At 34.3% G+C, this 70,583-nt stretch overlaps 8 protein-coding genes and 1 pseudogene across 10 annotated transcripts in view; 3 read left to right on the top strand and 6 right to left on the bottom strand.

Annotated features, from left to right (window-relative positions):
• Positions 1-1,569, bottom strand: part of LOC125811864 (vacuolar protein sorting-associated protein 2 homolog 1) — a 13,261-nt gene extending 11,692 nt beyond the window's left edge. The window contains exon 1 of one of the 2 annotated variants that reach the window (XM_049491411.1): positions 1,362-1,569. In XM_049491411.1, the coding sequence (XP_049347368.1) occupies positions 1,362-1,398 (37 nt within the window). In that variant the 5' untranslated portion in view covers positions 1,399-1,569. The remainder of the gene's footprint in view (positions 1-1,361) is intronic. The other variant, XM_049491412.1, reaches the window with a different exon arrangement.
• On the top strand, positions 88-205 carry LOC125812006 (U2 spliceosomal RNA; annotated as a pseudogene).
• Positions 1,570-5,801: 4,232 nt separating the features above from the next.
• On the top strand, positions 5,802-11,614 carry LOC125811863 (nuclear transcription factor Y subunit A-4-like). The gene is made up of 6 exons (XM_049491410.1): positions 5,802-5,900; positions 8,943-9,106; positions 9,481-9,566; positions 9,643-9,714; positions 10,333-10,494; positions 11,176-11,614. Exons 2-6 carry the CDS (start codon positions 8,977-8,979, stop codon positions 11,482-11,484), a joined length of 759 nt encoding a protein of 252 aa, XP_049347367.1. The 5' UTR covers positions 5,802-5,900; positions 8,943-8,976; the 3' UTR covers positions 11,485-11,614.
• A 509-nt stretch (positions 11,615-12,123) lies between these two features.
• Positions 12,124-17,290, bottom strand: LOC125811859 (long chain acyl-CoA synthetase 8-like). The gene is made up of 11 exons (XM_049491405.1): positions 16,727-17,290; positions 16,360-16,440; positions 16,001-16,273; positions 14,864-14,995; positions 14,506-14,679; positions 14,191-14,420; positions 13,930-14,047; positions 13,617-13,748; positions 13,400-13,534; positions 12,943-13,149; positions 12,124-12,362 (listed from the first exon to the last, which is right to left on the bottom strand). The coding sequence occupies exons 1-11, from the start codon at positions 17,273-17,275 to the stop codon at positions 12,198-12,200; spliced, it is 2,196 nt and encodes a 731-aa protein (XP_049347362.1). The 5' UTR covers positions 17,276-17,290; the 3' UTR covers positions 12,124-12,197.
• A 3,283-nt stretch (positions 17,291-20,573) lies between these two features.
• On the bottom strand, positions 20,574-24,108 carry LOC125811862 (WD repeat-containing protein VIP3-like). Its single transcript, XM_049491409.1, has 2 exons — positions 23,709-24,108; positions 20,574-21,562 (listed from the first exon to the last, which is right to left on the bottom strand). The coding sequence occupies exons 1-2, from the start codon at positions 24,045-24,047 to the stop codon at positions 20,930-20,932; spliced, it is 972 nt and encodes a 323-aa protein (XP_049347366.1). The 5' UTR covers positions 24,048-24,108; the 3' UTR covers positions 20,574-20,929.
• Positions 24,109-37,047: 12,939 nt separating this feature from the next.
• Positions 37,048-43,464, top strand: LOC125811861 (mitogen-activated protein kinase kinase 2-like). The gene is made up of 9 exons (XM_049491408.1): positions 37,048-37,489; positions 37,686-37,770; positions 38,982-39,116; positions 40,151-40,375; positions 40,458-40,640; positions 41,145-41,368; positions 41,479-41,524; positions 41,613-41,714; positions 43,083-43,464. The coding sequence occupies exons 1-8, from the start codon at positions 37,413-37,415 to the stop codon at positions 41,709-41,711; spliced, it is 1,074 nt and encodes a 357-aa protein (XP_049347365.1). The 5' UTR covers positions 37,048-37,412; the 3' UTR covers positions 41,712-41,714; positions 43,083-43,464.
• A 1,020-nt stretch (positions 43,465-44,484) lies between these two features.
• On the bottom strand, positions 44,485-54,170 carry LOC125811860 (uncharacterized). Its single transcript, XM_049491407.1, has 12 exons — positions 53,823-54,170; positions 51,392-51,566; positions 50,592-50,675; positions 49,940-50,181; positions 49,625-49,829; positions 48,421-48,500; positions 48,145-48,229; positions 47,657-47,788; positions 47,470-47,583; positions 45,986-46,030; positions 45,805-45,889; positions 44,485-44,982 (listed from the first exon to the last, which is right to left on the bottom strand). The coding sequence occupies exons 1-12, from the start codon at positions 54,008-54,010 to the stop codon at positions 44,891-44,893; spliced, it is 1,527 nt and encodes a 508-aa protein (XP_049347364.1). The 5' UTR covers positions 54,011-54,170; the 3' UTR covers positions 44,485-44,890.
• A 5,158-nt stretch (positions 54,171-59,328) lies between these two features.
• Positions 59,329-61,103, bottom strand: LOC125811956 (protein ALP1-like). Its single transcript, XM_049491504.1, has one exon. It carries the CDS (start codon positions 60,993-60,995, stop codon positions 59,547-59,549), a length of 1,449 nt encoding a protein of 482 aa, XP_049347461.1. The 5' UTR covers positions 60,996-61,103; the 3' UTR covers positions 59,329-59,546.
• Positions 61,104-64,686: 3,583 nt separating this feature from the next.
• On the bottom strand, positions 64,687-69,789 carry LOC125811602 (U-box domain-containing protein 34). 2 transcript variants are annotated; one of them, XM_049491122.1, is made up of 9 exons: positions 69,576-69,789; positions 68,553-68,674; positions 68,334-68,449; positions 67,667-67,788; positions 67,308-67,546; positions 67,036-67,137; positions 66,348-66,776; positions 65,092-65,838; positions 64,687-64,985 (listed from the first exon to the last, which is right to left on the bottom strand). In XM_049491122.1, exons 1-9 carry the CDS (start codon positions 69,769-69,771, stop codon positions 64,782-64,784), a joined length of 2,277 nt encoding a protein of 758 aa, XP_049347079.1. In that variant the 5' UTR covers positions 69,772-69,789; the 3' UTR covers positions 64,687-64,781. The 2 variants fall into 2 exon arrangements, with proteins under 2 accessions (XP_049347079.1, XP_049347080.1); XM_049491123.1 differs by having other exon boundaries at positions 68,553-68,671; positions 69,576-69,683.
• Positions 69,790-70,583: the final 794 nt, after the last annotated feature.

Raw genomic sequence — 70,583 nt, 5'->3', positions numbered from 1 at the left:
TGTGCAGTTGAACAAGACCAAGACCAACACAAAATTGCCATTTAAGTGTTTAAGGTTTAGCAGTAAAAAGTATAAACCAGAAGTTTTAAGCCTTCTTGGCCTTTTGGCTAAGATCAAGTGTAGTATATGTCATTGTCAGTTTAGTATGAGATATATGGGACAACACGCACGATGTCCACTCAATTTTTTACAGAAAGAAACTTCCAACATTAAATTTGAGTAAGAAAATGCTCACAATCAGCAAAATAAAAAACTCCAACCATTATACAATCTAGACAATGGAATACGCATAACCAGGAATCATTTGGAGCACAATAATGTCTTCCTCAAATACCATCTGAAGAATGCCAAACCTTAAAAAGACAGGACATTAAGGTGGCCAGATGGCCAGACCCAACCTCTTGCCATCACTCTAGCAAAATTTAAACTTAAAACATTCTAAATAAGAAACTTCATCATCCAAAGTCCACCTATGCATCATTTGTTTTTCATCTAAACTCACTAAACAAAAGCATCAAAACCGGATAACTAAAACTCACATCAAATGGAGATTTTACAAAATTATGAAACAACGGTGCAAGTCAAAATTATCGATTTTACCATACTTCCCAACAATTCGAGGTTATCATGTGCCAATTCACATAGATCACAGAAACACATCACGAAACAGGAAATTTTCAAAAAGCAATAACTTTATTGAATAAATAAAAACAGGACACTAAGGCAACCACAGCCAAACTTTTGCCATCACTAGCAAAATTTAAACTTCAAACATTCTAAGTAAAAAGAAAAAATCATTATCCTAAGTCCACTTATGCATCATTTTCTTTCCCTAAGCTCACTAAACAAAAAGCATCAAAACCAGCTATACCTAATTTCTCATCAAATATAAGATTCAGCAATTAAGATCCAGCAGTTTAAAGTCACACTTATCAATTTTACCATACTTCCCAACAATTCCAGGTGATCACATCTCAATTCACAAAGGTTGCCACAGCCAAACTTTTGCCATCACTCCAGCAAAATTAAACATTTAAACACTCTAAATTTTTAAAAAATCATTATCCTAAATCCACTTATGCATCATTTCCTTTCCCTAAACTCACTAAACAAAAGCATCAAAACCTCATATACCTAATTTCTCATCAAATAAGAGAATCTACAATTACAAGCCAACGGTTTAAAGTCAAAACTTATCAATTTCACCATATGTTCCAACAATTCGATGTGATCACATCTCAAATTCACATAGATCGCGAAAACAGGAATTTTTCATACCGCAATAAATTCATCGAAATAACAGTAAACAAAACATCAATTCGATCGATATCAAACATAAATTTTCTGATAAGAAACCGAACCTGCCGGAGTTTTTCTCTTGCCGAATAGGAAACTCATCGTGATTGATCGATCGGCGATTGAATATTTCCTCTTCTTCTGAAAAACCGGTATAGTATTTCGGATTTATTGACGGAAGAAAAAGGGGAAAGTGTGGGGTTTTTGGGTTAAAGAATAGTCTTTTATGTACTACGCGGCAATAGTGGTTACTGAATCCATTCTACAACACGGCGAAGTTAGTGCGCGAATCCCAAAACGAAGTTTCCGGTCAGAGATGGGCTTTGTCTAATGGGCCGTGTATTGGACTCCAACTTTGCAATGGACGGGCTCAGGCCCATTGTGAACTTCACAATATTCGATTTTGAATATAATTTCATGGATTATGGACCCCCCTATCGCGTAGTTTAAATACATATATATATTTTACGACCGTTCGTTTAATTTCATGTTATATGAGTGTTGGTAAGTGAAGAACTTTCATGTCTAGAAAAATGTGAGTGGTGGAGATGAGGATGTTGTTGTGGATGTGTGAGCGTATAAACGAGATAAGATTAGGAATGAAAATATTCGTGATTAGGCGGGAGTGGCTCTCGTGGGTGTTATGATGTGGGATCCAAATGAGACTGAGATAGTTTGGACATGTGTGAATAAGAGATTTGCAAATGCCTTGTTTTAGGTGTGAGAGGTTGACCGTACTGGTTGTGATGAGGGGTATAGGTAGTAGGTCTAAGGAGTATTGGAATGGGGTGATTAAACAAGATATGACGCAATTTCAGCTTATTAAGGTCATTCCATGACAAAAGGTTGTAGAGGTCAGAGATTATAGTAGAAAGTTAGTAGAAAGTTAGACGTAATTTGTTCTCTTACTTAGTAGATAGTTACACTCTATTTGAATGATTATTAGGTATTGTTTCATAATATATCGCATTATTTCATATTATATTATATTATATTATATTATACTATTCTATATTATTTAAACGAATATAATACTTTAATAGATTGTATTATTCTCTATCGTTACATATAATGTTTAAAAAGGAAGGAAGTACATAAACAAAAGGATGGAGAAAAAAAAATACCCACTACTTTGCAAATTTGGTAAACCGACAAAACATAGGGCATTTTGGATAATTATTTTGTCGTTTTCTTTGCCGTCGTTTTGTGTCCAAAAGCCGCCAAAACCCACCGGGTTAAAGTCGCCCCAAACGCGCCACGTGTCTTCCTAGAATATGATTCTTCCGCGTGGTGACAACCCAACTTTACTACACTTTTTTATTATTATTATTCGAAATTAAATTTGTGTCGCATAAAATTCATTTAAGAGAAAAATATTTTCTAGTTTTTTAAAGTTCATACATAGTCAAATCTATAATCTCATGATGTTTCATATTTATATTAAAATTTAATTGATTTAAATTTGCTATCGTGTAAGATTAATTATTTAAGAAAAAAATGTTTTTTAATATATGTCTTGTTTGGATGGTTGTTATCAGGGGCAGCTCAAACTCATTGGTGGCCTAAGGCCAAAATTAAACTAGAAGCCTTAAAAAAAAAAATTAAAATGTTTGTATTTTAATTTTATTTTTTTTAACTTTTTGAGATGCAAAGTTGTTAATAATTTTTGTGTAGTCAATCTCTTCTAATAATTATTTTTCAATCGATAATATAGCCAAACCACTTCTAAAATTTATCAAGAGCACTTTTTTGAGATTTTATCAAGTTATCGACTTTTCTTTTTCATTTAAGTTTTGAATGACCGGATTCATATATTTTCTAGTTGACATATTAAAATCTAACAAATATTTTAAACACTATTTACAATATCAAATAAAAAATATAATAAACATAAGACACAAAACAAAAATAATATTAGAAATTAGAATGCTATTACCAGATTCAAGAACTATGAAGACTTGATTTCCGAAAATAAATTAGGCTGTTGCAGTATATTTTTCTCCAAATTTAAAATATAAACTATACAATAGAACAAGTAAATTCTTAAGTTTTGAACAAAAGAGAGATGTAAGATTAGAAAAGAGAAAGAAGAAATAGAAGAGCGAAAGAGAGGAGGATAGAATATATAAAAAATAAAATTAGAAAAAGAATAAGGTAAAAAAAAAGAAGATAACTTGTACATTAAAAAAAAAGTACAGAACTTTTTATTGGAAAGGAAAAAAGTAATTGTCATATCTATCACTTCATTAATGTCATTTGCATTTGTTGTCTTAGTTCTAAATTTTATTTTATGTTTTAGTTTAATCCTACCTAATTAACTAAAAAATGGGCCCCCCAATTTATTGGGAACATAAGGCCAAGGACTTTTTTTTATACCTACCAACCGCTCCTTGTTGTTATCTATTGTGTTGTATAGTTAGTTTAAATATAATATTTATTTGATTGTTACTTAATTTCTATTGCTTCAAATCATTTAAATTCATCGTTAGGTGATAACGAAAAGACTCATTTTATGTAATGACCAATTTGGTGTGATCTCGTCGTTATCTTAATATTTTTTTCTCATTTTGTTTTTATTTTATTATTTAATAATCATAATTCATCTTTTATACTACATTTTCATAGTATAATTCTATCGTGTACCCTATTTTTTTATAGATTTATCATTCAAAATATAAATGTGTGATATTATTTAATAACGAAAAACAATTTCAATCTATCTACACACTATATTATAATGTAATACATATGAAACAATACGCAAAAATAAATTTAAATTGTATAAGATTTACTTAAGAAAGGGTTCTGTTTTAAAAAAAAGGAGTCATTTGTCCAATTAATGGATAAGTCCATTAATTGCCTCAGCCATTTGGAACATACTTACTACTTTAATATTTGGTAAAATAAGTTACTTTAAAACAATTTTTTTTAAAGCGGAGGGTCTTTAGAGAATATATTTTTATTATTTAATTGTATTCTTAGCGATGTCCCTTCACGTGTGAAGTTAATTTTTTCATATTGATTTAACACGTAATAATTATTTTTGACATAAGCGGCAATGAGATTTAACTTCAGAAATTCCACCTAATCTAATATTATATTGAAGTGTGTGATCATCTTATTTAAAAACTTAAACCATCAAAGAGAAAAGACATACTCCTTCTGTCCCTAATTACTTGTCCATTTTGATAAATCAAGAAAGGATAAAATTTTTTACCGATTATACCTTCAATTAAATGATTAATTACTTTGAAAAATGTAAAATTTCATCCATTTCATAATTAATAGGAATAAAATGGTAAATTCACTATGTCATTAATTGTTTTCTTAATATGTGTGACAGTTCAAAAATGGACAAGTAATTTGACAATTACTCGTTATCGTTATTGTTGTTAGTGAGGTAAAAATTTAGTAGCGAAACTATAATTTTTAATATAAAAGTTCAAAATTTGAAAAAATAAATATACAAACTAATTAAATAAGGTTCGACATTAATATATACTAAAAAAAGTCATTAACAATATAGTATATATAAGTTTAGATGTATGAGGTATTTAACAGTAAAGGGCGGCTATTATAGGGAGCTATTTTACTAGAGTTACAGCGGAGTGTACAGAGTTGATGATGACGGCCAAGTAAATTAACTTTTGTTTTATTCAAGTGGGACCCAACGAAGAAGAAAAACATTAAAAGATGATAAAGTACTAAAGACAAAAATTATTAAAATAATTTGAATATTGGTGTTGGTGATGCCTTTAATGTGCTCACTATTTTTAATTTAATTTTTATTGTATTTTGGACTTGTATGTAATATATACTCCCTGAAATTACAATTTCTTTCTCCATCTTATAATTATGTAAAAAAAATTACAATGGAATGACAACTATTTTTTCATTTACAACTAAAAATTTTGGTTTCAAATTTTAAGAATGAAATAATCTTTGACTTACTTTCAATTTAACTTTTCAATAATAACAATACCAATAATATATTTAGTGTAATATAACAAGTGAGATTTGAGAAGAGTGCGTTATTATTCTATCTTTTTAAGGGTAAATAAATTGTTTCTAATAGACTCTAACTCTATTTTTTAATTATTTTTTTTATATTAAGTAATTTGACTTAGTAAAGATCTAAAATTTGAACTCTATTTATGTTATCCAAACACCATTGATTTAAAGAAAAAAAGGAACAAATTTTAAAAAAAAAACTTGGATTCTTGAATGTAAAAGTTGACTGAAAATAAAAAGAAATTTGAATATTTTGAAATGCCCCAAAGAAGTTTGGTTTAAATTAAATGCAGACAGAACAAATGTAAATTGTTGTCAAATGTTTGTAGTCCCAAAGTAGAAAAAGTACAATTAAATTAAAGTAGAAAAAAATTAATTGTTAATTACTCATCTTACTGTACAGTGTACACATCATAGCCAGCAAGAAGATGCACAGAGATTCTTATGCCATTTCTAACAAGGCAAACAAAAAAAAGATTTCTTTTTAGAGAGAGAGAGAGAGAGAGAGTTTCAAGGAAGGAGACATGCTTGATTTCATCCCAACAAGCAACACTTGTGTTTATTTCTTTTCTTAACTTTAGTGGATTCCACAGGTCCTTCTCTCAATCCATTCACTTTTTCATTTTTTATGTTCTTTCATGTTTAAGTATTGGATTTATTTATGTGTTTTTGCCCAATAGTTTTTTTCTTCTTTTTTGTTTTGTTGTTGATTTCTAAATTTCCCTTGATGGGTATTGTGTATTGGTTAGATAAAGAATCTACATAGTGAAAATCTTGAAATGCATGTGGACTCTAAAGTCAAAGGTGTGTTTTTTAAGATGGTTTTGTATATGAATAAGAGGAATAATGAGTAAAGTTGTAATCTTTATTGGTTTTCTTGTTGTAATAGTTTCATTTTGCTATTGATCTCCAAATTTCCCTTTTTGGATATTGTGTATGTACTGGTTTGGTTAGATAAAGAATGTTCTACATGGTGAAAATCTTGAATGCATGTGGACTTTAAAGTCAAAGATGTGTTTTTTTAAGATGGTTTTGCATATGAATAGGGGGGATAATGAGTAAAGTTGCAATCTTTATTGGTTTTCTTCTCCTAATTGTTTCATTTTGGTATTGATCTCTAAATTTCCCTTTTTGGGTATTGTGTATATACTGTTTTGGTTAGATAAAGAATGTTCTCCATATAGTGAAAATCTTGAATGCATGTGGATTTTAAAGTCAAAAGATATGTCTATTTAAGATGTTTTTGCATATTGATAAGGGAAAAAATGAGTAAAGTTGCAATCTTTATTGTTTTTATGTATACTTTCTGTTTATGGGTTGTGACAGGAAACTGGGCTTTTTCTTGTTATATCCATGGATGTGCTGTTGATGATAGTAACATTTGCAGAGTGGGGTTCTTGATGTAATAAAGATCTGCATAATTGATTGATTCTTTCTTGATCTTTTGTTCTATATATTTAGCATTATTGGTAAATTTGCTGCGATGTGACTTGAAGGTCACAGGTTTGAGCTGTGAAAACAACCTCTGTAGAAATGCATGTAAGGCTGTGTCCAATATGCTCTTATGATCTGGCCCTTCCCGGACCCTACACATAGCAGGAGCTTAGTGTAGTGCACTGGGTGGATTTTTTATGTGCATGCCTAATAGTTTTCTTCTTCTTTAAGTTTCATTTTGCTATTGATCTCTAAATTTCCCTTTTTGGGTATACGAATGTTCTACAGAGTGAATCTTGAATGCATGTGGAGTTTAAAGTAAAAAATATGTCTTTTTAAGATGGCTATGCATATTGATAAGGAGAATAATGAGTAAAGTTCATATCCTTATGGGTTTTCTGCATATTTTATTTTTTTGAGTTGTCATAGGAGAATGTGTTTTTTCTTCGAATATCCATGGAAGTTCTTTTGATTATAGTAATATTTGGAGAGTGGTGTTTTTGATGTAATAAACATTTGAATATTTGGTTGAATTTTTCCTGATCTTGTGTTCTAGGTTCTGATCTAGTGTTTTTCGCCTTATCTTTTTGAAGAGTTTGCTGGCTATGTTGCTCTGACTCTTCAAAAATATAGACGGGTGCGTGTGGGATACTCCCAAAAATAGTGTATTTTTGGAGAATCTAAGCAACATGGTTTTCTTGTAATATATGACTTGGTATTTTGATCAAGTCATCTTCTGGATATAAGATTCTCATGGTATTAGAACAAGATGCACGTGGTTTTTTGTTTTACTTTTTCCCATTGTTAATGGTATTTTTGTTCATTTCATTTTAGGTGGTCATTTTGCTATCTGATCAAATCCTTTTTGCTATGGTTTTATAGTCATATATATGAGTAGAGTATATTGGGTAGGTCAATGGCTCTTGTGTTAGATATTGATGAAATGCTAGTTACTGCATTTAAACATCAGTCACAGAATGCTTACCCACAAACTTCTCTTTTGAGGCGAGGTCCATTGAAAACAGCCTCTCTATCCCACAAAGGCAGGGGTAAGGTTTGCATACATCGTACCTTCCCAAATTCCGCTTGTGGGACTACATTGGGTATGTTGTTGTTGTTGTTGCCGCATAAGCCTGTTTGTCCTTGTGTATTTTATCACCTTATGGAGTTCGTATTGCAGTTCTACACATCATTCTCAATTAACACCTCACATTCCTTTCTCGGTGTTTGCTTGCACATGCCATTGAATTGTTTTGATGACTGCATGTGACTATGTTCCACTAGTTTCCTTGTTGACACTTCCTGCAAATCCATCCTGTTATATTGACAAGCTTAATATATAGCAGAATGGGGAGGTAGTAGTTCATGTAATAGGTCAATAACATTTTAAATGACTGCAGTTCTAGATAGAGTAGCTGTATATTCGTCTATGCAGTATAAGTCTGCAGTTCTGTATACCCTGCTTAGGATCCTTGAGGATTCATGCTCTACTCTTCACAGCCTGAAAATAGTCTCACTTATCGTCACTATAGATAGGAATGCTTCTTTTATTTGTATCTTCCTTCCGTCAACTTCGTAGAAATGATGAGGTAGGTTTTGATGCAAAAAGTAATGATAATCACATTATTTTTTTGAAGGTTCTTGGTTCCTGAGCTTTTTGAAAAGCAATCTCTGAAGATAAGAGCTGATAACTTGCAATATTCATACAAAATTTTGTGACAATTGCATTATAGCTTTAGTCATACGCTACAGTTTGTAGTTCAATATTACTTTGGTAGTTATATGCGACCCAAAAGGCCCTTCTAATAAATAGTGAAGGAAATTAGTGTGTAGTGTGTCCTCGTGTGTGTGTGTCTATGTGTGAGTGAAAAATAGCACAGGTTTATTGGAAGGTTTTGTTGATGTTATTGTTTCATTTTTCATGTACGCTATGTGATGCTTCCTCTAGTAGTTGTTATATTTCTTTATTTCTGTATGTTCTTTGATACGCGTTACCTGAGCCGGGGATCTTTTGGAGACAACCTTTCTACCTCCGTGAGGTAGGGGTAAGGTCTACGTACACTCTACCCTCCCTAGACCCCACCTTGTGGGACTACACTGGGTATGTGGTTTTTGTTGTTGTTGTTTGCTTTCAATAGCTAATCATGGTGTAGTTCCAGTGAACAAGAAATTTCACATAAAAAATTGGAAAATTGTCTCAGAAGTGGGATTTCCATCTCCTTGCTGTCAGGAGATATGAAGTCTTTGGATCCGGACTTACAAGGCGAGACATTGCGGTTGACACATTCAACTCTCAACTCCCAAGACGAAATGACTGCATCAGGGAAAACAAATTCTCAAGATCAATGTGCTTCCTCAGATTATGGTACAGATACTTTAAAGATCATTTAACTTTCTTTGCAAGTCTCTTCTGCTTATATTTTAATCTTCACTAGTCCAGTTTAATCAACTGACCAAGAACGTACTGCTTAAATTACGATAATGAATGAATTATGGGTGGCTCCTTTTCCTTCGAAGCACATCTCTGGTCCTTGCTTATACCAAATGATTTTCTTAGTCTCATCAAGCTGATAGCTTCCTCCAAGATTAATATAAAAAACTCTTCTGTCCATTTGGCTAGTTTTTTTTTTCCGATACATAAATAGCCTCTCTTTCACAACAAGCTTTAGCCTTTTTACTTGACGAAGTTCTTTTGCTTATAATGATTGGTCATCTTACATCTTACTTTTGATTTTCCAGTTCATGATGAAAGATATGGAAGAGATATGCAAGTTCAAATAAAGCCAGCTCTTTTTTCTTTGCAAAATGAATTGGCCTATTCAACTGTATGTTGTTTCTTTTTTTAGAGATTTTTGCCTTAGCTTTTGGCATAATCTAATTTATCGTTGTCTCACGTTGCAGGGTTTCTCTGCATTTGGCTACTCTGATCCCTATATCAGTGGCTTATATACTGCTTATGGACCTCAGCCTTATGTGAGTACTCTGCTTTGGTTTTTGTCTCTTGTATGTACTCCCTCCATGCCAAAATAAGTGTCACTTTAGCTCGTTTCACATCCGTTAAGAAAAATAATGGATAGTTTAGTAAGTTACTCCTATTTATTAGATGTTTCTTGGGAATTGAGCACTATTCAGAAGATTGTCTTGAATTCCTAAGGTGACACTTATTTTGGGACAATTTTGTTTTGCTAAAGTGGCACTGACTTTGGGACGGAGGGAGTACTTGATTGCAAAAGCTTATATCATTTCTCTTCTTTGACTTGTCTTCATTCCGGAGGCTACCACTTTCTGTTAAGTTTATTTTTCAGATATTCTCCTAATATTTTAGGCAGATAATTATCAATAATGTTATCAAGGATCATAAGTTTTTGTTGATCTCAAAAATGTTGTGGATTTGGTATGTGGGAATATGCAATTTTATGATACGCGAAAGCACAATATTTTGTTTCCCTGAATCATGCTTTAAACACTGAACAGAATTCTGTCATTCTAGTTGTAGCTGCTGTAAGTTTGCAAAGGAGATGGATAATGGCATCACATACCGACTCCTAATTATCTCGTAAATGTTCTAATTTTGATACTTGGTCAATGCAGCCTCATATGATGGGCATAGCACCTGCCCGTGTCCCACTCCCCGTTGATATGGCAGAGGATGGACCAATCTATGTTAATGCAAAACAGTACCATGGGATCCTAAGGCGGAGGCAGATACGTGCAAAGCTTGAGGCTCAGAACAAACTTGTCAAAAATAGAAAGGTATTTTGGGTACTTTCTGCTCTTCTGCACCTTTAGTAGGTTGTTAAGCTCATTTCTCTGTCTTGATTCATTCAATGACAATCAATTCGCTGCAATTTTCTCTCATTCATTTGTATTTAGGAATAATCAATACATGATCAGGCATTATTCTGTCAAGTGCTCAGTGTTACTGTTTAAGTCAGGATTCCCCAAGTCTCTAGTTACTGTGGTTCTTCGTTAATGTTGTACTACATTTGTCATCGTTGTCTTGACTAATGAAACTTGTCATACTCCTGCTTCATTCTTTAGAGAATAGCATCTAATGTTGTATTCTAGTATGAAAAGCTTTGTCATTTTGATCATTATGGCAGAAGAAACATGCAACTAGGTAGGTTATAGATATCTAACGAAAGGAAAAAAAGTAGCCAACAGACAATCTTCTTCCGGTGAGTGGAGGGAGGACACTAGTGGCTTTGCATTTCCAAGTTTTGGGGCAAACATTATGTGCTACTCGAGCTAGTCTGTAACACCAGTAAACAAATAGGACCATGTGCACAGAAGCAAATCAATTAGGAGGACTAGTAGAAAGTCCAGGGTTGTGTGGTCCCCAATTATACGTTTCCTTTAACTTCTTGACTTATACTTATATCAGTCTTCAATATGAATTTTGGGCTTATTCGTCTGCTCATCTGTTGCATGCAGCCTTACCTTCACGAGTCACGACATCTTCATGCAGTGAACAGAGTTAGAGGGTCCGGAGGACGTTTCCTCAGCTCAAAGAAAGTTCATCAATCTGATCCAAATAGTTACCCTACTAACTCAACTTATTCTCTAGACTCAGTTGAGCATGAAGGTTCAACTTCTGCTTTCTCAAGTGTCCGGCAAGATGTCGTCCACAATGGCATCAACTTCCAGCAGCAACCTGATCACATGGCCTTCAGTGTATCCTCTCACATGGTTATTACCATGCAAGGCAATGGGACTCAGCAACGTGCTCCAGTTGTCCGGTGATTATAAGTTCTTAACTGGCTAAGACAGTCACCGGCAGGCAATTCATCCTTGGCTTTTACTCTTTTTCCATTATGTCTCGGGTTTTTGCAAGTGTCAACTTGTTTCTACTGTTATAATGGTGAATTTGGTCGTTATTAATCCTAGATCTAGATTGAAGAAAAGAACGTCTTTCGTTCTGTATTAGTTATCCGTTTTGCTGCATGTCTGCACCTAGCATGGAATGGTTATGCAGTGAAGTTGTTAAATGATAAACTGAAAAGAAAATGAAACAAAATGGTTGCTGGTTGTGTATTGAGTGATTCAAGAGGTTCATGTAATGCTACTATGTTTAGTGAACTTGAATTGAATCTATCTTTTGTTTTGTGTTTTGGAACTACTTTAAGAGCACATGAACATTTTCCTTGAACGCTCTTTGACTTCTTCGTGTATTTATTTCATCATGTTTTCAAACACCTGTAATGAAAATTTTGACTCCGACACTGATTATGACCATCTATCTAACATCACTCAAAAGGACAAGCATATAAGAGAACATCAATGTAACAAAGGAGAAAACTGACCTTAGCATAATTGATTAAAATGTAGTACAACAAGAAAACAAGATGTGAGATTTCATTTCACAAGGAAAACTGCTTCTGTCAATCAACTAGATATTTCTCCTGCTACACGAGGAGTTGATGAATAAATCAGTCAATACTGAGATGATAATTCAATTATTGATACAATTTCAGAAGTTCATCCTTAAATTTCGCCTTTAGGGGTTCGCGCTTCAGTTTGAGAGCTGCAGTGACTAATCCGGACTCAGGCGTCCATGGCTCGGGTATCAACTTGATCTTTGCAGGAATCTCAAACTTGTCCAATCTTGCAGCTTTGCCTACCTGCATTTCAGTTAACATTTATCTACACTTTCAGCACACTCATAGTTGAAAAACTTCCCAACACACAAATTATTGCTATAAGAATTAGAGATGAGGCTCATTCACTTTTTGCAATGACAGGTAGCATTCTTCAATTATGTCTCCTAGGATGTTCTCTCTTATGATAGTATTGAGTTATCTATGTCGAGCTAGTTAGCACCGAGCTGTCATAGGCCAATATAAACCCACAAGTGGGGTCGGAGAGAGAGGGGAGGATGTACGCAGACCTTACCTCTACCTTTGTCGGGTAGAGAAATTGTTTCTGATAGACCCTTGTAACTGATGCAGGAAGCAAGAAAGAAAAAGAGACAACAAAATAGCAAATGTACAAAATAAGTGTAACAACAAATATTAATACACATTGGGAAAAAAGGGACTACGTGATACCTAAATCATACTACTAGAAGTACGACAACACTCGACTACCTATAGCTACTAACCTTCTACCCTAATCCTCGACCTCCATAACGTCCTCTCTAAGGTGATTTCCTCCTCAATAGGGATCGTCATTGATGATAATTCGGATGAAAAGGAGACAAACCTTTGAAAGTGATTGCTGGACCTCATTGACTGCTTCAACTTTGTTGCACAGATCGGAAAAAGCTCTATGCTCGATGCCATTTTCTTGCGCCAATTTCTCAAGCACCTTTTGTGAAGGAACAACTAGTGCTACGCAGTAATTGTGAAAGGGGTCTGCATAGGCCATGATATTATCCACATAATTGCTTGAGGAAAGTGCAGCCTCAACCTGCAACGAGCATCAATTCGTCATTACAATTGCCATAAATCAAGACTTTAATAGCTGCAAGACATTCAGGATGAAAGAGAGCAAAGCAAAAAAGACAAATAAAACCCAGATTAAGGCCAAAATAACAATCCCAATAAATATTATTACATCCCTCAGTTTCAATTTGTTTTGTCTGGTTTTGACTTGGCACGAAGTTTAAGAAAGTAAAGAAGATTTTTGAAACTTGTGATCTTAAACTAAAGAAACATACCTTTCCAAGTGAGATATACTCCCCGTGCTGAAGTTTAACAATATCTTTCTTTCTATCAATGATTTCGAGGCATCCATCAGGATGAAACCTTCCAATATCACCAGTGTAGAACCAGCGCATCCCTCTCTCGTCCACCTGCATTTAAGATATTAAAAACATGAACAGGCTTGCGGTATAACCAATTTCAGTCCATTTACAAGCAGTAGCTCAGAAGTACCTTGTACGCCTCATTAGTTTTATCGCTATTGTTGAAGTAACCAGCAGTCACACTGTTCCCACCAACAATTACTTCACCCCGAGGCATCGGCTTATCAGCAATTGTGTAACCTCCTTCTTCCCAAGAAATAAGCTGTATTGTTAAATACATTACATATTAATAACAAAACACCAACACTGTCATAAAAAGCGGAAAATTCCTAAACTTATTGAGTTAATAAAGTTTGCAAGAAAATGAACAAAGGGGAACAACGGTCTCCAGTACTTATTCTTTAGTTTCTGGATTTACTAGCTTTTTTCTATTTTGTCCATACCTTTATATAGCAACAAGGAAGAGGTGGACCAACACGACCAACAGAAGGATCATCCGACTCAGAAAAGGCTGCTCCTGCAAATGTCTCTGTCAAGCCATATCCCTGACCAATAGGCGCTCTGCAACAACAACTACGCCTCAGTCCCAAACAAGTTGATTACAAAAATTGTAACATTAAACAGTCCATCCAGACAGCAGTGTCGAAAAAACTGTAGAGTGTATTCGGAACAATTTTCTGATGTAAAGAAAGCAGAAAAGTTACCCCATACAAATGTTGATAAATCTTTGTGTATCTCCTGACAGAGGAGCACCACCGCAAAGCATGAAACGGATATCTCCTCCAAGTACTGACCGTATCTTCTTAAAAATCATCACCTCCCATAATTTTTTCTCTAGACCCCATGCTCCAAACCAGCTACCTTCTATAGCAGTCAATCGGCGTTTAAAGGCTATATCGAAAAGTTTCTTGGCAGATCCTCCCTTTTCCTCCACCTAGATTAAGGAAAACATAATCAAGAGATTATTACTTCATTTGAGGCCCCATAATCCCAACTAAAATATGCACTCCAGTTTAAACCTTCTTTATAACACCGTCCTTAACACGATCCAGAATGGCTGGAACTGCTGCCATTAAAGTAGGCTTTAAAGCTGAGGCATCTCCTTTGGTCCCATTCATGATTTTATTAGATGTATCTGTCAAAGTCAGAGCCGAGCCATAACCGATTGAAGCACCAGCAGTCAACATAACAATCTGCAAAACCAGAATCACTCAGAACTACTTGAAAAACAGCTTCTGCTACTTCCTAAGAGAAATTCTTTTCTCCCAAAAGCTTAGCCGAATACTTCACTATTTTAAAAATAAGCACTTTTGACCTCCCAAAAGCTTGCCAAACAGGCTATAAAAGAACAAACGATGTATAACGTCTGAAGATTACCTCAGCCGCTAACTCAAAAACATGAGCTAAAGGTAGGTACCCCAAATAGACATCATTTCTGCCAAGTTTTGGAATGACAGTCATAACTGCAGCTGCCGTGGCTACAATGTTGCCATGAGTTATCATGACACCCTAAAAAAACAAAACAAAAGAGCTTAATTGAGAATCATTCAAGTAAATATTTTAACACACAAAGAGGTTATAAAGAAAATTAAGTTTGTTCAAACTGTAAACTAAAAGAGAACAAGTAATGCATTTTTCTTTTCACTAAGGAAAAAGTATTGCATAGGAAGAGATAGGTATCGAAAGTATAAGACTTTTGAGGTTACATCATGACAAAATTTAATACTCATTTTTGTATTTGTTGGAAGTCTTCCTAAGGTAAAACGCCAAGCGCGTGTCATGACTACTTTGTCTTTGAAAAGGCATAGTGCTGTTATAGAATTCACTGTTACAAAATTGAATAAGCTTTATGTCCTAACAAAAGCTAGAAAAGGAAGGAGCTCTCTTTTTTTTCAAGCCCTTCTCTCAAAAGGAATATAGTGCATTATCGCCTTTTGGGAGGTTTCAAATCAAATCTAGTATAGAAATTTTGTGAATACATCTTAAAAATCTTTGGTTGAAGATGTATATAATAGGTGATTTTGCTAGAATAGGAAAAAATGAGACATTATTATTCCACCATTACCCTATTCTTCAATTTTAGCACTACCGTTGTTTCTTTTACTTTGGTTATCTTTACTATTTTTGTTGTCAATACTTTTCTTTTCTTCGATATTTTCATCATAGCTTGTTTTACTATTGTATGTTCAAACCTGTTTTGAAAAATCGGAAACAACCTCTACCCCATAAATGTAGGGATAAGATCTGCGTACACCCCAACCTCCCCAGACCCCACTTGTAACATAACATTGGGTATGTTGTTGTTGTCATAGGCAATAATGAAATTTTAACTGTTTGACTCCTGCAAAGGATACTTCTAGTCTGTAACCACTCTGACCACGAGCAAACCTCTGATACTCTATCCCATTGAGAAATTGAGAACATATTTGGTTGTGTTTGACGTTTTCTCTTGCATTCCAGCTCAAAGTTAAATATCATATCAGAAGGAAAAACTAAAAGCAAGTTGCATTATACCTTAGGCATGCCCGTGCTTCCACTTGTATACATGATCACCGCGATATCTTTCTTTATAGGCAGTATTGGTTGAATAGGATTACTTTTACCAAGGTTTTCAACTTCCGAGAAAGATGTCACCCTCCAGCTGTCAATATTTGTACAAGTGCTTGAATCTATTGCAGTCTCATCATCTTCAAAATATATGACATTCGAGATGGCTTTCAGGTTAGAACCGATTGCAGCCAATTTTTTAAGTTGCTTGGCGTCACAAATCAATGTGGATGCTTGAGTCTGTCAATGACCACAAGTGAATTCAATTCATTGCATATCACTAGAACCTCGCGTAATCTAGAAGAAAACATATTTAAATCTCCCACCTCATTTAACGAGTGTATAAGGGCATCATCTCCCAAAGAAGCATAAATAGTAACGACAGTTATATTCTGGCGGAAGCATCCCTGAGAACAATAATTTCAACTATAAAACTTGTTGTATTCCTGTAGTAATCAGATAACAAACAAATATAGAAGGCACTTATTGTCTGATTTTGACTTGACACGGAGTTTAAGAAAGTAAAGAAGACTTGTGGTTTTCAACATGCCACGTGGAAAGTTGAAATTATAGAGTTGCCAAAAAAGGAAAGGGACGTTCTTTTTGGAATGGACAAAGAAGGAAAGTAAGACAAAGAAATGAAACGAAGGGAGTATGAACTATTTTAGTATAAAATGAGGTTAACTTGAATACCTGAAAGGCAATGATCCACTCTGCCCGAGTTTCAGAGAATATAGCAGCACGAGTCTCCACATCGTGACCTAAATTAACAAGTCCAGAGGCAAAATTGCAAGCCCGATCAAACGTTTTCCCATAACTCTCCCAGTGATACTCGCCCAAGTGAAGTTTCTCAAACTTCCTTCCATCCTTTGCTGTTACAAAGTCCCTACTAACTAGTTTTCTTGTTCCAAGACAACGCTTACTCGAATGTTTCCTACAAGACTTTTCAAATAAAGCTGTCATAGTTGTAGCCCCTTCCCACGGAACTTCAATTAATTTGGCTGACTTAGCATTGCGCATTGCAAGACCTGCCTCACCACCAGCTTTAACCGGAACTCCTCTCTGTTTTGCTTTTTTCTTCCCCATAAGCACAATGGAGAGGAATAAAGGTACTATCATCGCAATTACAACCACAGCAACAACCCCAAATGACCCCTGGTCATTGAACAAGGAAACGTAACTACTGCTGGTCATTCTCTCCACTACATTCGTATTTGGATTACTTCCGTCAGAACCTTCCATTTTATACGATGTATGGATGGTTCTACGCTCACACAAAACTCTTCAAAATAGAACAAAGAGATACCTAAGACATACATAAAACATAAATCAGTACCATACGTTAAATGAACGGCTAATGAGCTAAACCACAAAACTTAACAAAGACTTGTTCCTTAATAAGTAAAATTCATTAGATAAGTATCATGAATGCATTCAAATGCGAAAATGAGTAAACTAATGATTCAAACTTCACTGTAATTACACAGTATCTTCAGCCTGATTTAATTAAAACCCGCTCCATCTAGAAGCTATGCTAAACAGGCAAAATGGGATTCATTGCAACTCCCTTAGTCAGAAAATCACGCTATATATGCAAGGTCAAAATTTCTTATGTAAATATAGTAAATGTTGAACTCCGTTAATGAAAATCTAGCCTCTGCCACCGGATGGAACGTGAGAAGAACAAAGAGAATCAACCTTTAATATGAATATTGCTGTAATTTAGAAATCAAGCAAAATTTGTTGTTACTCCCAAACAGTGATAGATCCAGAGTACTGTGTGCGGGTTCACGGGAACCCAATAGCTTTTTTCTCAAACCTTCTATATATATTAAAATATTTGATGGTGAACTCAATTGTTATCGCATATTAACTTGAAGACATTGCAAAAACCCATAAAACTTCAAATTTTGGATCCATCTTTGCTCCCAAACCTCTTCATTAATCATTATCCTCGAAATTTTTACTATTTTGAAAATCACCTAATAAAACTCTGCATTCCTATATAATTAAACATAAACCAAACTATTGGAAACAAAGACTTCCCTTAAAACTAAAAACAGAACCTGTTGATGACAAAATGAAACAAATAATGAAATATCATTAAAATACTATACAACACATACTCAACGTAAAAAAAATAAAAATACTAGGTGATTTCTTCCTATCTGTCCAAACCTTATCGAAAATAGTAATCAAGTACATCTGTTAGTGGAAGGTAGCAAGTAGCCCGCAAAATAGTCATGACACAAAAACAACTCAAACACTACCAAACAAAACATACTCGATGTAATCAGATAAGTAAAGTCTAGAGAGAATAGTGTAATACGCAGACCTTACTCGTTACAGAAAAAACTACACTAAGTTAGCATCCACTTAATTAACTTCACAACTATAAGTTTAAAATTTATGGATCTAATTTGAACATAATAATTATAAGTGATAATAATCTAATTGTAAAATTACAAAATTCACTAAAAAAAAAGTACCTTGAGAAGTTGAGCAAAAAGTTATTTTGTTGGTTTTTGAAGGTTCATTCATGCAATGATGCTAAATGAGGAAAGTTGATGGAAAACTTTTTCAGTTTCCAGAAGAATATATAGGGGTAGATTTGTCTCAAAACTTTGTATATTTTCATTTCAATACCAATAGTTTTGGGGTATGCAAATTCACCTCCAAACTTTTTAAGTGTCTTTTAGCTTCTTATAATTAGAATGTTCTTTTGCTGTATTAGGATTTAATTAGGAACTTGCATAAAGTATCTCACGTTAGCAGGATTTAAAAAAGGGACGCATCCTTAAAAAGAGTGATATAGATAATCTATCATAATTCAAGTATAAGTGATTATTTTTATGGTTTGATGGGAACAATTTTACCGTTATCCCAAGGTGAAGGGTAACGATGGAATAATTGGAATTCATCCGTTCTTAATTAAAGATTTTGTGTCTGAATTCCGCAACTCAAGAATGGGAAAAACATATTGGGCACACCAACTTTAAAAATAAGTCATATAATATATGAATGTAAATTTAATTGGATTTCAATACGAGCACAAAGTATCATATCATAAAGAGAAATTGAGGATGGCTTTTCAATTTAGTGACTTCGAAATTGATGCCACCTTTGCAATTCTTAAGCAATATTGTCAATATGGGACTGACTCTAAAAGACCCATGTCTATATTTATTTGCGTTATATATAACAAGTTGACGTTGTACCACAAATTATATACACATGGCTTTCATTTAGTGATTTTTGAATTTTTTTGGTAATTTTGGGGACTTGAGCTTTCAAAATTTGATTCCAAATAGGCTAATTTCAATTCAATATGGAAATAAACAATGTTGTGTTAGGTTGAGTTTCGCAATACTCCTTCCGTTTATCTTTATTTTCTTTGTTTATTATACTAAAAATAGTTATTCGATAATATTTATTTAATTTGAAAAATCAAGAGATAGAGTATTTTTTTTTTTTAATTTTATGCAAAGGCCCACTTTCCAAGGTTCAATCTTTTAAGTATTGGTAAAACATAGAAGGAACAATTGAAATTTAGCTGGAAATATTAATGGAGCTTCTTTTATTTTTTTAAATTTAATTTTATTTTCGAAATTCAATGAGTATTAAAAGCTACTATTTCCCAATTCAATTGTATAATAAATGCAGATGAGAATTGCTTGTAATAAATTCATAGTGATATAAATTTATTTTCCCAAAATAATTATTACTCACATTCTACTTCTAGAAACGTATCAAGGTAGTTTACGTTGAATTATGAAGATTGTGAAGCAAACGCGTATATATATATATATATACTTATGGACTTCTACGTCGATTTTGAATTATTATAGTATATGATTAGTTGAATTATAGTCAAATATTTATATATTTTATTTAATAAATTTTTACGTAAGTTGTTTAGGATTTGTCTCTTTTATCTTTCCAAGAACATGTATGTTGTGCTCTAGATTCACCATCGTGTCTCTCTAGCTTGCATACATCTCAACCATCAACTATTCCATCAGATTAGTTGTCACCTCCACTAACACAAAAATCGAATAACTCTGTCTATCAACACCCAAATTCTCTTTTCATATTTTTATCTGAGATGTAATTGGAGGATTATGAATGAAATGAATAAAAACCTATTTTCTCTAAATCATCATCTTCCTCTCTCCCCTGTTCTTGACTTGTATTTCTTACATGATCACACTATCACCTAGTCTAGTTAAAGCACCAACAACAACATACCCGGTGTAACCCCACGGTCTAAGGAGTGTGGTGTGTACGCAGCCGTATTCCTACCTTGAGAAGGTAGAGACTGTTACTGATAGACCCTCAGCTCAATTAAAGCACCACCTCATAAAAAAAGAGAGGAATAAAGAATGAATTATACTGGGAAACACAATGATATAAGCAAACTAATGTGCTTCTTTGGCTAAAATGTACCTGTAATATTTGACAGTAGAGTGCTGTGGTCTGATATTTGAATTATTTTCTGGAAAAATAAAATTAAGACATGCAAAATGCAATATTGGAGGAAAATTCAGTAGCTTTACTTCAAAAACTTCTGGGAAGTATTAGCTACTAAAATGGAAACGCTTTAACTCAAATAAAGCACCAAGAAGGAACTCCGGCAGTTGTTCCAGTCTCCCAGATGACGGGATATAAACATCTGTTCCATCGATAGGTTATACAATAACGAAGAACTTCAAGAAAGTAAGCATGCTCTGCTTCACAAGAGGTCACGAAATTGATGTGTTATCTAGAGATTCAATAAATGTCATTTCATGTATATGACTCTGAAACCTAAAGTCATTCCATCGAAAAGAAGTCAAATATTTTCTTGATACATCCCACCAACATACAAGCATGCAATGGGTGATTAGGCTGCAACTGTTAAGAGTACTGATAGAACGATAAACTCTTGTCATCAGACACACTTGCAAGCATACAGGACCGAACATCAGTCCTTGATGTTGGTCCAAAAGCCACAGCCCAAACCTGATCTGTATGATTGGTTAAAGTTTGTGTAGCCGCTCTCATCTTAAGATCCCACAGCCTAACTGTCTTGTCACTTGACCCTGTTGCAATTGCTGCCCCATCTGGAGAGATATCAACACTCAGAACCCAACTTGCATGACCCGATAAAGATGTGAGCAATGTTTTACCCTCAGCATCATACATATGCACATGACCATCATCTGATGCTGAGAAGAGTATTCTTGAATCGTGAAGTGAAGGTGAAAACACAAGAGAACGCACAGGCATGGTATGGCCATCTAAGAAGTGAAGGAACTTGGCACGAGCTACATCAAAAACAGAAATAGTCCCATCAACTGATCCACAAGCAAGAAGCCTACCATCAGGACTCCATGCAACTGAAAGGACAAATTTCTTGTTGCTGCTTTTATCAGATGGTTGTGGGGCTCCTTGACGAGGAATTGACATTGTGGTAACAAGTTCCCAATGAGCAGTATCCCATAGCTTGACTGACGAACTACCACCTCCAGCTGCTGCCAGATTGCTACCCTGGAAAATGTTTGAGAATCATAAGGAGATTGCCTAAAGCTTCCCATAAAGATGTGCGTCGAAAAGTTAAATCATAAAAAGGAGACGTTGCTCTTCTGCAAATACTGAATACCAGAATACAATATATCAAGTAACATACATACTGACGGAAGAAGTAGTGATGTATGATGAGAGAGATTTCAAAGTAAACCATCAAGATGCATGCGGAAGTGACAAGTATACATCTCAACACCCTTTTAACTTATAATAAAGGAAATGAATTCCCAATTTTTAAAGACTATATAGAACATAACAATTTTCTTGATCTTTTTCTTCTTTTTGATAGGTAAATTGACCCCAAATAACTTGAGACTGAGATGTAGATGATTGATTTGACAGTTTAGTCAAACAAAAGTTCTCATCTTTGTCATTATCCATAATATAAGCAGATCATAGCTATTTTAAGATCAGTAGATTACCCACTTCTCTATTGCCAATTAGCCATTGCAGTTCCAACAACATTTCTTATCCAATAACATGAATGTTCATAAAGATGAACAGCAAGAAGCAATGGTTGATACAGAGTCCACTTAATATCCTATCGCTTCATCAAATTTGTGTTTGTTTTCATCCAGATCTAAGAACTAGATCAGCATTACTCCTCACAACCAGTACCAGTCAGAAAGTTTTTTTTTTTTTGATGACCGAGAAATCAGTGTGGCGCAAATCCTTAGAACCAACAATTGGTCTTTGAAACTCGGGGATGATGGGCTAGTACCTCTACCCTTCTCTAATTAAATACCAGGCTTAGTTCACATGGCACACCTTGAACCTGCGACCTAAGTCATAAGTCTCTCAACCTTTACCACTTGAACTAAGTTCTGGGGGGAAAGAATTTGGGGAACCAATGCTTCTACTTAGGAAGGGCCTTCTAACAAGACATTTTTCAGATAACTGTTTGAGATCCAGCCTGTAATTTGTTGTTCATAAGGTATTTGCCTTAAAAAGAATCTAGAGGAATTTTGGCACCACTGCAACTACTAAAAAAGTAAAAGCACTTATTCACTTGATCCCTTTCTGAAACATTAAAGGGAAACCCATATTGTTATACCAACTTTAAGTAATTTTTGAAAGAACATGACACAAAGGTAGAGGTACCAAGGAGGATATTTCCGTTGAGATCGTAATCAGGATTTTGTATAGGAATGCAAGAGATGAATGTTCCCTTAGGCCCTAACCTCAAGATCAACTTCTAGTACAACCATTAACAGTTTGACTAGCACTAGAAGAACAAATAATATTTGCCAACAGCCAATCAAAAAGGATAGGGAAAAAGAGAAACCACTAGACGATTGACTAACAGTGACAACCAAGTTAACCAATCATATTTGAAGCCTCAATTCCAAACTAGCTGGGATTGCCTACTTAATTCATTGATATCCATTTTGCTTGGTACATGACCAGACCATATCATTCAAAAACTGGTGAATAATCTGTCTCTTAGAAAAAAACATTAAATCTTTCATGAAACTAAAGCTTCTCTCGGCACTAGCATACAAGCCTCTCAACCAAACCAATTCTAACCAAACAAAGACTGTAACTTTATGCATAAAGAATCGTACAAAATGAAAAACACTACAATTTTCCAACCTATATATTTCACCACATTATCAATCATAAAAAAGGATGAAGCAATTTCACTGCATCTTCATACTAAAGCTAAATTTTAACACCACTAACAAGCAATCCAAACAAATACGCATGCTGGTGCACTAAGCTCCTACTAAGCACAGGTCTGGGGAAGAGCCCGACCACAAGTGTCTATTGTACGCAGCCTTACCCTGCATTTCTGCAAGAGGCTGTTTCCAATGCATCTTCAAACTAAAGCTAAATTGTTAACACCAATAACAAGCAATCCAAAAGAGGCAACTTGGTGCACTAAGCTCCCGCTATGCTTGTGACCCTGGAAACAGCCAAATCACAAGGATCTAATGTATGCCGCCTTAGCCACTATTTCAAATCTCGAACCTGTGACTTCCTGATCTATTGTAAGCAACCTTATCCTACATTTCAGCAAGACACTGTTTACACAGCTCGAACCTATAACCTTATGATCACATGACAACAACTTTACAATGCAATCAAAATTTCATTTTCCTTTACTTACATTGGGACTAAATTGCAATTGCCAGACTTCAGAAGGCGGAGCTTCGAGAGTAGCAATAGTGTTATTAGTATCAACCTCAAAAACTCTAATAAAACTATCTATAGAAGCAGATGCGGCAATTCTACGAGTAGGATGTGTAGCAACAGATACAACGCCGAGACAATGACCGGTGAAAGTTTGAACACAAGTGAAGTTACTCGGGTCCCATAACCTCACAGTTTCGTCAAGACCTCCGGTGAGAAGTAACGCCGGATATTCCTCCGTCGATCGGACCCACGCCGCCGACCAAATGGAATCGTCGTGAGCATTTGTTACACTGTCTAGTGAAGCTAGTTTCATGGCGATTTTTGGATTGGGTAGAGAATTGAACCCTAGTGAAAATTGAAGGGCTATGTTGTGAATTTCGGGAGCAAATGACATAAATGGTCCCTAAACTATCTTAGTTGGTTTAAAATAGTCCCTTAACTATACAGTTGACGTATATGGTCCTTAAACTATTCACCTTTTTGTCAAATTTGGTTTCCATCCACTTTTTATGAATACCGTCAACAAACGTCGTTCAGTACACACTCTCTCTCAATTTGGAGCTGTTTTTGTGCAGTTTGGTGACGTTTTTGGAGCTGTGTTTTGTGCAATTTGGTGCTGATTTTTGGTGGTTGGTGCTGCTGTTTGTGCAGCAGTTTGGTGACTTTTTGGAGCGGTATGTGCAACAGTTTGGTGACGTTTTGGGAGCTGTTTTTTTTTTGGGTGTTCTGGTGCTGCAATTCGATCAAAGTTTGATAGCTGCTATTTTTTGTTGTAGTTTAAGTTATTTTCTGCACGACAATTGTTGAAAACAGAGCACTATAGTTCAATTTAGTTGCTGATTTTTTGAATTTTTCTGCAATTTTATGCAATTTCATTGATGTAATGACCGATTATTAACATGAAAATAGAATCGTATTTTTGCTCACTATATTTTCTCAATTGTGTTCGCTACTTTGCATTTTGCTTTAACTCGCATGAAATAACGACCAACGACTTAATTGCAATAAGACAATAAAGAAAAGAATTGAGAAAAAACGTGAGGAAATAGTGAGATAATGGACAAAAGAAATGACGAAAAAGAAAGTCAATACAGATTGACTTAACAGATTAACGGTATTAACTAACAGTTTTTTTAAAAAGTGGATGAAAACCAAACTTGACAAAAGGGTGGATAGTTAAAGGACCATATCCGTCAACTGTATAGTTAAAGGACCATTTTAGACCTACTAGGATAGTTTAGGGACCATTTATGTCATTTGCTCTGAATTTCGGTAACGGAGAAGGAGACGGTAGAATTTTATTTATATATTTTGCAATTTAGTCCTTCATATTTTGATATTGTCGTTACACACTCTAAAATGTGAACCTCGTGGGAGGGAAAATTGTACTATGAGAAAATGTTGATTTTTTTATACGGAAAAGGGTCAAAATTGCCCCTGAACTATGCGAAATTGACCACTTATACCCTCTATTACATTTTGGAATAAAAAATACCCCCGCAGTTATCCCAAGAGACCACAAATACCTTCAAGAGTTAACACCCCAATTTTTTAGTGACGTGGCAAGCCACATGGGACTAATCCCTCCACCTAAGCATTGTCAACTAAGATTCACTACAAAAGAACTTGATTTTTAGTGACGACAAAGTCGCCACAAAATCCCAAAATATTGTCACTAAAGGTTATGAGTGATTTTTAGTGGCGACTAAGGCTCCAACAATCATTCGCTAGTAAAACCTATTTTTTCAACAAAAAAATATGATAATTAATTTTCGATTGCGACCTAATTTTCTAAAATCAATAACTTGCAATATCCATATTAAAAACATCCAATATTATTACGAAAAATAATCAAAATTACTTCTCGATTCAAATCTACTACTATATATATATATAATGCATCATTGTACATTTTATACATTTACATATGACATAAAAAAAAAACATATAGGGGTCGTTTGGTAGAGTGTATTAGGAAAAATAACGCATGCATTAGGTGTGTGTATTAGTAATACCTTGTTTGGTACACTTTTTTATGTCATAAGCATTAGTTATACACTATATTGTGTATTAAGTTGTGTATTACTAATACCAAGAAATTCTAGGTATTAGTAATACATAGCATTTTAACACTTGCATTATATTATATAATTACAAAAGTACCCTCAAAGCCTTTTAAAAAAACATTTTCCATAGTACTTGCTTCAGAAACCTTTCATCTCTCTGTACTTTGTCAATGGAAATTCAAGAGTAGGTTTCTTCTTCCTTTTGCTCAATCGAACATTGTTTGCTCATCTTTACAAGGTTAGTCCTCTTATCTTTCATTAAAATCTATATTTTTCAACATCTCTTTCACAATTTAAGATGAAATTTAGGTTTAGCTTGTTTTTTTAATATGCTTTGAGCTCATCTATTCCACTCTTTATATGGTCGAAAATTAGGAATTTATGCACATAGATACATATTTAAAAGTTTTATATGTATTCATTCTTATTTTTATGGCAAATATAGGTGTTATTATGGATCTTCAACCATTATCAGGTATTGAATATATTATTCTTGTGGAGATATTGTTTCAGCAAGTTCTTGTTCTCCTTATTTGTCTTTTCATGGCTAGTCATGGTCATTCTCTAAGAACACGATGTCGAAACAGACGTGAGGTTAGGTATCGTATGAGTGTTCGAGTTCCGAAAATCATTTCTCACTTACACTATATCATAAATGATAATGGTAGTGTAAGTATCGATAAGTTAAGAATGGATAGAAATGCCTTTCACACTTTAGTTCTCTTAACTAAGGATATTGGAGATTTGACCGATAGTAAAAGTATGTCAAGCAGCGAAAAATTAGCAATGTTTTTAAATATCTTGGCTCACCATGAGAAAAATAGATCAATCAAGGTTGATTATATTAGATCGGGATGGAGCGTAAGTCAGGCTTTCAATGAATGCTTGAGTGTTATTCTCAAACTAATTCCATTGCTACTTGTTATGATATTTGGTTCTTCCTGATTTTTTTGATAATCTGTCGCACAAGTTCTTACAGGCGAAATGAATAGTCAAACATCATCAAATAAGAAATCAAAAAAATCAAGCAACACAACACCTTCAACACGAAGGACATGGATTCCAGAAGAAGAACAAACTCTTTTAGACGGGCTTAAAGAGTTGTGTGCTAATAGTTGGAGAAGTGATAATGGAACCTTTAAACCAGGACACTTGATAGAGTTAAAGCGTTATATACAAATATCATCCTACAAGTGGATTGAAAGGTGAACCACACATCAAAAATAAAATGAGATATTGGAAAAGATGCTATGGAAGTATAGCTTTGTTGAAGACTCGAAGTGGTTTGGGATTTCAATATAGTGATGGAACTATAATAGTTGACGATCCAAAACATTGGATTGACTTTATAAAGGTAATTAATATATTTTTGTTATTTCATATGGTACTTTCCTTATTAGTTCCTTTAATTATTCATAGTTGATGTGCCTTTAAACTAGTGATCAAGTAAATTGTTATCATCACATATACAGTAGCATCTAGCCTCTCTTTAGATCCTTTTACAGTTAATTAATATCATATTGTTCTATTTTATTTTTTAATTTTCTAGATTGATCCACAAGCCAAGAAAATGAATACTAAGAAATGGCCACTATTTGAGGATTGGGAAGAAATCTTTGGTAAGGATAGAGCAACAGGAGAGTTCGCTGAAGGGCCGCTAGATGCTACTGAAGAAATTCAAAAGAGTCAAGCTCCACAACATTCTAATGACACGAGTTTGGGATTTCCTATTGATGTTGATCTTGATGATGATGATGAAGAAGAAGAAGAAGAAAATGCTTACCATAGCTCTAAAGTTGGTACTGAAGAAGCTGAAAATGCCACTGGACAAGGTGGATTTGCTACAGCTGAAGATTTCACCGAACCTAGTTCATTTACTGGAGCTGAAAATGTCACTGGACCTAGCGTATTTAATGAAGGAGAAAATGTTGCTGGTTCTAAAAATGATAATGCTGGATCCCGAAAAAGTCATAAACAAGGTGAGTATTCTAAAAGATCATCTTCTAATGTTAACGAGAAAGAGAAAAGCAAGAAAAGTAAAAAAATAGTAGAGGATGATAGTGAGACATTTCTTAAAGGTATGATGGAAGTTATGAAAAACTTTACTGAAAGTCAAGACAAAATAATTGGTTCCTTGATTGAAAAGATGGGGGATCGTGATCGATCTGATGTTCGTGGTCAAGTTTATTCTATCCTTGAATCCCCTGTATTTGAGTTGTACACCACAGAGCAACGTATAAAAGCTGCAATGATTCTCTGTAAAGACGACAAAAAGATGGAATTATTTTTACGTATGGGTGAACATGATCGTTAGACAATGATGTGGATGGCTGTCCATGATAAACTTTGAAGTACGGTAAACTTGTGATATAAGTGGCTACACTAGCTTAGTAATTTTTGCTTGAAATCACTTTGAAGTGTGACAGTGGCATATTTTGACATCTCCGATTATTAATGTGCGCATGAGCATGTTAAATCTTTTTGTGTAACTAAGTTTTATCAAAATATCTCAACTCTTGTGTCAATGCTAAGTGTAGATGTAATTATATAGTTGTCGTTACAACTCTTCAAATTCTCGTGTAGCCATTTAATTTTGAGATTCTGAAATGCAATTATATAGCTGTTATGACAGTTCTTTAATGTAACATCCGACAATTTAAAATGAATATGAAGAAGCTTGAAATTGGAAGTAGTCATTTTTGGAAAAAAATTTAGAATTTGGAAATTCGGCCAAGTGTGGAAATCAGTGAGTTTTTGGCCAACTTTGAGCAGTCATAACTCCTAGCTCAGGATGATCCAGGAGTAGTTCTAGTTATGTTTGGAAATCCCTTGGAACGATCTTTCCAACGCCACCGAGTTTGCTCGATTCCGAGTTCGTATGAGCGAGTTATGCCCTTTGAAAGTTGGGCAGTTGGCAGGGAGTCCGTCCGGAAATTTAAGGGCATTTTGGTCTTTTCACAAATCATTTCTTTTGAGGTTATATTGTTGTGTTAGGCTGATTGTGGATCATTTTTATTTCATTTTAAAAGAGTAAGAGTTAGGGTTCTTGAGTGAAGAAGAGTAGAAGAGAGAAAGAAGAGAAAAAAAAAAAAAAAAAGAAGTGGGAGCTAGGGTTGTGGATGCAAGACGTTTTCTTCATCAAATTTCTTGGGGAATCTTATTAAAGGTATGGGAGTTCTTTATCTAGGGCAAGCTATCACCCTAGAGCCAATTTCAAATGGTTTTCAACTTTTCCAAAGTTTGTAAAAAAGCCTAATTTCTACTCAAACTCATGGGTTCTTGCATGAAATGATTTCAAATGATAAATTATGATATTATTGATGTTTATTTGATGTCTTAAGATGAAAAACTCCATGAATCCTTGTATTCTACAAAACCCCAAAATGTGTTTATGAAGTGGGTCTATTTCTATAAATTCAAAGTTGATGGAATTATGTGTAAAGTGAATTGTATTGATATCTCTTGTGTTGTTTAATGTTTATTCATGATTAATTGTTGATAATGGGTGAATTAAGGGTGGTAAGCCTTATGAGTGAAGTATTGGTGATTGCTTGGATTTTTGGTGATTTTGGCTATGACTTTGAATTATGGTAAGAAAGCTTGAACTCTCTTTATTGAATTAATTGTTGTTGGTAGGTTGAATCCACCTTTGGTGGAAGTGTTATATCTTGTTCTTGTGTGGTATTATTGTGAATTGTAGCCATGAAGGCATTGGGGAAGTTGTTGCATAATGTTGGAATATTGTATTATTGTGAATTGAGACCATGAAGGGCATTATATGAGTGTTATTGTATTGTTATATTATTATATATGAATGAGGCTATATGTAAAGTCCTATATGAAGCTATATGTAAAGTTTTATGTGAAGCTATATGTGAAGGTATGATGTGAATGAGTTTTATATGAAGCTATATGTGAAGGTATGATATGAATGAGTTTTATGTGATCTTGTGATGATCCTATGTAAAGTGGATAGCATTGTGAGTTAAAGTATGATTTCTCATGATGTATATATGAAATGATGTTGGATTATGAAGTATCCTTAAATGAAAATGTTGTGACTTGGTTGGTAGACTAAAGTGTCCCTCCTTGTTACTTAAAGTCTTGAATGCATAAATGTGTGAAATAGGCAGAACTAAGAAATGGTGCCCTTTCTATAAATGCTAAAAGAGGAATTCTAGGCCAAGACTTGAATCGGCAAAACTAAGAAATGGTGCCCTTTTATAAGTCTAGCTTTCCTAAGTAAATGTAAAACCAATGATGAACCTTGGACCGGCAGGCTTAAGACACCCTTAATGAAAAATCGGTAGGCCTAAGGCACCTTTCTAGGGGGATTTAATGAGCTATCCTTATGAACCTTGATTGGCCATGACTAAGAAATGGGGCCTTTCTTGGGAAGAGGTACTATGAGTTGGTTGAACTAGAAAAAGAACATTCTCTAAGTACATATGTGATTGAATACTCTATGGGAAACAAGGTTAGCACCGAGTGGATGTGGTTAGGAAGGTGGCCTAGTTGAGTATGAGATTAGGCACAATGAACTTCCTTGGACATCCCCTAAACCATGTGCCTACATGGGTTGCTTACTAGTTCTACCTTTGGCAAGTAGAACAACCTCCACGGAGTAGGATAGACTCCGGATTTCATACCTAGCTAGTATGGTCTATGTCGGTTATGCCTATTCCCATCATGTGGATGCGCATTCTAGTTATTGGATAGGTTCTACAACATGTAGGTAGTAGTATGAGATGCTATCTACACATGGCACGAGTAGGCTTTGAAGATACTAATGTGAGTTCCCTAAGTCTAACGACTATTATGTGAAAGTCCCCTTATGTGCTTGAATGTCTCCAAAAATGGTTTCTTAAAGAATGTTGGTTTATTGATGTTATATTGTAATGGTAAATTTCCTTATCTATGGTAACCCTTAGGAACACTTAGATGTATATGAAGAGATTGTATGGGCGGTCACTTCATGTTTCACTTAAGTGTGACTTTGGGTAACTTGAGATAGAGGTCAAGAAATGATGAAAAGGTTTACTTGTCAATTATGTTCATGTGTTGTACATTGGTACTAGTTGTGCATGATGGCTTGTGATATGAAGCATGATAAGTGGTAAGTTCACATTTGGTGGCCTTAGGATGATGCTTTAGTGTGGATGGTGGTATGGGACGCTATCCATACATTGCACAAAGTGTTGTCCAAGGGTTACTTGAGGTGGATGGTTTAAGGTGAAGGAATGGGTTATGTGTAGAGTATGTGCTAAAGTGGTTAATGACTTGTATGTTGGTTATGGTTGGATATTGTGACTCTTATACTTGTATTTTTTCATGAAGTTTTACCAAATGACATAAAAGCATGTTTCTCCAATAAACGTCCCTTTTAGCATGTTTTTGCATGGCTTCCATACTTAGTACTTAATTGTGCTAACCCCTTTCTTTCCCTTTTTGGACTAAAGTGTAGGGATTTGGAGATGATGACATGTCATGGCTATTTGATAGGTTTCTAAGTGTTGAAGATGAAGACTTGGTGAGTCCTCATATATTCGAGGACAATACCCCATATGTTCTTTTATGTCTTTTTAGTATTGTTTAAGTTGTGTATGGGATTAGTTTCAAATTTTGTACTTTAAAGTATTAGATGGTTTTGAGACATCATGTATAAAGTCTAGAAAGTCTTCCGCTTGCTATATATTTTTTTTTATGAAATGTTTTCTTGGTAAAGAAAGTTTTAAATTCCTTATGGTTTTTTTTTGTGTCTATGCGATGAATGAATGCTAAGAGGCTTGTATTAGACCTCTTCGAGGTCGAGTACGCCGATTACGACTAGGGGGTGCTCCCGGATCGTGACATTTAATCTGTCTTGTATTTCTGTCTTGTTTCTGTTTTTCTTTGTTAATTTCTCTATGAGTTGATGGTTCATAGCTGCTGTGATGCTCACGTGTAATTAGTGAATTTGTAAGAGGAAAAACAGAATCAGGAGGTTGAATAGAAGAAAAAAAGTGTATGTATGAGATCTAGAGAACAATTAGTTTCTGTTATATGACAAATTGTTTGTGTCAAAATGAAACTGGTTCAAACAGCCGATGAAGGATATAGAGGATTCATATAGCCTATCACACTAGTTTGGTATTGAGATCCAGCTGATCATTGATTGGTTGATCCTCTTTTGTTTTTTTTTTCTGTTTTGGGGGAAGGGAGTTACGAGCTCTCTCTTCTCGCCACCTCCTTTCTAAATTTAAGAAAAAAGAGTAAATGATTCTGGCAGTAGCAGCTGGAACATTGCATCAGTGGGACAATTAATATGGCAGATTGTAATGAATAAGGAAATCTTGTGGGTACAATGGGCACATGGAATTTATCTTAGAGAGAAAACCTCGATATGGAGTCACAGGGCACCTATTGATAGTAGTTGGTATTAGAGGAAGCTTAATGCAATAAAGGAACATATACATGGCTGGTATTGCAAGGGAACAGGTTCCTCTACAGGCAACTGCAGAATCATCAACTGGAAGCAGAGGAGTAGTTGTTGGTGCTGGAATGGGAAAGCAATGTATTTGTTCACCAATAATCCATCCAGGCTTGTTTAGGTGCAGGCATCATCATGCTGATTATAAATGAGTTGTTCCATTAGGAAATAAGCAGAATCACTTTGGTGCTTCTGTCGCCAATGCTCTATAACAATTCTGCTGTACAAATTCGAATTGTCATTTGTAATTTTTCGCTTTTTAATAAGATGTAGATGATCTTGTTCGTACGTCTCAAATATTTACTATGTCCCAATTTATGTGAAAATGTTACGAGTGTTTAGTTACAAAAAGAGATTTGCAATTATTATTGTTGTGATATGTGAATTTAAATGGATAAAAGATGTATGGCAGGGAATAACACAGTGGACATGCATAACAATGACAAACAATGGGATTAAATAGGTTTTGGAGAGAACAAAAAGGAAGCATTGGAAACAGTTTCAGAAAGAGACATTTGCAGCTATATGTGGGGTTATTCTCTACCACACATGGCGTGCAAGAAACTGGAAAAAGTTTAAAGGGAAGCATGTACATACAGAGGAGGCAGTAGCTCAGATAAAAAAAGAGATTATAGAGAGAGTACAGTTCTTCAGTAGTTCAAGGAAAGCACAAAAATGTAAACGGTTTATTCGATTACTTAGTAGTTAGTTTTCTTGTTTGTTGGAGGCCTAGTTTCTGATATCAGAAATGGGTGCTCTTTATTTGTATTGGTATTTTGTGGTAATGGTAATATTTTACATTGGTTACCAAAAAAAAAATTGACCTCATTGATGAAATTCATTTTGGAAATCTACTAATAATGGAGCTAGCATCTTTTTTTTTTTTTTTTTTTTAATCTTATTTCAATATAGTAACAACTATTTAATTTTATATTTGAAAAAATAAAATAAAATAGGAATAAATAATGTTTTAGCAAAGAACCTTGTTGCAAAGGAAGTGTACAAAGAAATAAAGTGTGAAGGGTAATTTTGTAAACATACATCTTTTTAATAGACATTATGCAAGACTTGTTATTTCTAATACATCAAACCAAACAATGTATAAGAAATAATGCAAACATAACTAATGCAAGCATTACTAATGCAAGCACTACTAATGCAAGCATTACTAATACACCCTATTTTGCATTATTCTTATACACTCTACCAAACGACCCCATAGTGTCTCCAAACTCCTACTTAATCGATATCATATTTGGTTTTTTAAAAACAATGAAGAAAAAAACACAAAATTAGAATTTAATGTTAAAAACTTTTAGTGACGGTTTTCTGGGCTTTTGTGGCGACTGTTGTTGCCGCTAAAGGTCTAGTTCTTTTGTAGTGAATCCTAGTTGGCAACGCTTAGGTGGAAGGATTAGTCCCACGTGGCTTGCCACGTCAACAAAAATTTGGGGTGTTAACTCTTGAGGGTATTTGTAGTCTCTTAGGATAACAGCAGGGGCATTTTTTATCCCAAAATGTAACGAAAGGTATAAATGGTCTATTTCATATAGTTCGGGGGCAATTTTGACCCTTTTCCATTTTTTTATTAACTTTTTAAAAAAAAGGTATTTCAAAACATGTTAATGTTATGAAATAATAAATAAAAATACAAGAAAAAAGATATGGAGAAATATTTTATTTTCTTTTCAAATTGGTGAACAATATAAATTAATTTCAACTTCTCTCTCACACTTATATATAATAAAAGAAAAAAAATTGCAAGGTATTTTAATAAATTGCAGGATAAGATTACGTATAATAAATCTTAGTAGTTTAGTTCTTGCTTGGCTTCACGCATTGCAAAAGTTCAATATATTAAAATATTATCTTTATTAAAAAAAAATTACTAGCGAATGTTTGCGTGAGGTACTTGCTTATTGCAAATTTCTTGGTGAAATTGTTATAAACCTTTTCCAAAAGAGTTGTTTAAAGGTTGTAATCATCACTATTTGCTTGAGCAAATTGCAAGTTACTTATTTGATTGAAAGCTTTTAAATAATAATAATAATAATAATAGTAATATAAAAATATCAAATGAGCATCAACAATTTAATTTATTCATTATACTTCCTAATATAATGTTAAACTGGAGATTATTGATTTACACATAGAATTATAAATTACTTGAGTTGAAGGTATCATAAATATTTTCTTTATTTTTGAGGTATAGATAAGATTTGTGTACACTCTACTCTTCGCAAACCCCACTTTATGAAACTATACTGAATATATTGTTGTTATTGTAACCGTATATCAATGACATAAAACACATTCGTCCAACAACCATGAAAAAGTAAAGTATTATGACCAAAATAATTAGTTCTCTCAAATTTCAAGAACCATAGATAACTCTATTTTAGCTATTTAAAACTCTAAAATCTCATTAAATTAGAAGTTAAGGTGTCCATCAAGACATATCTTCACTAATTAAGACATTCACCATAACATTATTTGATCCCTTGGTTGTATATGTGACAATAATTAATAATTGAGATGGAAAGATCAATTAGTTATAATAAATTATTGGTAAATAGTTATCGTATGTGATTTATTTTTATAATTTGAAATGTTGCGTGTGATACAACATATATATAGAAGAAAAGAAAATATAAATTATAAATTTTCGTGTTCAGACATGCAAATAGACTTTTAAGAAAAAAATTCTTAGAAAAACCAACCTTTGCCAAATTGGTGTATTGTTTATAATTATGTCAATTTGTCAATTTTTCTTTATGTTTGTTGTCAATGGAGAAATCAATTTACCTAAAAAAAAAGACCTTTGAAGAAAGGTGAAGTCAATTGATTTAGTTGGTATGAAGAGTCAATTTGTGGTATTTTGCCGCAATAGCCGGCATGTGGTGTTTTGATTTTAGGAAAAATCGAATTTTCATCTTGTAATCTATTTTAAAATCGTTATTTAATTTATACTTTTTTCATATTTTTTTTTTGTGTGTATCATGTAATTGATATTGAGTCATTTTAGTTTGACTTCGATCATCTCGAGTTGAAGTTCATGTATATACTACTCAAGTTCAAATAAATAAAGTTTGACAAAAATTATTGAACTTCTGCCATGTATGACTAAAATTTAAATAAAAATGATTGAAGCGACACAAAAATAACTTAACTACATCCATATATAAATGAGCTTCAGCTATATGGATGTATGAAGTTGGTCTTCAAACATTATATAGAAGTTATTCTGAGATGGATACACATGCAATTTTTTTTTTTAAAAGTATAAATTAAATAACAATGCAAATAGAACATTTATTTAATTATTGTCAAGCTGCTTCACAATATCTATTTAATTATGAATAGATCAAACGTGTACACTAAACTATGCAGTTAGTAAATGAAAGTGATATTATGCATTAGTTAACTATAGTTAATTGACAATAATATATTTAAAAAGATTATGTTATATATATATATTTATTTATTAACTTGATATAAATATCAATTCATAAGCTTTTTCATTTTTTAGCTAACATGGCATGATTTGATAAGCAAATAAAGAAGATTGCAAGTGTTCTATTTTGGTGAAAATAAGTATCACTCCTCAATCAAAAGCGTTGATGTCGAATTTTTCAAGATACAAAATTACTTTTCTTACAAATTAAAACACGTTTTCTCAATATAAAGTTTTTTGATACAAATTTAAGTTACATCAAATCTTAATATAAATATCAGATATCAAATGAAACATAAAAAAAAATAACTATCGCAACATTTACAAAATAATTATCTAAATGGTTTTATTGTTTGTTTTTCTAGAAAGTACTCTTAGGAACAAATTTCTATAGAATATTTCACTTAAAAAAAAGAAAGTTCAAACTTCAAAAAGAAGACTTATAAATAAAGTAAAAAAAAAAGGAAAAAGGGAAGAAAGAGCCATAAATAAATAAAACATGAAAAAGGAAAGAGAAAGGTCCACACAACACAACAGAAGAAAAGTCAGCAAGTGTAATCCTTTGATTCAGAAAGTGTTTTTTATCTTCTTTCCCACTCATTTCCCCACTCATAACACAATTTAATTTTCAAAATTTATGGAGGACATGATGATAAATAAAAAATACATTTTTTTTTTAAAAAAGTTGATAAATAGTCAAATATTGCCTCATTTACTTATGGAAAAGGAATGATAATAATTTGGAACACCTTATTTGTCCCTTCTTTATATGTGAAATTGAACAAAAATGAAATAAACTATTAACAATAAAAATATTTTTGGATCAAATTATTAATTTAGAATAATTTTATTTAATTTTATATAATATAATAAAAGGGCATTTGATTCTTTATTATTATTATTATTATTATTATTATTATTAATTTCCTATAATTTTATTATTTGATTTATTACTCCATATTGGTGTAATTATCGTATTATTTTGTTGTTGTTTGTCGTTCTTTTTTTAGTTATTTTCAATATAATTCTTTTACAACTGTATTTCTTTTTTAAACCTGGATTAAAATGCTTTATTTGAACTAAGAATCTATCGAAAATAACTTTCTACTTTCATGAGAATCGAAATAGAAATAAAATTTGTGTACCCACTTCGCATCACACTCACCTCCATTTATGGAATTACATATGTTATTATTGTACTACTCATTTTTTATTTTTCAAGCTTTTCTTAATTTGCATCAAGCCTACTTTTTCCTTCTATTTAATTCGCCATCACCATTTGTCTCTCTATATGTATATAATTTTTGATTCATAGTCTAGCTTAATAGTTACAACAACCACATAATTTCTGCTATTATTTGCAAGACTTCTACACACAGTTGACCCAGCTAAGCAGAAATGGCCCAAACTTCCCAAACATTTTTTTTTTTCAAAAAATAATAGTTATACAGGAGTGAACATTTAACTAGAATACAAAAAAGCCAGTTGCCTGGAAGCAATTTCAACTTTAATCTTTCAAGATTTCTATAAAAGAGTGAACTTTAAGAAGAATTACCAAACCCCATTTGCCTGAAAGCAACTTTCACTTTGGGTGTTCAAGATTTCAATAAAAAAGTGATTTTTAAGAAGAATTCAAGAACCCCAGTTGCCCAAGAAGCAATTTTTACTGTGATTTAACAAGATTTAGCTATGAAGAAAGGATCTTTTGCTCCTAATCTTAAACTTTCTCTTCCTCCTCCTGATGAAGTTGCTCTCTCCAAATTCCTGTACTTACTTTATCTCTCTCTATATGTGTGTGTGTGTGTAAATGTCTTCAAGAATATTTATTTATGTTAAATTCATATGTACTATGTGTCTACTGACCTGAACTCTTGGATCCAGTTCTTGTATGTCTTATTTCTGTGTTTTATCTAGCTATGGTTATGTATTTTGATGAGATGTTTTTGGTATTTTGTTGTATAGGACTGAATCAGGAACATTTAAGGATGGAGATCTTCTGGTGAATAGAGATGGAGTTCGAATTGTTTCGCAGAGTGAAGTTGCAGCTGTACACTTTCTCTTTTGAATTACTTATGCTGTATTTGTTCAAGGAACTGTTGGTTTGATTTGATTGAATTGCTTTTATAGTTCTGTAGTCTGGCTTGGATTGGGTAGTAGGATGATCCCTTGCTGAGTTTACATGGGATTAAGAGTATACTATTCTATAACTTGCCTTTGGAAGCTTGAAGTTTGAATTCGAATGTATAGCTGACCTTAGATAGGAGGGTATGGATGTTGCGGATTAGGGTAGAAGGTAAGTAGGTAATTGAGCTTTGACTCATTTTTCGATGGGTTTAAGCTTGGTGGGTGTTGGGGAACACCGTGTCTGTTGTAGTATTAGCCTTATACATGTATTTTCTTGCCTTTGATATCTGTTGTTTATTGTGTTTCAGTTATCGCATTATTTCACAGGTGTTGTTGTTTCTTTTCTTCGAATGCTTGTACTGCTTTCCTTAGTAATTGACATGTTTTCTATGCTGTTGTATTCACTTTTCCGTAAATACTTTTATTTGCTGCATTGAACCGAGGGTTTTTCGGAAACAAGATCTCTACATCCATTAGGTAGGGGTAAGGTCCGGGTACACTCTAACTTCCCCATACTCAACTAATGGGATTACACAGGGTAGGTTGTTGTTGTTTGATTCAAATGTTTAGCTAACAAATCTAAATGCACAAAGAATTGAAATTTTTGAATGCTTATTCCTAGCTAGCTTATGAAGAATTTGAAATGGAAGCTAAATTGAAGATCTAGATCTCTTGAGCTGCTTTTCTGCATCAGGATATTAAAGCTGTGATTAGGAACTCATCTTATATGAAGGGTCCAAATAGCAATTTAAGCATTTGAATCTAGAGCTAGACATATTTTTATATAAGCGATACTAATTAGTTGGGACTGACTCTTTGTTATATTAGTACGTTTACTTTAGGTCCAAAATTTGATAGGGGCCTTTTAGTCTTGTTAGAGATTTATATACGGAAATGTCTGGTTCTTGGGAAACTATTGTTTTAAATAATATCGGACTAAGACGGACTTAAATGGAGCGATAAGAGCAGTGGGGATTCACTGAGCTGATACCAACTTGCTTGGAATTGAGGTGTAGTTGTTGTTTTAATCCATACCTGGACATTTTGTGTTCTTCATCTTCCTTTGTATCCACTTTCGCAATCCGTTGCTACTTTCATGGTGTCTTTACTCTGCATTTGCAATTTTTTCTTTAGCCTTCAGTTATACAGCCATCAGACAACCAGTTATGCTTAGCTGATTTTGAAGCAGTTAAAGTTATTGGAAAGGGAAATGGTGGTATTGTGCGGCTGGTTCAGCATAAATGGACAGGGCAATTTTTCGCTCTCAAGGTATATTTGGCTTCCATCTCTATTCTGCTTATCTTGGTTGTTGCCTTGTTGGTTATTCCCTTCACTAGCAGTAGATTGTTTACATATCAGTTTGATATATTTCAATAATTTGGTGTGATGTACCTTTTAAAAATGAAAGAAGACGAATTGAGGATGGGGACACAAATGCTTCCATAGAGATGTTTCCTCCCTATTGTTCCATTTCTTGTCTTATAACTTGTACTATTTTTGGTAGCAATATGTTATTACTATGTTGCTCGGACTCTTCAAAAATGTCATCGGGTGCGTGTCGGATCCTTCAAAAGTAGTGCATTTTTGGAGGATACGACACGGGTGCAGCAACATTTTTGGAGATTCTGAGCAACTTCGAATATGTATTACAGACTAGTGGTGTTGCAGTCTAATATGGCTGCCCTCCCAACCCCCACCCCTCCCCCAAAGTCTGAAGAGTTGACAGTATGGAAATCACAATCGGTTTCTGAATATTGAGGTTGCTATTTTACCCAATACTAGGGTGCTTTCAAGTCTCACCATTCTATTACACAAAGATCATATTGACTTGTTCTTTGCGATTCAGTGGGAGCCAGAATTTTCAATAAGGGGGTTCAAAATTAGAAAGTAAATACACGAAGAAGCCAAATGGGGTTCAATATCTACTATATATACATAAAAAAAAAATTTAACCATGTGTAGTGTAATTTTCCACCGAAGAACCCACTTGGTCCTACCTGGCTCCAAACCTGTTTGCAATGCTGATGGAGGGGTTTATCTATTGGACAATCTGTCGGCTGATGTGGACATATGCTTTAATTGTCAGGCTCTTATTCACTTAGATATTTTTAAAACATGTTACCTGCAATCTCCCCTACTTTAGTGATCAAACTATTTTTCAGCTTACTGTGTTCTTCGGGATGCCTTAAGAGATTTGTCTTCTAAATGAATAAATACATTAAGTTCCACACATATGTCACTGCTCTCTTATGTTACCAGCTTTACTTGTTTCCCTTCCTGACGAGCAGTTTTATATCATTCAGGTTATTCAGATGAATATTGATGAGTCCATGCGCAAACATATTGCTCAAGAACTGAGAATTAATCAGTCATCCCAGTGTCCATATGTTGTCATATGCTATCAGTCGTTCTTCGACAATGGTGCTATATCCTTAATTTTGGAGTATATGGATGGTGGTTCCTTAGCAGATTTTCTGAAAAAGGTCAAAACAATACCTGAACGATATCTTGCTGTTATCTGCAAGCAGGTAGCCAGTGAACAATTTGTATTCCACAAGAGAAGAATTTGTTCAAGTACTAATGTTTCAACCTTGTTCCTTCACCAATTAGGTTCTCAAAGGCTTGTGGTATCTTCATCATGAGAAGCATATTATTCACAGGGATTTGAAACCTTCGAATTTGCTAATCAATCATAGAGGTGATGTCAAAATCACAGACTTTGGTGTGAGTGCAGTACTGGCAAGCACATCTGGACTGGCTAATACCTTTGTCGGAACATACAACTATATGTCTGTGAGTATCTGTGACCTGATTTTTTGTAAAAGCGAGTATAGAACTGCACTGTTAGGTAATTTTCACTCATAAATATCACAGAGAGAAATATTTTCCTAGCATATCTTTCTGCAACTTCATCACTCCCTCCGTTTCAATTTGTTTGTGTAGTCCGTTTAAAAAAGAATGCCTCTTTCCTTCTTTTGGCAACTTCTTAATTCCAACTTTCCACGCGATATGGTCTTATTGTTTGTTTAGTCCGTTTAAAAAAGAATGCCTCTTTCCTTTTTTGACAACTTTTTAATTCCAACTTTCCACGCGACATGTCTAAGACCACAAGATTAAAGGACATTTTGGTACATTTGGCATATCTTTAATTTAAGACCACAAGATTCAAAAGTTTTCTTTACTTTCTTAAACTCTGTGTCAAGTCAAAACTAGACAAACAAATTGAAATAGAGGGAGTAGTACAATCTGCCTATGCTAAAAACATCCAAGTTGCTGATGTTCTGTTGTCTGCTACAGCCAGAGAGAATTTCAGGAGGTGCCTATGATTACAAAAGCGACATTTGGAGCTTGGGTTTAGTCTTGCTCGAGTGTGCAACAGGTCATTTCCCATATACACCACCCGAGGGAGATGAAGGCTGGGTCAACGTCTATGAACTTATGGAAACCATTGTTGACCAACCAGAACCTTGTGCACCTCCTGGCCAATTTTCTCCACAATTCTGCTCATTCATATCTGCATGGTAAGCGCTATAGTTTTGTACCGTCTGGAACTATTAATCCAATTGTCCTATGAGTGTCTGGTAGATGTGTTTTCTAGTTTGGAAGCTCACTACACAATAACTTGTTTCAGTGTCCAGAAGCATCAGAAGGACAGACTGTCGGCAAATGAACTCATGGTAGTGATAATCATTTTTTTTGTCTTTCTCGAAGTTGCTTATTGATCAATTACTAATGTAGTGACTATTTGGGATTCATGTAATACAGAGTCACCCTTTCATCACCATGTACGATGACCAGGATATCGATCTTGGATCTTACTTCACTTCTGCAGGACCTCCATTGGCAACACTTACTGAGCTATAATTGGTATGCTTGCATAAGTTTTTGTTAAATGTACTCCTTTTGTAGCTTTTAGAAAGGTCTAATTTAAGCTAGGAACTTCTTGTGTTTCTATTTTTATAAATATATATTCGAGTGTCTTTGGCACAAATTTTCTTCTTCATCATCTTGGATCAGAGCCATTAGCATTATGTAATTGTCTGCGGCTCTTTTCTTTGTCCTCAAATACCCAAGGGTTATTTGGTCACAAAGACCTTGCCTCTCGTTGCAACTCACTCAACCCTCTAGCTAGTTCCATTGACCAGTTAAGGTCTCGTAAGATAGAGTGACCCACGCACAGCGGTCTTGTATGAGCAATTCACTTCTATTCACGTACACATTTGCTTATAGTGAAGGTTGAAGAATATTATGTTATTTATCTTCCTAATATCACTTTACTAATATCTGTATTCTGGGTAGTTTCAAATTGTTAATAGCTGATACAGTTATCTCCGGCAGTAAATGAATCTGTATACCAGCAAAATGGCTAGAAGGGATGAATTAGAAATGAATTCGTAAACTCCCTATTTCAAAAATTCCTTTGTTGCTTCTGGAATACTAAATGTGAAGCTGTTTCATAGTTCACAAGTTTGGTTTAGCCTCTCAACATTCTCTCATAAACCATATTTTGTTGATTGGACAAACTCCTTGCCTCTGACTTTTGACAATTTATCGTAAAACTAAGTGGTCAATTTTTTTTAAGTAAAAACATTTGTTTGTGGAGGACACGTATTAGGGTAGTAGGTTAGCAAGTAGTAGAGTGTGGTCTTCATTATCCTTCCGTACTATTAGTCGTAGTATTACTCTTGTAGTTTCTTGTTACTAGATTTCTATTATTATCTTTTGCTTCCTATACTTCAATAATCGTGGTTTTTGTTGTAGTTATTGATGCTTTGTCATGTTTTCTATAATATTTTGCCATGACTTCTTCATTTCTGTTATTTCCTTTTCTGAACTGCTTAGATCTCTTTTTCATCGAGCCAAGGGTCTATCGGAAACAACCTCTCTATCTCTAGGGTAGTTGTTGTTGTTTGTTAATCCCCTTCTACTGGATTTTTGGTTACTACTCAGATCTTACTTTAAAGTCATGATTAATCGTCCTCGACTGTTTATTGTACTTGTGCTCAAATTTTTTATTATTTCACTTCACTTAAATATGTAACCAAAAGAGCTTCAGAATCTTTTCAACTGGTGTGATTTCAGCGATTACATTGTGACGAGCCTTGTTATGTATGTGCAGTCCTTTCGCCAACCAGATAATTTTTCCGATATAACAGCTCTATCCTATTGTCCAAAAGCATGATTCTTCTATGTGTGCCATTCTTGAAATTTAGTCTTGACTTCTTATTCTCACAGGTTTTCTACAATGTCTTGCAAGTTGCAACTGATGGAATTTTGGTCAATTAGCTTTTCCAGTCACAATGTTCCAAAAATTAGAGGCCTTTTAAGAAGGCATTGAGAATCGAAAAGCAGATGGAGCCATTGTTGTACTTTTCATGCCTCCGGTAGGTAGCGTTGGGAGTGTAACTATGACATTTTCTACTATGTATGTGATTCAAATGGGAACAACTCTAGATATCCTTTTGATATGACTTATTTTTGACATTAATCCTTGGTGGTGCAAGTGTTTTTGGTTTACAATTTGACTTCTACCTTTTAGCACATGAAGTTGTTTATTGTCAGTGTTGAACTGAATGTAAAATTATTAAGCTCCCATTTCTCCTAATGAGATAAATTTAGAGACCTTTCAATGAATCAACTTTTCGAGGATCTATCAGAAACTACCTCTCTAATCCACAAAGGTAGGGGTAATATTTGTGTACATCCTATCCTCCCCAAACCTCACTCGTGGGGGATTACATTGGGTATTTTGTTGTCAATGAATTAACTTCGTTTTCTAGATTGAAGTTTTGCATGTCTAAAGAGTTACGGAAATTACAGGCCAAGTATTTCAAAACATGAAAAAGTTCTTGGAATCATAATGGTTATCATTATACTATCGGGAACAAGCTCTCTACCCCACAAAGCTAAGGGTAAGGTCTATGTAAATCCTACCCTCCTCAGATTCTACGTGTGAGATTATACCACTTGGTATGTTGTTGTTTCTGTAATGGTTATCGTTATGCTATACCCCATTAATATAAATGTAAGTAATATAGATATAGCTAATCCTGTATGGAACTAGCCTTCATAAACTGGAAGGCTAAAAGTATGCAATATTTGCTTTTTTCTTTGTCAGGGTAAGATACATTCACAATGTGACTAACTGGGAATATCCAGTAGTACATTTTCTTTTTGAACTTCCTTTGAGATTTCAATTTCCACAAATTATGTCGTAAAATGCATAATTTAATTCCTACCGAACTTACGACCGAGGCAAAAGTTGTCTAAATTTATGCCAAATGAATTAAGTCATAGATATACTGCACAACTTATCCTGCATAACTTAATTCCTACTGAACTTGTGTCAACCGAGGCAAAAGTTTTCTGAACTTATGCCGACCGAATCAGGTCATAGATAAGGGTACTTTGATGCACAAATTTCATTAAATGAGCAGTAGGGGTGAAAATTAAAGATCATCGTATTTAAGGACAAAAATTAAAGGCCACCCCAAAAGAGACGCAATTCGTGCAAAAACTTGCCATTTTTATCCAATCAAACGTTAGGAGTATCAAACAGTTCAGTCATGGTCCATCCATTCTAATCCAGCTCGCTCATTTGACACCTCTGGCTGTCGGAAAAAGATACAAAAACTGATTTAGAAGGAAGCATACTATTTGATTTCCCCATTTTCTTGGTACAGCTGTGTGAATGTACAAAATCTGTGAATAAGAACTGAAAGGGTTCTAGACAGATATGATTAAAGGCCATTCTTAGCTCTTCCTACATGGGTAGTCAAGTTAAATGCTTAATGTTTGTATACGCAATTTTCAAGTTTGAAAAAAGAAAAAAAAAAAAACTCCTATTGATAGCTGCAAGAAACCTACCCAGAGATCCTATATTGTCACTTTTACTGTTAAAGTGTTGTAAATAGCAATCTGCTTTTGTGGACAAAGGAGCAATGGTCGGAACTCGAATTGAACACTCAATGTTATTACCTCCAGAAAAAACCATAAAAATGGCATGTTGATCATTTAGTTTTATCGTAGAACTTGGATGCTCATCACAGAGTTACAGTATCTGCTGAAGCAGCGAGGACAAGCATTTCATTGTCATCGATTGAACACTTGCCTGAGAAATCCACTGCAGAATCACCTACAAGGATATAGTGGTGGTTAAAACCCTTTTTATATACTTGCTAGGAGAGGAGAGAAATCAAAGTAGGGGCTCCAAACAGTTTAAGGGTAGCATTGGAGCAATGGTAAAGTTGTCACTAATGCTTGCATTAGGTTAGGCTGTCTACACTCTACACCCTTCCGGACCTTGCTAACATAGGATGGTTTATGCACCGGGCTGTCCTATACACAACTCATTCAGAAAACCAGCACATACAGAACATTATACATGAAAGATCACACAATCAGCAAGATACCAAAGTTTTCTGTTTCCAGCAAATACATACAATGTCAAGTTTGAGTGCAAGACCAATCATCCACAAGAAATTCAAGCTGGTACACAGAAATCTAATAAGGCTGCAAGCGGTTAAACGCTTATTCATGTCATATACGGTCTGTGCTTATGTCTTAAGTTCAATTAAGGCATTAAGACGTGTATTAACACATGTATAACAACAACATACTCAGTGTAATCCCACAAGTGGGGTCTCAGAGAGTGGAGCGTACGTAGACTGAAAGGACCTTTGGGAGGTAGAGAGCTTGTTTCTGATAGACCCTTGATTCAAGGAATCCATTGACACATGTGAGCATTATTAATCATTACCAGCCAAATTAGAGGTACTTCTGTCATATTAATGATATAGAAGCTCAGAATTCATTCAAGTGCTTATATACATTGTACATGTCACAGAATGCATAAGAATTAGCAGTGACTTAGAAGATGATAGAGCATTCAACATGAGCTCCATTCAAAAGAAGATGAAAGAACTATTAGTCTGAGAGTATATGGAAGTCACCATACCTGAAGAATGTCTCAATCCCTTGACAGCCTCAAAATTCTTGTAGGTATAGCCAACAAAACTTAAATCTTCGGGAATCAGACGCTTCTGCCAAAGTAAATATTACAACAGAAAAGAGTTACTTAAGTATGACGTTATTGCTCAGATAGGACTCTATACTCATTGTAGCAAACGGAAACTCACCTTCCGATTGGGTCCTGAACTATTTTTTGCTGGTGCTTGATTTGCCTGCAGTGAGTTCCAATTGTACATCAGTTGCGAAAGAATTCTCAACTAAGTGTTGTTGGTAACAACAGTTAAACATGAATATCAAAATGATCATCCAAAACAAAGCTCAGGTATTAAATGAAAATAATAAATGCTAATTTTATCAGTTATTATCCAGAAAATGGCCCCTCAATTCTACTTTCCATTCTCATTTTGCTTTTAATTCTCCTCTTTACTTTTTCACTTCTTATGGGCTTTACTTTTTCATCTCCAACACTGTGATGCAAACATACTTTAGAGGAATTACTGTCCTGCATAGATGAAAATCTCATAGCAAGTTTGTAATCAAGTAGAAGATAAAGATACTAAAAACAAGTCATCGCAGTCGTTGTTCATTGGTACCATAGGCTCATCTTTAGTAAAACGGCAGCCTGGTGCACAAAATATCCCGTCTAGGGAAGAGCCGCACCCCGAGGGGTCTGATGTAGGCTCATCTTTAGTGTCATCACGAAATTTCATCAGAAAAGGAGAGTAACACCGCTGAAATCCAAATCAAGACTCCGTGGATTGCGTGAAAGAAGGATACTCTATCAAAGAGTTTTAGAAAACGTTCTTGGTGGAAAACTATGTGTAAAGGATCTTGAATAAATTCACCAGTTCTTTCTACTCTGATTTCCTGGACAAAAGAAAGAGGCGCCTTCACTTTTGTTTTATCATGTGAATCTTTTGTATCTGGCAATTTGGGATCCCCATCTCCATGCCAATGCAAGATATGCTTCGGAGGAAACTAAATTAATATGAATCATATGGAAAATGATCTTCAGGGCATCAAAATTTCGATCTTGTCATGGTTGAATATAACCATATAAACTTTTAATAATCAAAACATAGGAGTTTAAGCCCTTTGTAGAAAGATAGCCACTAAAAATGATTCAGATCAATATGGCATTGTCATCAGAGAAAAAGGGATTAGCTAGCCCTGCCCTATCCCGGGAATATCCCTAATCCACCAAAAGAAAGAGGATTTAAGTAAGAAAATATTGATATCATGTTCCACCGCAGAGACGGATCTACGATTTGAAGTTTATGAGTTCCTACAACAATATAAAGTTAATATACAATTATAACTGAGTCCACAATCAAATATTTGTAGTTATTTAGTGGATTTTTAAATACATATATAGGGTTTAGGCAAAAGCTACTGAATCCCGTGAATCCATAGGTAACAGTCGGTATTCGTACTGTATTCCAGTAGAGATGAATATTAGGTACCAAAATAAACAGAGGTCATAAGATCACCAAGGTTAACTCTTGATCGCACATACCACTAAGGTAGCTTGTGTAGTAGCGAAACATAGTGTCACGATTAAATTATGCTGATGAAAAATCACTTCTCACAAACATCCTCTAAAATTTGGAAAAGAAAACAGAAATGGGATAAGATATAAATGGTAATTTACCTCATCAAACTTCATGAAATTTTGAGTGTCAAGAGCATCATTGACTTCTGGCTTATATGCTGCCTCCATGTTATAAAGTTTATCCCACTTTATGTCTTTGAACCAGGGGTGAGCCTGATTATATTCATGAATAAAGCATAAGAATCTATAATTGATCAAAAAATAAGACTATCCTTGTAACACAAACCTTTATTTGCTCTGCTCCTCGACAACCAAGACGACCTTCAGCATCACAAAGCAACTTACAGATCAGGTCTTTCGCTTCAGGAGTTAATCTTGCTTCCTCTGGAAATTTTATGTGATTTCTCCAATGAACAATCTATAGAACCAGAACAAGTGTCAAAACATAGCATTTGAATCATGCTACATAAGCATCGTAACTGAACTGTCATAAGACGGAACAGTTGCACAAGCATTTCAACTTATTCACGAGATAATTTGATTGTTAACTAAACAAAAAGGAAAAATGGATATCAATGTTGAACAGGAGAAAGGAGATTTCCTTTCTAAAGTTTTAAATTTCGTAGTGCCTCTCTATCCCTATGAGGCAGAGGTAATGTCTGCGTACACTCTACCCTCCCCAAACCCCACCTGTAGGATTGCACCGGGTATGTTGATGTTGTTGTTAATGCTACTGCTTAAAGAATTTGCACACACTTGTGTGGACCACTATACCTTTCTACATGTCGTTATCGGGTCTTCGGAGTAGAAAGGGGGATAACCAACGAGCATCTCATACATGATGGCGCCAAGTGACCACCTGAATGAAGCAAAGAAAAGAGGATAATGGATTAAGTCTATTAACTTTACTTTGTCTATTCAAGGTGATCATACCTAAAAGAAAGAACATAAGTGAAACAGTCACGTTTAAACTTTGGAAAGTAAGGAAATCAAAAACTTTAAAACATCAGCCAATTAAAATCCACGTTCATCACAAATAAGAAAGCTAACCAATCACATTCCACTCCATAGCCTTTCTTCAGTAAGACCTCAGGAGCAATATAGTCAGGAGTGCCCACTGTTGAAAATGCCTGCCATAGCAACAGGTTATATTAAAGTTCCAGTAACTAAATCAACAAAAGATCATTTCTTGGAATAGTAAATGATATTTCTAGTTCGTTTCCATTACTCATGTGAAGCTAGGCAGATACTGGTTGGCAGTCACATTTTGATAAAGTTCCGATGTCTCATTCAAAAAGCATAAGAGGTATCTGAAAACGAAGTTCTTAACTTGCTCACAGAGCCTTTGCAGGATAAATGAATGAAGTAGACTTGTAACAAACTTGGCATGCATGACATTTACATTATACACCAGCTTTGGGCAGGGGGAGCTATTGGGTGAAAAAGTAGTCTTGTCTTTACAGTTGTAGACCAACATCTGTTGCTTAAGAATATAAATAAGAGTAATACACAACACTAGTTATTCCCATTCTTAACAAAGTTCATCTAAGAACTTCAGTTTTGTCAGATGTCTCCACTTTGTAAAGATTTTTGTTTTAACAAAACTTCATACTTTTGAGAAGGAACGCCTCGGTGCTAAATTCAACATAATCATGTACTGACTTTGCTAAAATTTCTCTGGTAAAGTATCAGCTAGAGCTACGTATCAACAAGGGCTCTTTTTAATTATAGCAATATTATTTATGCATTTTTTAGATCCATATGAGTAAGCTTATCTAAAGCAGACAATTCAATACGCCAGGTCCCAAAATTATGGAGATAAGTATGTTACTCTCCCGAAACAAATTGTTCTGGTACTATATATTACTCCCTCCATTTCAATTTATTTTTCTTGCTTTCCTTTTTAGTCCGTTTCAAAAAAGAATGCATCTTTCCTTTTTTTTTGGCAACTCTTTAATTTCATCTTTCTACATGACTAGTTTAAGACCACAAGATTAAAGGATATTTTGGTACATTTAATATATATTTAATTTAAAATTACAAGATTCAAAAGTCTTCTGTACTTTCTTAAATTTCGTGTCGAATCAAAACCAGACAAACAAATTGAAACGAAGGGAGTATTCTTCCAATTTTTAGTTTTTCTTCTCTATCTCTATGATCCTTGAAAAATCAACCAAAATAAGGATTCTGGATTAAGTTAATAATTTATGAGATAAGCTGTGTTTCTGTTAATACTTAATAATGTTCTACTTACTAATTTTCTCCTGTTTATTTGCCAATGCTGCAGCTGTTCAAGGGAGCTATTCCACTTGTTAGCAGATCCCTTTTGCTCACCATCAATCACTTCATTTTCATTTATAGGAGATAAATTCGAACAGTCAAGGGGCTTGCATAGACCAAAATCAGACAGCCTCATGTGACCATTTTTGTCCAAAAGAAGATTGTCAGGTTTTATATCCCTGCACAAAACATTATGTAAAAGACATAAATCATTGAGATCATTTCAAATCTTTCGTAGAAGTCTCCAGTGTATACCATTACTCTTTACCAAATACAGATTAATAACTACCTGTGAATGTAGTTATGCTTATGAATAGACTCTATGGCCAAAACACTTTGAGCAATGTAAAATCTTGCGACTGTCTCAGTTAATGTCTCCTCCCTCATCAGCAACGTCATCATATCACCACCAGGCAGATATTCCATTACTAGATACAAGTAGTCAGCATCTTGGAAAGAATAAAAAAGTTTTACAATAAAGTGGCTCGCTACTTCAGCAAGCAAATTCCTTTCGGCCCTAACATGTTCAACCTGTAATGTAAAGTGATGGTGGTAAGAAAGACAATCAGATCACTTCTTAAAACAGAAAAATATAGCTTGTTCATTCATGCTCAAAACTGACATCTAGAGAATTTTAGTTGTTCTCAGAGGCTTTTATTGGTTAAGGTGGGGAAGGAAGATGGTACAGGGGGGAAGGAGTGTAGAAGACGGGGTTTCATGTCTTCTCGTTGTTCCAGTTAGGGAATTATTTTGATAGAGAAAGAGGTTCAAGGAATTACATTAAGCAAGGGAGAGAAATTCATGTTATGACATTAATGACTTGAAAGTTGGACGGGAAATACATAAATACTAATAGCAAAGTAGTAGGAATAAATCCTATTTAGCAAAGAAGATGGATAGCAATTGGCCCCTTAAGCAAGTTAGGAAGGATTTGGTCTCACCTGCCCTCTACTTAGCATTTCAGCCTTCTTCAATTTTTTCATTGCATATATATTTTTAGATACTTTATCCCGGCACAACCTGACCTGCAAAATAGATTTGCATAAAAATCAGTAACTTATTATCAGGAGTCAGTGCTGGTAAACAGGAAACACATTCTGTGTGACCATGAGGTCATCGGTTTAAGCTGAGGAAACAACCTCTTGCAGAATTATGAGGTGAGGTTATGCACAATAGATGCAATAGCCAATATGGCACATCCCTCCCCAGACCCCGTGCATAGCTGGAATTTAATGCATCGGGCTGCCCTTAATGTCCAATAAAAGGAACAAAGAAATTTATCTTCCTGAGCACTACAGAAGCCTTTGAAAGCAATTAAGATATTCAAACTTAGGGCACTCCAATGACAAATTATCATAACACAGAGCTACATAAGAATAGTGAGAGATACAAAAGCAAAAGCATCATGAGTGACTCCAATTATTAAATGTCTAAATAAATTTAAAAATCCAATGATGCATCTTGAGAAGGTAGACTATGATTATGGATTTTGCATGAGAATGGAAGAAATTCATTGGACATGCTCCGTTTGGTTAAGCATATGAAGCAGATGATCAATGAAAGGGATGACATAGAAACCAACTCTATAAAAGTTCAACTTATTTCATAGTACATAATTCAGTCCTAAAGGTTGAACAGGCCAGATAACAAAAAACATAGGGGGGGTGGGGGTGGGGTGGGGTGGGGGGACATAATACCTGAAGAATGAAATATTTTTCAATCTAAAGAGAGAATCTCAAACCTCTCCAAAAGCTCCTCTCCCAATGATTGTCAAAAGCTCAAAATCATCGACAGAAATCTTGTGACGCTTTAGCCGGATATACTCTGTCTCTTTTCTCTCCAATTCCTTTAGAAGGTTCATTTGTTCCTCCTTTGGTACACCAGAGCCTTCCAATTTCCTTTCTAGCAGTGAACGCCTACAGTTTATATACAATAATACATGAGGGGATACAGAAAAGAATTGTCAAAATTCCATCTAATATCACTCTCCTTCAGTGTGATTGGCTCAACTTATAAGTATGTGAGCCTACAAAGTGCATTTAACATAACTCAGTCTGCAACAGTTTAGTTGAAAACAATTTCTTATTTCAAGATTTAGAGTAGTACAATTTGGAGGACAAGAGGTTTTCCACTACAATAACAACCAAGTAAACAAGATAAGACACTAGCTACATGCATCTCTCCGAGACCTTTGTTGATCAAAGGTAACCCCTAAGCATATGTTAGCCACTTATCCTAGTCCTTATACAGAAAAATCATGACTTTATCCAACACTGGAGGAGATAGAAACTCTTAGCTCTAAAAGACTGATGCTCTCTTCAGTGATAGAGACCATAAAAGATCCTTGCTCTCTTATCCATCCTGACACACTACTGTGAGGAGAAAGAGAATTGCAGAAACCCTTTCCATATCAGAAGTGGTGAAGTACAAAATCTTAACAACAACTAGGCCTCAATACCAAGCTAGTACGAGTTAATAGTGAATCCCCATTATCCACTTCCTCCATTAGAACCCGTTTCATTTAATATTTATTAGTTCAGGGTTCTCTAAAGGTTCTATTGACCTGCAAATATCTAACAGATCAAAAAAAAAAAAGCTCCTAGCTACACTGGACCTAATATAAGCACAATCTCATGAGTGAGCCTTAATCCCAACTACCTGTTGTCTCCTACATGGACCTTTTTCTTCCACTATGTCCTATGTTTTGCTAAATCGACATGAATTTTGAGAGATTGTAGGTCCTTTCAAAACAAAGTAAGTCCATGTGATTTCAGATATATTTTGTCCGTGTTTACTACCTTCAATCATCAAGGTTGCTTGCTTTTATTTCTTGATAGAGAAAAGGAAATTTCAGGGGAGAAGCTTTCTAAAGACAAAAGGAGAGAGTGACTCTCTTGCTTGTCAGCTTAGAAGTAGATTTTGTCTTGAAAATAAAGAAGAATTAGGAGTTACATTGTCTTTCAAACCAATCACATACGTTTGCATATCCAAATGAATGTGTGTGTATATAACATGAAAATCCAAATACATTGATACCAACTACACATTCAACATAAAAACTTGTCTGGATAAAATGTTCCCATTCCAAAAATCATAAACGCGAAAATTCCAACAAATATTCTACATATAAATTCATGAATTGATAATTTTTATATTAGCTGTCAACTTACTACATTGGTACCAGCTACATTTCGCAGATATTACCCATTCAAAACTAAAGGTTGTCCAAATCACATGTTGCATTCCAAATAAATGTTGTATATGTACATCCACAAAACACGAAATCCAGAACAAATGCCTACACCAAAATTCCTCTAGCTGGACACCCATCACATTGGGACATGGAGCTACACCTTGCACACATTTCCAATTCAAAGTCTACAATTACCTAAAACTCACACGTTGCTTCCCAAATAAACGTTGCATATATTCATATACATAAAACACGAAATCCGAAATAAACACCTAAATGAAAATTCAAAATCCTATCATTTTTACCTAGCTGTCAAACTCTCTGTGCCACATTGAGATGATCAAGCTACAGACTGCACACATTTCCAATTCAAAATCTTAAGTTACCTAACAATCACTTGTTGCATCCCAGGTAAATCCGAAATAAACGCCTAAACGAAAAATTCAAAATCCAATCATATTTACCAAGCTGTCAACCTATCTGTGCCACATTGAGATGATCAATCAAGCAACATATTACACAGATTTCCAATTCAAAATCTAAAGTTACCTAAAAATCACTTGTTACATCCCAAATAAATCCGAAATAAACGACTAAACAAAATATTCAAAATCCAATCATTTTACCAAACTGTCAACCTCTGTACCACATTGAGATGCTCGAGCTACACTTTGCACACATTTCCAATTCAAATTTAAAATTTGCATTTACATAATGATGAAAATTCATTATCCGATCATTTTTACCACATTGAAACAATCGAGCTACACTTTGCACACATTTCCAATTCAAATTTAAAATTTGCATTTACATAATGATGAAAATTCATTATCCGATCATTTTTACCACATTGAAACGATCGAGCTACACTTTGCACACATTTCCAATTCAAATCCAAAATTTTCCAGAAAAAACCACAATCACATTTACATAATCCCGAAAATTTCAAAAATCATATAATTAGAAGAGAAAAGAATACCTTTGTTTACGATCCTGGATTAGTTTCATATGCGATTTATAATGATCTTCGATCAATTTCTTCGCAGCAGCGACTCGTTCTAGAGTCAAACTAGAACCTAATTGCTCCTCCAATTCTTCCTCTTCCTCCTCTGTCAACGCTACCGTTCTATGTTGTTGTTGCTCTTCCTCCGCTCTGTTCTTCGCCATAATTTAATATCTTCGATCAATCGTCTTCCTATATCAGGGCGACGATTGAGCGAATCGGCGAAGATGAAGAAGAAGAAGGAGGAGAAATTCAACTATTAATTTTTTTCGATACGAAGATCGTTAAAAAGGAGAAATGAAGATAGAATTGGACGGAGGGAACTTTGAGAAGAAAAACAAAACAGAAAATGGGAGTGTTAAAAGAGGAAGGCTGTTAGTTTTTTTTTTTTTAATTTTTAAATGGACTATAATTTTTGTTTATTGATAACGTGGCACTGTATTTTCGGCTGGGTCCCAGTTTGTAATTGTGGGTCCCGTTGTGTGGAGATGCCACGTCAGACTAATGGAAACATTTTTGGCGGTAATCCTGAGGGGTTTCGAAAACATGTTAATATGTTCTAATGCTAATTTCTAGGGGGTAGGGATGGTAATAGGGCGGGGTTATGCGGGGTAGGTGTGATACAGGATGGGTTGAAGTGGATTTAAAAAAAAACTAATGCGGGATGGGGGGGGGGGGGGGGGAGTTGCGGGTATATATGATTTTATGTAGGTTTAAACGTAACTTTAACTTTTTACATGTTATAAGAGTGATTAAACATTATTTATTAAGATAATTTCTTTAAAGCAATTAAAATATTCAAGATAGTAAATGAAATGGTTCAATAAAAAATATTACATGTTTTTCAATTGACCTCTAAAAAATAATTTTTTAAGTCACTATCCTATTAAATTAGTACAACTTAATGAAAAAATGAATTTATTTTTATGAATTATATTTTTAGTATCAAACTTAACTAGAAAAAGAAAATATTAAAAAAATTATGCGAGGCGGGATGGGCCAGGTTGAAAATGAAAATAAACTATTACGCGGGGTGACGCGGATTGAAAATTTTGCGGGTTAAGATCAATCCGCATCACCCCATTGACATCCCTATCTAGGGGTGTCAAATGAGTGGGTTGTGATGAAATTTTGGAGACATTAAAATGGCTTGAAATAGAAATTGAGTTGGGTCTTGACCCGCCCAAGTTTACTTTAGGCTCAAATGGGCTTAAAATTGGGTTTGATCATGACCTACTTAATTTCAATAATTTTAATATATTGTAATTTAACTTTTATAACCACAATTTGAATTTCAACTCAAGAAAATTTTAAAAAAAGAAGTTACAAATGGATAGATAAATCCTAAAAGATATAAAATAGATTGTAATTCATACATTCAATATAAGAACATACATTACACCAATACAAATAAAGACTCTTAAAACATATTGAAATTGTAGATTAAATTGGATTCAATTGAGGATTCTCTTAAAATGGGTTAAGGTTTGAATGAGTTGAGATTGAACCCAATTCAAATAATCTTGAGCCCGCCCTTTAAAATTCTGGACGAATTAGACGAATAACATATAGTTGGGCTCATTTTTAACATCCCTTCTATCAAAATTAGTAATAATGTCCTTCAAATTCTTGAACAAATGAATAATAAAAGTTAAATTCATATATGGAATTATTAAGATTAAGAGTAACTCAAAATACAAGTCATGATATTGTATACTTAGTGATTGAGAACACTGTGAGAATGAATATCATTTAAATTTTAACCATCCTTAATAAAAATAGTTAGATCAATAAATTTTAGATCATCGCCTTCTATTGATTTCTATATGTTAGTTTTATGTCTTTCAAAATTATCAATTATTCGCTATTTGAAATTAATTTTTATTTATGCGTGAATTGAATAATATTTACCATTTTGAATAATTTCACGTAAAAAAAAAAATCAAAAAATTTCAACCTACATATGATGAAACTTTAATTTTGAGTTATGTAAGATGAAGGATTGTCTTGTGCAATATTGCGATATAGATGAGAAATAGATGGATGTTATGATAAACGAGAATGTTATAAATGGATGTCAATTGTTATGATCGAGACGATCGGTGGAAAAAAAGTACTCTTTGGATTGGGAATTATTGAGCTTGCATGAAAGAAGTATTTATATGGTTTACGGCTTAGAAGTTGAAAAAATATCTAAATTTTCTTTTGAACTATGTGAAATTATCAAATTTACTTATGAATTATATATTAATGATGGAGATTAATTTTTATTAGTTAATCGTTAATCAATAAGACTAATTCTAACCATACTATAGTAATTAAATTTGTCTGTACATTCAAATGACGGAAGCTTAACACATTGTGATATCACATATCTCACAATTAAGGATTATCTTTTATATAGAGGATAAATTTAAACCTTCTCTCTTCATGTCATTATCTTTGCCGTCAATCACTCTTTCTTCCTCATTTACCCTTATATAATTAGACATTTTGTATTAAACAAATATTTTATGTTCATATTCAAATTGTTTAGTGCATTTCTATTGCTGGTAAAGATTATGGTGGAGCGAGAAGAGAGAAAAAGTGAAAGGAGAAGGGAAGAGAAGATATTCTCTCTGTCCCAATTTATGTGACTTACTTTCCCTTTTAGTCAGTCTAAAAAAGAATGACACATTTCTATATTAAGTAACAATTTAGCTATAAAAAGTCTATTTTATCTTTAATGAAATGATTACAACCACACAAATTTCTATTATTCATTTTGGATCACAAGTTTTAAAAGTCTTCCTTTCTTTCTTAAACTCCGTGCCAAATCAAACTACGTCATATAAAATAGGACGGAGGGAATAATATATAGTGAAAGTGATATCGACAATGATAGTAGAGAGAGACAAATAGGAAGAAGGAAGAAAAGATGATTGATGATAGAAGTAGTAGCGGGGAGAGCGAAAGGAGGAACCAATTTTTTTTTAAAAAAAGAACTCAAAATTAGAAAGAAGAGCTAAATTTGTCTGTGAACTATGTGAAATGTTCAAATTTGCCTCTAGCTAGATTATTAAAAAGGTTCAATTTTTTCCTCTGTTTTTTTAAAAAAAGACAAGTATTGTAACACTCCTAAATTTGGCATGAATTATCAGTTTCATCACCGAACTATTGACAACCTTAAAAACACTCATTTACTTGACTAACTCAACTTAAATACACCCCTAATCTTGTAAGTAAAAAACACCTTTAAATTCTCGTCAAGTTTAGAAGTGTTCTCAACACTTCTTTCGGCTTTTTATTAAGAATCACATACTCCTACAAAAATTTGAGATCATTGTTATGCCATGTGGCAGATTGGGGTGTACCTAGTTAAGTAGATGAGTGTTTTAAGACTGTCACTAGTTTGAGAATGAAATAAATAATTCACATTAAATTCATGGGTATTTTTAGTACTTCTCTCTTTAAAAAATTAATCTTAACTATGAACATGTGACATCACTGAATGCTAAACTTATATCATTTAAAAATAGGGAAAATACATAAGTACCCCCCTCTACATATGTCCGAAATCTCAGAGACACACTTATACTATACTAAGGTCCTATTACTCCCTGAACTTATTTTATAAATAATATTCTACCCCTTTTCGGCCTACGTGACACTATCTCCTGGGCTCAGTGCGTGTTGACAATTTTTTTAAGCTATCTGGTTGATAGTGTCACGTAGGCCGAGAAGAGGTAGAAAATTATTTATAAAATAAGTTTGGGAGGTAATAGGACCTTAGTATAGTATAAGTGTGTCTCTAAAATTTCGGGCGTAGGTTAAGGGATACTTATGCATTTTCCCTTAAAAATAAAATCAAACTTAGCTTGTTTTAATAATGACAAAGACTTATTTGACTTCAACTATTAATCGAGGATAAATCTATTCCATTTCACATGATCCAATAGCAAATTTAAGTTTTTTTACCTTTTTACTAGAAGGAATATTTTTGGTCTATGTGCTTGGGAGTTGAGACCATCTATCTACAAGGTACTAAAACGAGGCAGTCAAATGACAATTGGAATCATTAAAATTATCTCTTTGACTGTCAAAAACAGTTGGTATTTTTTGGATTATTATTAATTCTAGTCAACTTCAACCAAAAAATACATCTGTCAGTGTAGTCTAAGGCCAACAAATTATTGAGGAAAAAGACAATACTATTTGTTATATCATCATGATGCAAGCATTACATGTGAAAAAAAGTAGACTACCAATTGTTCCACATAAAAGAAGTTGACCATTATTCTTAAAATGAAATATTTTTTTACATTAATCAATGTATTTTTGTTAGTTATTGAAATTATCTACCTATATTATTGTTTATTGTTGTAAGTCAAAGGCATAATGTGCCTCAATTCGTCTTTCATGGATAACCAACGTTGATGTGACACATAAAAAGGTGTTTAGATGATCAGTATTCAACTAATATATTGAACGGAAGTTGAGATTCATTAATATACATCTTCGAAAATGGAGTGTGAAGTTGTTAGTTGAGATCAAGTTAAGATGCATATATGTGTATTATGTCTAAGTTAAATTTGTATATTTTATTATATCAAGTCGAGGCCAAGCTAATGTATACATGAAAAATCAGACATGTTGACCAATCATTAGTTGATCATATTTTTGTCCAAGGGAGTTGATTGGTACCTTTTAGTTAGTATTGTAAGTTGAATTTCTTTAATTTCTTTGTATCTGTTTACTTATTTATATTTTAAATTTTTTTATTGAAGATTTCGATTGTATTTTTATTCACCAATCACAAGTAATTACCTTATAATTGCATAAAGTCAGAGGTAGTATTTTCCACAAGCCATGCAGTCAACAAATTGTTGATTGCATGTGCCATTTTCTATCTAAAATCCAAATAAAAGTAAACTTAAAGTTCTCAAGTCAACCTCATTTGCTCCCCTAGTTCCTTTATGGACCCTTAGGCTATTAATGAGGTCAATGAAAATGCTAAAGTAATAACTAACAAGATCAATTTGAAAAGTTAGCAGAGTTCAATAAATAGTTACATAAATGCAAAACTTTGTACACATGATGATGTCACAATTCTTCTAGCACTTGAGTTTCATTTAAGATTATGCTCATTAGCATTGACGAGTGAGTGCCAGATCCTCCCAAAAAGTACATTTTCAGAAGATTCAATATAGATGTGACAACATTTTAGGAGAGTCAGAGCAATGTACAACAACATATCTAATGTAATTCCACTAGTGAAGTCTGAAGAGAGTGATGCATGTAGTCTTACCCCTACCTTTGAGAAGATAGAGAGGTTGTTTCAAATAGATCCTCATCAGCTCAAGAAGTATGAAAATAAAATACAGTAGTGAAGAAATCATGCTAAGACAAAGAAGAAAAGAACCATGACAACAACAAATAATACAACAATGGAACCAAAGTAAATAGAGAAGTAGTAATAATAACAAGGAGGAAAACTTCCAAATTTTTTTGCTAAATTTCTTTGATAAAGTATTGAGTCCAATTCATAATGTCCTAAACAATATGCAAAACTTGAAATGGAAAAGCAAATCTTCTATGAAGATTTATAGCAACTTATTCTATAACATGACTTCAATAAACCATGTAAAGAATTACCCCCAAAATCAAACCTAATATTCAACCTCTAAAACATGTAAACTAAATCTTGAATTTCCATATTCATCATAGGAAACTAGTCCCAGAGTAATTATGATGTAATAGCTTGTGAGCAATCTGATCTCTTACTTTCATAGCATTCATTGATCTCACAACAATTTCTGGAACCATTTCATCATCAACCAAATCGAACCTCAATTCTTGACGTAATTCTTCACCTCTCATTTCACAAATATTGTGAAGTGTACAACAAGCCCCAAGAACAACAGGCAAATCTTGAAGTTTCACTTCTGTTCTTTTCTTTAAACAACTCCATCTTGCTTTCAATCTCATAAATGCTTCTTTAGCAACTTTTTGAACATCATTCACTTTCTCATTAAAAGCATGTTGTGTCCAAGTAACATTCTGATGAGTAAATGGAACTAAAATCCAATCCGTTAATGGAAATCCTGAACTCCCAACAATGTAAGTACCATTCAAGTTTCCTCTGTTTGCTCTTTCGTAAAGTATGGATTTTTCCAAGACTTGATCATCTGTCATTGAACCAGGCCATCCTATACAAACATCTGTGAAAATCCCCTTAGGATCAACAACCCCTTGTACTGTAACTGAATAAGATGTCTTCTGATTCCTCTCAGTATGCCTTTTGTTGAAGTAACTCGCGACACTTTCCTTAGGCGCGATGATTGGTACATGTGTTGTGTACATTGATCCACCTACATTTTGTATCCCTGAAAGGATTTCAAACTCATGTTTAATTTCCTCCATCTTAATGTCATCAGGCCATTGTATGAATTTCGCCATCAACACACCTCTTATAGCTGTGCATACCTCGAGCACGAGCTTATGACAAGTAGATATACCTAACCCAAATCGCCTAGACACTTCACGGAGTGGCTCCCCTGTAGCCAATCTCCAAATGCATACAGCTACACGCTGACGAACAGGTATCGCCATACGTAGCATTGTGTCTTTTTTTGTCACTACTGATTCTAATTCAGAACATATAAAATCAAACGTAGCTTTGCCCATATGAAAAGCTTTCTTGAATTCCTCTTCAGGGAAATCAGGACGGTTACATTGCTCCCACCACGCATTTGATCTGTTTTTCACCCATAATCTCCTCTGCTGTAAAGGCTGCTGAGAAAAACCAGAACCAGAGCCAGAACCAACCTCAACTACATCCTCTTCCTTCTCAGCGGCATTTTCACGAACACGTTTGGTGCCAGATACAACACCATGATCCTTCATTTCAAGATCAACTTTTTGGTTCTTGAAATCAAAAAGGGTGTGATTTTCATCAGATTTTGATTCTGGGTGCGTTTCGTTTTCGACACCCAGAAATTTATTCAGGATTTCCTCAACTGGGTTGTGATCAAAATCGTTAATTTTTATTTTTTTCGACATGGATTGAGGATGATCAGAAGATGGAGAAAGAAAGTTGAGTTCTTGAAAAAAGTTTAGAGAATTGAAATCTTCTTGTGATGGAAATGAGAAAGAAGAAGTGATTTCCATTCAAATAAATGAAACTTTTTTTCTTCTTTTAATATTTTTCAGGTGTGAAAGTATTTGAAGATTTTGTCAAAAGTATGAAAGAAGAAAAGTGTGTGAACACAGAAGTAATGAATTGAGGAAAATCAAAAATGGAGTTTTTGAATATATAGAGAATTTTAATACACGCGGTGAAAGGAGGGGGTGGGATGGGGTGGGGTAAGGAACTTACGCGGTGAAGGAAGATTCTTGTTAGGAGGGGGGTGGGGTGGGGTTGGGGGGGAGGGGTAGGTGGACGGTGGATTAAGTGAGTTTTGAGATAATTGTATTTTTGGTATATGAGTTATCTTATGGTTTAATAATAATAATAATATACTTGATAAGATTTTATAAGTGAAAATTAGGAGAATGGAGAGGGTAGAATGTATGCAGATCAGTTTTCGATAGATATTTAATTCAAAAGAGAAGTACATGTAAAAAAAGATGGTAAGAAAGGAGAGAACAAAATAGCAATTGACTAATAACATGTAGTAACACGTGATAATCGAATACTACTACTAAGAGGAGAAGTCAGTTTCAATTAAGATAGAATGTTAGTAGGTGGTTGAGTGTTGTCGATTTGTCGTTTTCAATGAGTTTCAAGTTTGAAAGAGTGATTGTCATGACTAATTTTTCACGTGAATTTAGTTAAATATATATATATATATCTCTAAATATACTTCAACTATCAAATATTTTTTTTAAATTTTTATTTAGATACTACTTTACTCAAATATTACATTTTTATGTCCAAACGTTTACCTAATTTTCAATTAACTAAAAGTGTATTTTTTACATTCATAAAGTAAATATGTGATATTAAGATTATTTTAAAAAACTCCATTATCTTAAAAAATATTGAGTGACATAAAACATAATATTTACATCAGTAATTGAATGATTTAACACTAAATAAATCATTAATTTGTGAAGTTTTACAATCTAGTCTCTCTATATTCTCAACATAAGGTCTGCATACATACTATTCCTCTCTACCCCACCTATAGGATTACACTGAGTTTATTGTTATCGTAAATGTGCATATTAATTAATTAAAAACTAAATATACTTAACCAAAGAGGCCAAAATTATATTATATATATCTTTGAGGGACTAAAATGCTAATTTTAAGTGAAGGCTTTAATATTAAAATCTTAATACGCGGTTGGGAAGAATAAAAAGCGATAGAATGCGGTGCCACGTTTCGAAAATGGGAAAATGGATTAAGTTAAGCAAACTTGATAGTAATTGATATGGAAAATTATTAACACTATGAAACTTTTGTAAAATAAATAGAAAATTTAATTTAAAGAAAACTTTAAATCTCATGTGTTTGGATAAATATTTTGGTTAAAATTAAAAAAGGAAAATTGAAATTAAAGTTGAAATAACATTTGTATTTGATACGAAGGAAACTATTTTCTTGAGCAATAAGTGATTTTTTAATTTATTTTTTAAATGTATAGTAAAAGTAAAAAGATAGTATTATATTTTTATAGTAAATAATACTTGTACATTTTTCTAAATTGTTTGTTTTGGATATTTAAGAGGTAGATATTTTTCTGAAAAGACAGCTTGAGAAAGGATGTAATTTGAATAACACCTTTTCACCGTGAATAAGTTGTGACTTTTCTGATAAGACATAATAACAATGTTCACACTATGATTTGTCGGTTATAAATACTTGTCCGTTTCTTTGGATTGAGAGAATGCACTTTTAACACATTGTTACTTTGAATAGATTATGACTTCTCTGATAAAGCACAATAACACATATTCACACTAAGCTTTATTGGATATAAATACACATTCACTTCCTCAGATTTTTACTTATGAAACATCTAAAATACTCTCTTACTTCTACATACTACTTTTTGCATTAAACAATAAGTTCTAAGTGCGATTTGACTTGTCTTTTGAGTTTGTTGAACATTGGTGTTTGAATTACCGCTATATATGTGATGAAAATCCACTCTATTTTGGGAGAAAATAATCCTATACTTCGGATATTGAAAGAGAATTAAGGTCTTTAAGAACACACTATGAATTCTGAGCTCAGATTAATTTTGTTTTCTTCTCCATTTATGTTTTTACTTAGTTTTTGTTTTCAATGTATATTGTCAAACACAAGAAATTATAACAATCTGTATATACATTTCACTTAATCATGATTGATTTATATGTATTTTCATCTTTTAAAATCATTTAATCATTGTTAAATAACTTGCAAATAACGCCCGGTGATAATCCCCATTAACTTTTTACACAAAAAGGAGTAAAAACACATTAACATGGATTAAATAGTTTAAAAAGTGATTTATATCTCAACATTTCTTCTTGTTAATTACCAAAGTATTGTTCTTCCTTCTTGTAAGATGTGCGCCAAGTTTTTGAAGAAATTATTGACAGATTAAACAATTGATTGTCTTTTGCACGCCTCCGTTACTTTTGAGAGGTGTAAGCTCCATAAAAATTGTTTACGTGAAACTAGTAGGTAATGAAGGTTAGAATTCTAGCCTATTCAGAGTAGTATCTCACTTATGACTCGAGCCCCCCTCGAAAGTAGGCCTTCTTCGCCTTACACTTAATCGACAAGTGAAGGGGAATGTCGAAAGCCACCTAAGAAATAGTGAAGTTTCAAAATAGGGTCTTCCCGTCCAGGTGCAGGTAGTGGTGTAGCCACATAGAGCGAAGGGTGGTCAGTTGACCCTTCTCATACAAAAATATTATAAAGTATATAGAAAATTATATTATATATTCAAGTCAAATTACTTTTTATGCACATTAAATCTTGAAGACCCTTAGTGGAATTTTTGGCTTCGCCATTTTCGGGATATGCTCCATGGATAGTGAAATCCTGAACGACTTTCTACTATTATCCTTACAGAATAGAATATACTTCAGACTCGTCTATAATAACAATATACCAGTGTAATCCCACAAATGGGGTATGGGGAAGGTAGAGTGAATGCAAAGCTTACCCCTACGTTTGGAAGTAGAGAGATTGTTTCCGACAGACCCTTGGGTCAAGGAAAACTATTCAAAGTCGTTCGGAAAAAGAAATGAAAGAAGTGGAGACGGCAAAATACTATAGAGGGCATGACAAAGCAATCTAAAAATAAGGAGCAATAACTACAACAAAATACTACAATAATCGCAGTACAATAAACAACAAATAGTAACAGAAATTCAAGGACAAGAAACTTCAACTAACTAGTTAGTATGGAAAAGCGAATCATCGCTCAACCATCTACTAACCTTCTACCATAATTCATTTCCTCCTATCTAAGGTCATGCCCACAATAAGCTAAAATTGTGTCATGTCACGTCAGATAACCTCTCGTCAATACTTCAGACTCGACTACCACAAGAAATCATGAATCAGAATGTATGGTCTCACTCTCAGAATTATGTTACATTTTATACACATTTCTACTGGTTTCCTACAATCAGGAACTATACAATACTTCAAACGATTTACAGTTGCTAATGTACACTCGGGTAATAATGTATATATACGAACATACTACTTGACGACTTTGTCCTAAAGTCACTTGTGTATACAATAGTCCTATTACTTTTCCTTCTTTTCTTGGTTTCTCTAGCTTCCTTTTTGGGTTGATATCGTCATGAACGTTTAGACCCTTTGCACTGAAAGTACGGTGGAGGTTGGTTGAAGATGATGTTATGCAGCATTCAAACCATCCCTGAAGTGAATGAACTAGAAATAAGGAAATGAGAGACTCTACCTTGAACTATCCACAGCAATCACTAGTTTTTCTCTATCTGAACGATGTTGAATGTTGATCTCCACTCTTGTATAGCAAGTCGCAATGTGTGGTTTGGCGTGACCAGCTTGTGCTGTAGTCTCTGTTTTGTCATGGGTGATACACTGTGTCTGTCGAGCCATAACTTTATTGCTCTATGCTCATACGTATAGCCATCAGCTGCTATCTGTGGATCTCCCATTACTTCCTGCAAAGATATTGCGTTATAACAAGAGCAGAAAGCAGAATGAGATGCATGCACAAAAATTGCACTAGAAATGACTAGGTCATCTTCTGGAATTTCCAGTTCTCACCTGAAGGATCGGGCATAAGTACGGAATAGGTGCCCGGATAAGGTTCTTCTCTTCATTGGTATGCATGTCAGCATATTCAGAAAATCTTTTCAGAAGTGGAAGAACTTCAGTATCGAGGTCAGGTCTCTCTCGGCATCTAAGATTGCAGCATTTTAGCGCCATCCTAGCTAGCTCTTCTGCTTCAATCAATGGCCAATCAGGAACTGAGTTATCAAGTATATCCACCAATGAATTACAATTTATAGCATTCTCAAATTTCATTATAAGGCCATTAGGACGACGAGCAGCCAGTAATTGAAGCATTATTATTCCAAAAGCATACAGATCAGATTTTGGTCGGAGTGTGCCAGTTCTTTGATACTCTGGATCCATGTAACCAAGGGTGCCAGCAAGAACAGAGTTCATGTATTCTGTAACATTTTCTGGTACAACATCTGATATAATCTTTGCTAGACCTACATCTCCTATTTTGCTCACAAAATTTTTGTCCAACAATATATTTCCTGGTTTCAGATCTCGATGAATAACAGGCTCAGGCTTTGAGTTGTGTAGGAATGCAAGAGCACATGCCACTTCAAAAAGTATCCTGAATCGAGAAAACCAGGGTAATGGTTTGCTGTTCCGTTCCAAAAGGTAATCTTCAAGGTTTCCATTCTCCATATACTCATAAGCAAGGCAACCATTTTCAGGACAGGCTCCAAGCAGTAAAACAATGTGTGGGTGATGTAACTGGCTAAGAACCTCCACCTACAAATGATTACTATTACATCAACAGAAGTTGAAGATATCTGCTATAAATGACTACAATTAGATTTGGGACTAACTATATCTGGTAAACAATCCATAAATTCCTGACACAAATAATTGTGCACAAGATCTAATACATGATGTATGCTGAGGAGTGTTTCTCAGGAAAAAAAGGGCAAGGCATGTAAGGTGTGAAGTTGGAAGTTTTGTTATGTGTTAACAATGATACTGCAAAAGTGTTTGAAACTATAAACTACAGCACCTAGGAATACAAGAGGGGATTGTTCCTCTCTTATTAATTGATATGGTAAACTCCATCCCCCTACCAAAGAGTCAATAGTGGCCCTTTTTTCACTTTCCTCCATGGTGACTTGAACCTCAAAACTCTTGGTTGAGAAGGTGGAGGGGTCTTTCCACTACACTAGGTGTAACTTTAAAGTAAAAGGAGGCATGTCTAAAATTGCATAACTTGAAATGAAAGAGAAAACAACAAAAGCTTGAAGAAACACCTCTTTTAGAAATTCCTCTTTCTTTTCTGATGCATCAGAATGAAGAACTTTGATGGCAACAGGGGTGTGATCAAGATCACCTTTGTAAACTTTTCCGTATGCCCCTTCACCAATCATCTTAGACTCGGAAAAGTTATCGGTTGCAACCTCAATCTCTCCTCTAGTAAACCTTCTATATCTGCCATCAGATGATAATAGTGCATCAACAATTCTCTTTTTCTCCAAGGACTGCTGAAGAGCCTTCAACTCTGCTATCTGCCTCTCATAGACCTCTTTGGAAAGCAATTTTCTTGCTATCTCAACCTCCTTCTCAGCTTCCATATGCTTCTCCTTCTCTTCAGCAGCAATTTTCCTTAGATTTTCTTCTCTTTTCTTGGCGGCATTCACTTTTCCAGACTCTTCAAGGTATTGCGAAGAAAATAACTGGACCTGAAAGACAGTGTGCAAGGTAATGTCAGAGCTTGCTGGTAGAAGTGGACAGGTTCATGATGGGAGGCATCAGTGTCTTGCCTACTGGAGTTACCATATCTCACTAATGTTGTAAAGCTATAAACACTGACATGGAACTAAGCTAGATTATCGAGATCCTGATTCTAATCAGTAGCATATATTTGTTGTTTCCAGTATGTAAGACGAGCACTTCATTATTACCAAATGATTTGAGGTAAAGTCAGATAAAGAGCTTTACCTTGTTTCGGGCATGGGTCAGGTCCTCACATGCTTGATTGTACATTGCTAAAGTATCCTGTAATTCTAGGCGCAACCTCTCCACTTCGTCCTGAATGTCTAACTGCGCATAAACAGAAATGACATGGTCAAAGTACCACATCAACATCAACATATATATAGACTTAATTATACTAACCAATTTTATACTTTCAAATGACATTTTAAATATAAACGAATAAAAGTTTTACGAGGAACTTGAAGAAACGCATTAGAGAAAAGTTATCAAGTCACCTGCTCTGAGTAAGTGTGAGAATGACATCCCTTGACTGCCTCCAGACCTGTGGTCACATCTTCCAGATTTCTATTAGTTCTGTGTTGAGGACTGACATAACTAGAAGAGTTCCCATGGACAAATTCTAGAGAATTAAGATGGCTAGCTGCAACCGACGATGATCTGTTATGGAAAACACTTCCTGCGGAGACGGAAGATGCACTGGATTGTTGTTTATTGATTGTACGAAGGTCACCTTCTGTTTCACAGTATACAAGCGCTTATTAGAAGTCAGAAACTGCTATTCCTGAACGGCAGAAGAAAGAGAACTTCAGAAAGTAAGATAAACGATTGAGAGACCAAAAGATATTCAATGTACCAGCAGCCAACAAGGGATTTAACGAATTTGTCATAAGCTTATTTGAGGACACCACATAAACATCACAACAGTCTGGAGCATGCTTGAGGATAATTGATGGCACGCTTGATCCCTTCAGCTTCCTAGTAAAAATTGATCTAAGGTTTAGCACAACTAACGACTGGAAATCAGCCATCCCCACCAAATCATGGGAAAAATTACTTCTTCTAACAAAAAAATCATTAGAAAAGGTCAAGTTGCAGCCAGAGATTATAGAACCTGGTATTCTCAAAATAAAACATGATTGCTAAATGGACACTACGCGACATTTAGAATAAAGATGAACTACAATTTGGATAACTCTTAATAAAATTTAATATTAGAAGAACAAGCCCTTGATATTATTACCAGTATAAAGCTCCAATCAACAAATATACAACTTTCTTTCAACCCGGTGCACTAAAGCTCCAGCTATGTCTGGGGTCCGGTAAGGACCGGACCGCAAGGGTCTATTGTACCAACCTTACCCTGCATTTACGCAAGAGGCTGTTTCCATGGTTTGAACCTCTGACCTCCTGGTTACACGGCAGCAACTTTACCGGTTACGCCAAGGCGCTCCCTTCGTAATCAACAATATTATGAGTGAATACTGATAAACCAAAATCCAAAGTCATCTTGACCCACATACCTAGCAAAGTAACTGGGGGAGAAAGAGCCCAAGACTAAACTTTTAATCCCAGAGTCATTTACATATTTTAGGAGCACTGTTGCAGGATTATTCCCTTCCAGCACCAAAGTCTCAACCTACAGGAAGTTCAGACATAAATACACTTGAAAATTTAACTTACTTCAACAAACCAAAACACAAAGGAGGAGAACTTTTTATTTGAGGAAGAGAAAATCTTACATTTTTCCTTTTGCATAACATCTTAAATGGGATAAAGATTTCTTCACATTTAGCCCTCTTATCACCCGTATATAGTTTCACCACATTGGCCTCAAGCCCATCAACAGGAATATACTCTCCTGCTATAATATTGATCAGACATAGACATTATTACCAAACAGACAAAACAAAACTTGTACATTCAAACTAAAAACTAGTACTGGGAAAGAGGAATTCAGCCTCAACTACCTCACACAAATCCAATCAACCAGCTCACTTTCATGGAAAAGCAAAGCAATTCAAAGGTAGTATATTTCTCCATGAACATTAAGAAGTACAATTTTTTTTGAATTTCCTTCCCAACACACTAATCAATCTATCAATCAATCAACTAACCTCAATCCACAATTAGTTGGGATCTGCAATATGAATCCTATATCCATTCTGCTCTTTTCAGGGCGATAGTGATAAATAATTTGGTCTGATTTTAAGAAAAATTAGGAGTTCTATTTACCTATTTAGACATTTTCTTTGTTGCTTTTTTCCAAGTTTTGTTTTTAAAAAACCTTTGTGGTTACACATTGTGTTAATTTTTCACTCCAAACTTTTTTTTTTGATAATCGTGATGTACAGGCCAGCTTGTGCGCACCTCGACTACCATCCCCTTCCCCTACCACCAGCATCAGATATCAGATAACTCTGTCTACCTATAATAGAACAGATGAGAAGAAATCACATGAGCATATGTCTGAACCTACTTCATTGACCACTAGGCCACATGGAGCCCCTACTTCTCCTAGCATTAGCCAAACTAATCATTCTCCTCTTCAATTCTCAATGAACAGCATGATTTTGGCCTATCATTTGTTCAATTTGGGAGCTGATTTTTCACTCAAAACTTGGAAAAAAAGCTTTTTATAAAATTTCTCTTCATGAAAATTTTAAAACATTTTACCAAGTGAAATGCATGTACATGTTTCTCACAATATACTATAATACTAACATGAATTTTTCAAAATAAAAGCATTACGCAAGAGAATTTACATGGAGTTGGAATTGTAGTTATTGTAGGCATAACATGAACTAAAACAAATCGATTCGCTTTAGGCAACAGTTTCTCCACAGCCCACTTCACCGCACGTTGACTCCCACTCCCTTCTTCACTCTTAACAGCTACCGCCACCGTTACATTCGCCGGCGCCGGAGAAACACCAGTATCTCCGTCAACCTTCACTTTCATTTTTTTTCGAAACAGAGAAGAGTGAGAAGAAAAATAATTTTTGGAGACTTTAGGGGTCAATTTTCAGTTATTTAAAAGTTTGATATTTGGGCCATAAGAAGACCGGGTCGGGCCAAAAGACGTGCAATGGTCGGTTAGATGATTCTGGGCCCACTTGGACTATTTGGATTGTTTAGAATTTTTCCTCTATTTTTTAAAATTATTTTTATAAAATCATTTCATTGTCAACCAATAAAAAAAGGATCTTAATATTTTTAGTTAGTCGGCTTGAAAAAAAAATCTCACATGTAATCGTTGTATTTGAGTTGAAGGTCCTTTGAAAACAGTCTTTTTACCTTTTTGAGGTAGGAGTAAGATTAGCGTACACTCTATTTCTCTCCACTCCCCAGATCCTACTTATGGAATTTTACTGAGTATATTATTGTTATTGTAATAGACATTCCATGTATACACATTGAGTGAGAACAAGTTATATAGTAATTATATTGATCATGAAAAATTGTGAAAAATAAAATATTTTATGTTGTTGGTTTTGTGGGGATAAAACATTTAAAATAATGAATGGATGCATTTAATATTATGGTATCGCAGTCGATAAAGTGGAAATAAAAGAATGTCAAAATTTAAGTTGTTTGATATAGGATACAACTACATATATACAAGTATGACATAAATAGTTGATGTTCGCACAAACTAATTAACTTGGTCACAATATGTATAGTGGAAGAGATTCTTGTTCTAGCACATATAGTTGTTTGAACATCAAGTATATGTCAAATGAAAGAAGAGAGGATAATACCTTAACTTGATTC

Source organism: Solanum verrucosum, unplaced genomic scaffold (assembly GCF_900185275.1).
Source record: "Solanum verrucosum unplaced genomic scaffold, falcon-dt-bn FXZP01000238.1, whole genome shotgun sequence".
Classification (NCBI taxonomy): domain Eukaryota; kingdom Viridiplantae; phylum Streptophyta; class Magnoliopsida; order Solanales; family Solanaceae; genus Solanum; species Solanum verrucosum.
This window is presented reverse-complemented; position numbering and strand designations above follow the sequence as displayed.

What these genes read in the sequence shown, in the direction of transcription:
- LOC125811859 (XM_049491405.1), bottom strand. Translation starts at nt 17,275, where the DNA reads ATGGAAGGTTCTGACGGAAGTAATCCAAATACGAATGTAGTGGAGAGA. An exon ending in TTCCTTGTTGCTATATAAAG is followed by an intron (nt 13,749 to 13,929) that starts GTATGGACAAAA and finishes TTAACAATACAG; the next exon opens with CTTATTTCTTGGGAAGAAGG. An exon ending in AGTATATCTCACTTGGAAAG is followed by an intron (nt 13,150 to 13,399) that starts GTATGTTTCTTT and finishes TGCTCGTTGCAG; the next exon opens with GTTGAGGCTGCACTTTCCTC.
- LOC125811860 (XM_049491407.1), bottom strand. Translation starts at nt 54,010, where the DNA reads ATGGCGAAGAACAGAGCGGAGGAAGAGCAACAACAACATAGAACGGTA. An exon ending in GAGGAGCAGAGCAAATAAAG is followed by an intron (nt 47,584 to 47,656) that starts GTTTGTGTTACA and finishes GAATATAATCAG; the next exon opens with GCTCACCCCTGGTTCAAAGA. An exon ending in GTTCAGGACCCAATCGGAAG is followed by an intron (nt 45,890 to 45,985) that starts GTGAGTTTCCGT and finishes TTACTTTGGCAG; the next exon opens with AAGCGTCTGATTCCCGAAGA.
- LOC125811956 (XM_049491504.1), bottom strand. Translation starts at nt 60,995, where the DNA reads ATGGAAATCACTTCTTCTTTCTCATTTCCATCACAAGAAGATTTCAAT.
- LOC125811862 (XM_049491409.1), bottom strand. Translation starts at nt 24,047, where the DNA reads ATGAAACTAGCTTCACTAGACAGTGTAACAAATGCTCACGACGATTCC. An exon ending in AATTGCAATTTAGTCCCAAT is followed by an intron (nt 21,563 to 23,708) that starts GTAAGTAAAGGA and finishes AACATTTTCCAG; the next exon opens with GGTAGCAATCTGGCAGCAGC.
- LOC125811863 (XM_049491410.1), top strand. Translation starts at nt 8,977, where the DNA reads ATGAAGTCTTTGGATCCGGACTTACAAGGCGAGACATTGCGGTTGACA. An exon ending in ATGTGCTTCCTCAGATTATG is followed by an intron (nt 9,107 to 9,480) that starts GTACAGATACTT and finishes TTGATTTTCCAG; the next exon opens with TTCATGATGAAAGATATGGA. An exon ending in ATGAATTGGCCTATTCAACT is followed by an intron (nt 9,567 to 9,642) that starts GTATGTTGTTTC and finishes CTCACGTTGCAG; the next exon opens with GGTTTCTCTGCATTTGGCTA.
- LOC125811861 (XM_049491408.1), top strand. Translation starts at nt 37,413, where the DNA reads ATGAAGAAAGGATCTTTTGCTCCTAATCTTAAACTTTCTCTTCCTCCT. An exon ending in GGCAATTTTTCGCTCTCAAG is followed by an intron (nt 39,117 to 40,150) that starts GTATATTTGGCT and finishes TATATCATTCAG; the next exon opens with GTTATTCAGATGAATATTGA. An exon ending in GAACATACAACTATATGTCT is followed by an intron (nt 40,641 to 41,144) that starts GTGAGTATCTGT and finishes TGTCTGCTACAG; the next exon opens with CCAGAGAGAATTTCAGGAGG.
- LOC125811602 (XM_049491122.1), bottom strand. Translation starts at nt 69,771, where the DNA reads ATGAAAGTGAAGGTTGACGGAGATACTGGTGTTTCTCCGGCGCCGGCG. An exon ending in AACTACAATTCCAACTCCAT is followed by an intron (nt 68,675 to 69,575) that starts GTAAATTCTCTT and finishes TCAATATTATAG; the next exon opens with CAGGAGAGTATATTCCTGTT. An exon ending in CTCACACTTACTCAGAGCAG is followed by an intron (nt 67,138 to 67,307) that starts GTGACTTGATAA and finishes GTTTATGCGCAG; the next exon opens with TTAGACATTCAGGACGAAGT.